This window comes from Musa acuminata, chromosome BXJ1-5 (assembly GCF_036884655.1).
Source record: "Musa acuminata AAA Group cultivar baxijiao chromosome BXJ1-5, Cavendish_Baxijiao_AAA, whole genome shotgun sequence".
NCBI lineage: Eukaryota > Viridiplantae > Streptophyta > Magnoliopsida > Zingiberales > Musaceae > Musa > Musa acuminata.
Window position 1 is genome coordinate 39,200,673 of NC_088331.1, and position 62,903 is coordinate 39,263,575.

The following is a 62,903-nucleotide window of genomic DNA, read 5'->3' on the forward strand; positions in this document are numbered from 1 at the left end:
GATTGAAGTTTTGTTTTAGTGTGCAGGATTAACTACGATGAGAGTAAGACAAGCAGCAGGAGTTGCGCCGGAGTCAAGATCATGATCACGCTGGGAGTTCGAGAGTTCGACGGAAGTTCGGACGGTCGTCGGAAGTTCAGAGAGAACAGATCCGAGAAGTCCAGAAGCTTGCCAAGCGAAGCTCGTCGGAACTCGCCAAGTGGATCGTCGCAAAGTCCAGGAGTATGCCGGATGTCCGCAGAAGGATCACCGAGGGTTATCGGTTGATCGACGGAAGTTGGCAGGAAACTCGCCGGAAGAAGCGATTGACGCATCGGAGCAAAGCTGCAGAAGTTGTCTTAGAGTTAATCGTAGTTAGCATGATGATTAAGCATGAAAATGGGAGGTGATCCCATTAGCTTAATCTTGGGGCAATTGGGCCCCTGAAAAGATTCAAAGTGGGCCGAATGGAGTGAACCATTCGGACCCTGATTGCACCAGGAGGTGCAACCGCCCCAGCCAGGAGGTGCAACCGCCTGGGCTGTGGGGTTGAGAGGTGCAACCGCCCCAGCCAGGAGGTGCAACCGCCTGGGCTGCGAGGCTGGGAGGTGCAACCGCCCCAGCCAAGAGGTTGCACCGCCAGAGCTCAAGTTCCGAGCTCTGCCAGGCGATGCAACCACCGAGCTCAGTCTTCGAGCTCTGGCAGAGAGGTGCATCAGCCTGAGCTCAGTCTCGAGCTCTGCCAGGTGATGCATTCACCAAGCTCAGTCTTCGAGCTCTGGCAGAGAGGTGGATCAGCCTGAGCTCAGCTTGGAGCTCTGCCAGGTGATGCAACCACCGAGCTCAGATTTCGAGCTTTGCCAGGTGATGCAACCACCAAGCTCAGTCTTCGAGCTCTGCCAGGTGATGCAACCATCGAGCTCAGTCTTCGAGCTCTGGCAGAGAGAAGCAATCGGCAGAGCTCAGTCGTCGAGCTCTGCCAGGCGGTGCCACCTCTCCAGTCGAGAGGTGCAACCGCCTGATCCCAGAATTCTGGGATTTGATCGATTTGATCGTTTTGAGCTCGAATTTTGAATTGGGTTGGGGCCTATAAATACCCCACCCATTCAGCACTGAATTGAGCAAGAACTAACCCGAACCACTCTAAATCTCTGGTTTGCGTTTACTTTCGAGCACTTTATCATTACTGCAAACCTCCCTCATCACTACTGCTCTCTGCGCTTTCACGAACAAGTTCTAAGTGCTGTTCTTCCAAATCTGCATTCAGACGTAAACTCGTATTTTCATACATTACAGTTTACGTTTACGTTTGATTCTGCAGAACTGTTTTCCGTGCTTTTACGAACGAGCTTCCTTGCAGTTTACGCTTACATTTTAATCCTATTGATAACTGCAATCTGTCCTCTACGATTTTACGAACGAGTTTCAACATTTAGACGTAAAACTGCATTCAGACGTAAATCGGCTTTCTTCGCTCAATTATCAGATTTCAGTTCACGTTTACGTCTTGGTTTCAACTGCATACTGCCTTCTGCGAGTATACAAACTAGTTTCAAGGTTTAGACGTAAATCTGCGTCTAATGCGTTTAGACGTAAATCTGCGTTTAGACGTAAAACTGCGTTTAGACGTAAAACTGCGTTTAGACGTAAAACTGCGTTTAGACGTAAAACTGCGTTTAGACGTAAATCTGCGTTTAGATGTAAAACTACGTTTAGACGTAAAACTGCGTTTAGACGTAAATCTGCGTTTAGACGTAAATCTGCATTTAGACGTAAATCTGAGTTTAGACGCAAAACTGCGCTTAGACGCAAAACTGCGCTTAGACGCAATCTGCGCTTAGACGCAAACTGCACTTAGATACAAACTGAGAATTTGCTTTTGCATCATAATAGTTCTTAAACAAACGCAGCTTTTGGTTTTAAATCGCTGTAAGATTTCCGCTGCACTAATTCACCCCCCCCCTCTTAGTGCTCTCGATCCTAACATGTTCCTTCTTAAGAAACACTGCTCTCTTAGCTACAAAGACCTTTTGGTCCTTGGGGTGATAGAAATAATACCCACAAGTTTCCTTGGGGTATCCCATAAATTTGCATCGCTCTGTCCTTGATTCTAACTTATCGGGGTTGTATCTTTTAACGTGGGCAGGACAGCCCCAAATCTTAGCAACCTTAAGATCATGCTTCTTCCATTTCCATATCTCATATGGTGTAGACACTACCGACTTAGTTGAAACTCTGTTTAGAAGGTAAGCTGCGGTCTCTAGGACATATCCCTAGAATAAGATGGGTATGTCAGCGAAACTCATCATGGACCGTACCATATCTAACAGCATACGATTCCTCCTTCTAGAGACACCATTGAGTTGAGGTATATAAGGAGGTGTCCATTGGGATAATATCCCATGGTCCTTGAGGAACTGAGTAAACTCTGTACTTAAGTACTCATCTCCTCGATCTGATCGAAGAGTTTTGATACTCTTTCCAGTCTGGTCCTCCACCTCATTCTTATTATACTCTCTGAATTTCTCAAAAGCCTCGGACTTGTACTTCATTAAGTACAATATCCATACCTTGAGAAATTATCAGTAAAGGTAATGAAGTAGGAGTAACCACTAATGGCATGAGTTGACATGGGTCCACATACATCACTATGTATGAGTTCCAACAGCTCAGTGGCTCTCTCTCCAGTTTCACTAAATGGAGAGTTGGTCAGTTTTCCACGAAGGCAAGGCTCACAAGTTACATATGACACATAGTCGAATGGATCTAAATATCCATTATTTAACAACTTTTGAATCCTTCTTTCATTGATGTGACCTAGCCTACAATGCCACATGTATACATTGTTCATCTCATCTCATTTTCTCTTGGACACATTTACATTCATGATATGTACCTGAAGCTTCACCAAGCTTTTGTTTCGCCCTTTCTGCAATGTACTCTTTGCAATTCTTCTTCCATTACCCATCTTTACCATAGTGGAAGCACTGACCTTTGTCCTTTGCTAGGTTTTTCTTAGCAACCTTTACTTTCCCTAGTCTGCCCTTGCCCTTCTTAAGGGACCTTTCTGCTTTCCTTTTCTTTATGGTCTTACCAGCGTAGAGAACTAGCTTCTCTTTCTTAATAGTACTCTCTACCTCCCTCAACATATTGAGGAGCTCTAAGAGAGTCACCTTAAGCTTGTTCATATTAAAATTCATTATGAACTGTGAAAAGGAATCTGGTAGGGACTGAAGCACAATGTCCATACACAAGTTATCCTCTAGGACCATTCCTAGACCTGTGAGTTTCTCTATCCACTCAATCATCTTTAGGACATGGTTCTGAACTAGTGTCCCCTCAGTCATCCTAGCACGGAAGAGACTCTTGGATATCTCATATCGCTGAGTCCTTCCCTGTTCCTCAAACAATTTGCGGACATGTAGGAGAATGGATCTGGCATCCATATTTTCATGTTGTCTCTGTAACTCAGGAGTCATAGAGCCCAACATATAGCACTGAGCAAGAGTGGAGTCATCAATGTACTTCACGTAGTGAGTGATCTCATCCTCGCCTGCCCCTTCTTCGGGCGTAGGCATCACTGTATCAAGGATGTACACGATTTTCTCCGCCGTGAGAATAATTCTCAAGTTATGGAGCCAATCCGTATAATTTGGACTAGTGAGGCGGTTGACATCAAGTATGCCACGTAAGGGATTTGAAAGCGACATTTTCTGAAAATAAAGATGTAGCAGAAATGAATAACATGCATATTTTGCAAGAAATAAACTATCAAGATATGGACTTCTATCTTAATATACTCCCACTATTTTACTAACAAGTCACGTGACACCCTCAGCACGTGAAACGAAAGTCTCCGGCAGACTTCTAGTGGGGATCAAGATCCAATCAACGTCTTAGTTTAACCTCGAGGGACTCGACCAATCACACTAAGCCTAAAAGGTAGGCAACTCTTGCCGATCACAACTCCTTATGATTCCCGTCCTGTTCAGCCTCCAAATCACCATGGTCTCGAGGGACTTGACCAACCATGATGCTAAGTTAAGTCAACACCTTCGTTACAAGATAAGTTTGATTTGATGATATACCCTCGAGGGACTCGACTAAGCATACCATGTCCTCAGGTCACCGGTGACATCTCTATGTCATAAGCAAGATAGCGAATCACGATATAGGTGAGTCTCAAGAGACTCAACCAACTCAACCTACACCGGGAATTAGTTCATACTTATAACGATGGAAGGCCACATGGGTTAATCTAATTACCTCACGTTTACCGACTTAATATTATCGAGAGAGATGTTTCTATGATTTGGTCTCCTAATATGACATATCACACATATACATATTTAACAATATCTACATCACATGCAAATATATATACATATCTAATATGTATATAAGCAATCACACCAGATGATCATGGACCACAACCTAATGTGATTAGGCCCGAGTCAGTAGGCCTAATCACTCACATCAAGATCTATGTGTGTAACGGTGCATCTCCATGCCCTGTGATCGTCCATCTCATCCTCGTCGGTTCTGTCGATATCTCGATGCATCTTCATACATCGCGATCATCCGTCTCGTGGGTCCCGCTATCGTATCCACGCTCCCGTTGTGCCTCCTCATGTGATTACAACTTAATCATAGACATGCAGGCCTGACAATAAACGAGAAATATAATAGAGGCTCGTAGACCCCAATAATAATAATCACAAGTACACACATCACACGGCCCATGATCATCCGTCCACACATCATACATCACATGTATAAATAATCATCATCATGTAGGACTACTAGATAATAATAAAAATAATAATCAACTAAACTTTTAAATTAATTATTATTTTATGAAATCAGGGATATATAAAGAATTTCTTAATTCCTAGGGGTATTTTCATAATTTAGACAAAAGACAGAAATTAGAATTTCTCAAATTTCGAGGGGCAAAATTATCTTTTGCTCAGAAAACCCTAATGCCCTCATCCTCCCCTACTGCTGCTGTCGTCGCCGCCTCCGCCACCCTGCCGGCGGCGGGTAGTGCGGCGAAGGGCGGGGTCGCTGCCCTCGCCTGCAAGCGGCACGCCCGCTGGTGGCGCTGCCCCTGTAGTTGGGCGCCCCTATGGGCGTCGTCCCCTCCGCGGGTGGTTCTGCCAGCGAGGTAGCACCCGCATGCAGTGTTGCCTCGTCGGGCGGTTGCCCCTGCTGGGTTTTTGCCTGCGAGAGCAGCGACCACAAGCGCCGCTGCCCTGCGACACGTCACCACGCGAGAGCAATGACCGTAGGCGCCGTTGCCCTTGCGGCTACTACTGCAGGCTGCCTGTCTACACGCAGATGGCAGTGCTGCCATCTGTGATGGCAGCGAGGGCAGCAATAGTTGCTGCCCTTTTCCACTTTTGCATCAACGATTTTGACGTCAAAAGCTTCTCCAAAACACAACACACGCAGTTAAAACCAATCTATCGCACGAACAACCTGCCACTGATACCACCGTTGGGAAAATCTTTGGGGGCGACATCACATGCGCAGTGGAAGAACAAGAAAACAAAATCCCCGATTCCCAAAGAGATGTTCGTCGTCGTGCGAAGATTGGTGTGCAAAATCCGCGAAACTGAAAAAACTACGTATAGAATAGATTGTGTTACCTAGGGAGATTGTATATCCCTGTTTCCTTGCAGATCCTTGGGAGAGGGTGAAGGAGGTCAAGCGTCATCCTCTCTAGCGGTGATCCACACAATAGGGCTGCGACGATGCTCCTCAAAACTCTAGGCCTGCTCTGAGGTGGAGAAGGGAAGGAGAATAGGAGAGGCAAACAAAGGCTCTAGCCTATAAGGCTTTGAATCCCTCCTATTTATAGAGGTCCCCTGTCAAGCCCTAATGGATCCTCACCTACTAGGTATTGGATCTGTATCCAATAACCCAAGCATTTTAGATTAGTGGATCTCTATCTAATAATCTCTCATGGGCTCTTATTGGATCTCGTCTATAGGATCCAATAATTTAGGGGCTTATTGGATATCTAATAAGACAAGGGCTCCGTCAGATATCTCATATCCGAACCTCTACTCATCGTAATGCCTATCATATGTTTATGACCCTCTAGGCCCAACATCGAGATAGTCGTGAGTCATACCTGTCAGAACTCCTTCTTGTTAGGATCAAGAGCACTAAGAGGGGGGGGGGGGTGAATTAGTGCAGCGGAAATCTTATAATAATTTAAAAACCAAAAGCTGCGTTCGTTCAAAAACTATTATGATGCAAAAGCAAATTCTCAGTTTGTATCTAAGTGCAGTTTGCGTCTAAGCGCAGATTGCGTCTAAGCGCAGTTTTGCGTCTAAGCGCAGTTTTGCGTCTAAACTCAGATTTACGCCTAAATGCAGATTTACGTCTAAACGCAGATTTACGTCTAAACGCAGTTTTACGTCTAAACGCAGTTTTACGTCTAAACGCAGTTTTACGTCTAAACGCAGATTTACGTCTAAACGCAGTTTTACGTCTAAACGCAGTTTTACGTCTAAACGCAGATTTACGTCTAAACGCAGATTTACGTCTAAACTTTGAAACTCGTTTGTATACTCGTAGAGGACAGATTGCAGTTATTAATAGGATTAAAATGTAAGCGTAAACTGCAAAGAAGCTCGTTCGTAAAAGCACAGAAAACAGTTCTGCAGAATCAAATGAAAACGTAAACTATAATGTATGAAAATATGAGTTTACGTCTGAATGCAGATTTGGAAGAACAGCACTTGAAACTTGTTCGTGAAAGCGCAGAGAGCAGTAGTGATGAGGGAGGTTTGCAGTAATGATAAAGTGCTCGAAAATAAACGCAAACCAGAGATTTAGAGTGGTTCGGTCAGCCTTGACCTACTCCACTTTTGGCTTCCTCCACCAATGAGGTTGCCGACGTCAACTAGGTGCCTTCCTTCAATGGGCGAAGGCCAAACTTCCCTCTTACAATTTCTCTCCTTTTGACAGGCTTAGGAGACAACCTTTACAGACCTTTCTCTCCTCACTTTACAATTGAAAACTTGAAGAACAGAAGGAGGAGACTTAAAGGCTTTACAACACTTTTGAGCTCTTTAGAATCACAGAAAAGATCACGATTTCGGTATAGGTCTGTATCTTTTCAGTGCTGAATGGGTGGGGTATTTATAGGCCTCAACCCAATTCAAAATTCGAGCTCAAAACGATCAAATCGATCAAATCCCAGAATTCTGGGATCAGGCGGTTGCACCTCTCGACTGGAGAGGTGGCACCGCCTGGCAGAGCTCGACGACTGAGCTCTGCCGATTGCTTCTCTCTGCCAGAGCTCGAAGACTGAGCTCGATGGTTGCATCACCTGGCAGAGCTCGAAGACTGAGCTTGGTGGTTGCATCACCTGGCAAAGCTCGAAATCTGAGCTCGGTGGTTGCATCACCTGGCAGAGCTCGAAACTGAGCTCAGGCTGATGCACCTCTCTGCCAGAGCTCGAAGACTGAGCTTGGTGAATGCATCACCTGGCAGAGCTCGAGACTGAGCTCAGGCTGATGCACCTATCTGCCAGAGCTCGAAGACTGAGCTTGGTGGTTGCATCGCCTGGCAGAGCTCGGAACTTGAGCTCTGGCGGTGCAACCTCTTGGCTGGGGCGGTTGCACCTCCCAGCCTCGCAGCCCAGGCGGTTGCACCTCCTGGCTGGGGCGGTTGCACCTCTCAACCCCACAGCCCAGGCGGTTGCACCTCCTGGCTGGGGCGGTTGCACCTCCTGGTGCAATCAGGGTCCGAATGGTTCACTCCATTCGGCCCAGTTTGAATCTTTTCAGGGGCCCAATTGCCCCAAGATTAAGCTAATGGGATCACCTCCCATTTTCATGCTTAATCATCATGCTAACTACGATTAACTCTAAGACAACTTCTGCAGCTTTGCTCCGATGCGTCAATCGCTTCTTCCGGCGAGTTTCCTGCCAACTTCCGTCGATCAACCGATAACCCTCGGTGATCCTTCTGCGGACATCCGGCATACTCCTGGACTTTGCGACGATCCACTTGGCGAGTTCCGACGAGCTTCGCTTGGCAAGCTTCTGGACTTCTCGGATCTGTTCTCTCTGAACCTCCGACGACCGTCCGAACTTCCGTCGAACTCTCGAACTCCCAACGTGATCATGATCTTGACTCCGGCGCAACTCCTGCTGCTTGTCTTACTCTCATCGTAGTTAATCCTGCACACTTATCTCAACACATAGATTAGATAACAAATGACAATTGACTTCATCATCAAAATCCGAGATTCAACAATCTCCCCCTTTTTGATGATGGCAATCAATTGATAAAGGAGTTGTCCTTAACTCCCCCTATCTATATGCCATAGTTGAGATAAGTCAACCTTGAATTCAAGACCTAAGAATTCAAGTGACGTATTGATAAGTTAGATTAGTTAAACTTATCAATATTCCCATCATGATGCCTATCATGATGTATCTCTTCAAGAATTATGTCAAGGCATGACATACATCATCAAGTTTGTATGATAGTGTTTGTAACCAATCATCATGTAATCATATAAAGCTACGAAGGACTTTTTACATGATGCTCACATTTGAGATTTTCTAGTAAGTTTGCATTTTCTTCACAATATCAAATCAAGATATGATGCAAACTATAGTACATGTTCACATATCTCTTGGTGATGCAAGGATGTCATAACATTGTTTATAGCATCACTCAAGTATTTGCAACTATGACATAGATATGATTATGACAGTTCAGCTATGACATAGTGTTTATCAATTCATATTTTTCTCCCCCTTTGTCATCAACAAAAAGCATGATAGCATTATCAAGCATATAAAGGAAGTCATGACACATATATCTCTTTATTGTTTTTGCTTGACGGAGGAAAGTCATTTTCCAAAGAGTTTTCATAAGAGTGTACGGGAACATCCCATTTTTAGCATACAACCCGAAAAATGAACTTCTTACATGCATTTGGTTAAAAATATTTGTCACATAATTTTCAACATGTTATTTGATCAAGCGTTGTCAAGGCATGTAATAGTAATAACATTCGAAAAATAATTTTGATGTAGTAACACAATTATTTCAAGTGCAGCATTATATCATATTGCATAGCAGGATTTTTATTTCAGCAAGTGTAGCATTGCATCACATGGTAAGATATCAGCTCGTATGATGCAAATTTTTGTTTGATACATGGCATGATAGCATTATATTAGCAATAGCAACCATATCAATGTCATACTGCTGACTTATCAACTTACATTGGTATGTTGCTTCATATTTTCAAGGCATAGGCTTTTGAACCTTTTTAGTTTCAGTGCAAAAACCGAGATAAACAACAAGAGATGTTTGCAAATATGCTTACACAGACAAAGATAACCATATCAGGGTAACATATGTACAGCATATCAGGTAACCATAAAGACAAAGTCCTTCATAAGGAGTTTACAACATGTCATATCAAAAACATCAGATGTTTATACAAGCTTATTCATGAGGTGGAAGATTAAAGTGCCTAAGTAAAGAGTCAAATTGTCGATGGATTTGTTGTAGCTCGGTTAGGATTTGATCTTGTCGAAGTTCAAGCCGTTCTTGTCGTTGCTCAAATCGGTCCATCCGAATCCCGATATCTTCGATGGATGATGTGTGAGTTTGCTCAACCGGATGTGTTTCCTCAAAGGGACAGATCGGAGGAGAGTGGGTACTCCTAAAGACTGGGGTTTCCGGCTCTGGTTCAGGTTCAGGTTGAGGGGGATCAGTTCTTCTAGGCATTCTAACCCAGTTACCGTTCCTATAGTGACATCTTAGTCGGTGAAGTAGATTTTTGTTTATTATGCTGAATCTATCTGATTTCATTACTTCTTCTTCTAGTGGTATTTGAATGTCGTAAGCTTTCATTATTCTAGTAATAATTCCACCATATGGGAGCATCATATCTTTCGTAGATAATTCCAACATGTTTTGTTGGATCAGATAGCCAAGACAAATGTCACGTTCTTTCATAATTAGGTACATAATTCCTAATTCCAATTGACTCACTTCATCATGATGGTATTGCTTAGGAAGAATTATACTAGTCATGATATGATGAAGTATCTTAGTGTTAAAGGGCATTAGATGTTCACAACTTTTAGGAATAGATTCTACGTTAGGATTGGCAAGGATTGTTCCTAAGGCTTCAACGTAGGATGTTTCAATAGTTTTTTCATCCCATGATCCTTTGAAGTAAAGTCCTATGCTTTTCATGGGAATACCTATCATATCACAAATGAATCTATCAGTGATTGAGATGTGTTGTCCTAAGAGATAGGTTGATATCCTTTCTTCATCATCTTTTTGCATGTTGTTATAAAACAATCTAACTAGTCTAGGATAAATGGGTTCGTTGATCTGCAAAATGGGAAGTAGATTTAGGTTTGCAAACCAATGGATAGTCTCTACATCTCTTAGTTCATTCAGATCTACGTATTTTCCCTTATTGATGCTTCTTAGTTCGAAGGAGAGAAATTTTTCAGCATGGTTTTTGGAATCAAAAAGAGTGAGATCAAACTCTTCTACTACTCTCCTCTTTCCCTTGTCCCTTGAGGATCTTCTAGATCCCATTACTACTGCTGTTTAGAGGGATGATGATGAGCTAAAGTAAATGAAGAACAAAACAGAATTTAAGAGCTTCTTAAAGAGTACCTTGGTGAAATCTTCAAGAGAAGGAAGGATTCTTGATGTTTTGCTCCGAAATAAGAGGTATTTGGAAGGCTTAGAGGAGTGAAATGGGAATGGAGGAGACTTGGAAGAGTAGAGGAGGAAATGGGGGTGAGTTGGGGTCGGTTCCTCAGCCGGCCCTAGCGTGATTTTAAAGAGCAGAGCTGCTGGCGGTTGCACCTCTGGCTGGAGCGGTGCAACCTCTGGCAACCCGTGATAGCTGGAGGTGCAACCGCCAGCTGGAGAGGTGCCACCGCCTGCAGCAGGTGAGCTCTTAAGATGATTTGATTAGGGAGCCTTTGCCTTGAGGAGAGTTTCAGAGCAATTGATGTTTGTTACATGATTTCGTATGAGTTTTTATTCAACGAAGAAGCTCTTTGTAAGATAGATCTTTTAACGTGCGTATGTTTGTTTGGTGTCCCTTTTAAGATCATGACACATTTAGTTTCTATAAGAATTAATTCGTAGATGAACAGGTTTTGAAGATCAGGGGGGTATGTGAATTTGGATATGATATATTTCTAATTGTATCGTATTTGTGATTTCATAGCTTCCACTTGTTACTTAAGCGTTGCGAGTCCCTTTTTGATTCTTGGTTTATGACCATTGAGAGTCAAGGAGCAGAACATTATTTCTTGCTCCGGCCTAATGTTTTTATAGGAACGAATGATCTTTAGGAACCCATTTGCTTTTGGGTGCCTCATAAATAGATCTACATTTTCTATCATGTTGCATAGAGTTTATCATGGTTCCTTTAGGAACCCAAATCAATTTGTTTGGACTTATTTTCTTGAATGGACAACAATGTGTCTTGTGTCCAGATTTGCAACAAAAGTTGCACTTGGTTTGGTGTTGAACGTGTAAGATGGGGCCTTTTACAAAGGTAGTTGGATTTCGGTGAGGACTCTTCACAAATCCAATCCCACTTCTTTTGGGAGCATGACCCTTGTTTATAAGGATCATGTTTAATGACTTGCTACCAACCTCGAATTTCTTCAAGGTGTCCTTAAGTAGCAAGTTTTCTTTTTGTATAGTTTCTAAATCATGACATTTGATACATGACTTTAAACTATCATGATGTTCGATTTTTAATTTATCAAACTCACAAGTAAGATTATCATGTACCTTTTTTAGCAACTTGTATTTTCTATTTATAACTTTGCATTCATCAAATAAATCATGGAAGGCATTTAGTAATTCATCGAAAGATAAATCAGCATCTAATAAATCCGTTACCTCCTCTTCGATGGCCATAAAGGCGTAATGAGCAACTTGCTCGGTGTTGGACTCCTCTTCCTCAGATGCGCTCGAATCATCCCATGTTGCTTGGAGCGCCTTCTTCTTTGTTGTTCTTTTCTTGACTTGGGGACAATCACTTTTGTAGTGTCCCGGCTTTTTACACTCGTAGCAGATCACTTGGTCCTTCTTTGATTCAAGTTTATTTTTCACATCGTTTTTAAACTTGTTTCTTTTGAAGAATTTCTTAAACTTTCTTGTCAAAAGTGCCAAGTCATCGTCACAATCCTCATCACTTGAGTTTTCTCTCAAGTGGCATTCAGAAGTTTTAAGTGCCATATCCTTCCTGTTCTTTGGAAGGATGTCTTCTTGCTCTTCATGAGCTTTGCAGGTCATTTCGTAGGTCATTAATGACCCGATTAGTTCTTCAAGAGGGAAATTTTGCAGATCTTTTGCCTCTTGAATGGCGGTGACTTTAGGATCCCAACTCTTAGGAAGGGATCTTAGTATCTTATTAACAAGCTCAAAATCCGAAAAGCTCTTTCCGAGTCCTTTTAGACCGTTGACGACATCCGTGAAACGGGTAAACATGTCGCCAATGGTTTCACTCGGTTTCATTCGGAAAAGTTCAAAAGAATGCAGCAACAGATTGATTTTTGACTCTTTCACTCTACTTGTGCCCTCGTGGGTCACTTCAAGTGTGTGCCAAATATCAAAAGCAGTTTCGCAAGTTGAAACACGATTAAACTCGTTTTTATCAAGAGCGCAAAATAAGGCATTCATAGCCTTTGCATTAAGAGCGAAAGCCTTCTTCTCCAAATCGTTCCAATCGATCATTGGAAGAGAAGATTTTGAAAATCCATTTTCAACAAGGTTCCACAGTTCAAAATCCATAGAAATAAGAAAGATCCTCATTCGGGTCTTCCAGTAAGTGTAGTCCGTTCCACTGAACATGGGTGGACGTGTAATCGAATGCCCCTCTAGGTTTCCGGCGTATGCCATCTCTCTTGGGTTTTAATCCTTTAGAGAGTTAACCTTGCTCTGATACCAATTGTTAGGATCAAGAGCACTAAGAGGGGGGGGGGGTGAATTAGTGCAGCGGAAATCTTATAATAATTTAAAAACCAAAAGCTGCGTTCGTTCAAAAACTATTATGATGCAAAAGCAAATTCTCAGTTTGTATCTAAGTGCAGTTTGCGTCTAAGCGCAGATTGCGTCTAAGCGTAGTTTTGCGTCTAAGCGCAGTTTTGCGTCTAAGCGTAGTTTTGCGTCTAAACTCAGATTTACGTCTAAATGCAGATTTACGTCTAAACGCAGATTTACGTCTAAACGCAGTTTTACGTCTAAACGCAGTTTTACGTCTAAACGCAGTTTTACGTCTAAACGCAGATTTACGTCTAAACGCAGTTTTACGTCTAAACGCAGATTTACGTCTAAACGCAGATTTACGTCTAAACTTTGAAACTCGTTTGTATACTCGTAGAGGACAGATTGCAGTTATTAATAGGATTAAAATGTAAGCGTAAACTGCAAAGAAGCTCGTTCGTAAAAGCACGGAAAACAGTTCTGCAGAATCAAATGAAAACGTAAACTGTAATGTATGAAAATACGAGTTTACGTCTGAATGCAGATTTGGAAGAACAGCACTTGAAACTTGTTCGTGAAAGCGCAGAGAGCAGTAGTGATGAGGGAGGTTTGCAGTAATGATAAAGTGCTCGAAAATAAATGCAAACCAGAGATTTAGAGTGGTTCGGTCAGCCTTGACCTACTCCACTTTTGGCTTCCTCCACCGATGAGGTTGCCGACGTCAACTAGGTGCCTTCCTTCAATGGGCGAAGGCCAAACTTCCCTCTTACAATTTCTCTCCTTTTGACAGGTTTAGGAGACAACCTTTACAGACCTTTCTCTCCTCACTTTACAATTGAAAACTTGAAGAACAGAAGGAGGAGACTTAAAGGCTTTACAACACTTTTGAGCTCTTTAGAATCACAGAAAAGATCACGATTTCGGTATAGGTCTGTATCTTTTCAGTGCTGAATGGGTGGGGTATTTATAGGCCTCAACCCAATTCAAAATTCGAGCTCAAAACGATCAAATCGATCAAATCCCAGAATTCTGGGATCAGGCGGTTGCACCTCTCGACTGGAGAGGTGGCACCGCCTGGCAGAGCTCGACGACTGAGCTCTGCCGATTGCTTCTCTCTGCCAGAGCTCGAAGACTGAGCTCGATGGTTGCATCACCTGGCAGAGCTCGAAGACTGAGCTTGGTGGTTGCATCACCTGGCAAAGCTCGAAATCTGAGCTCGGTGGTTGCATCACCTGGCAGAGCTCGAAACTGAGCTCAGGCTGATGCACCTCTCTGCCAGAGCTCGAAGACTGAGCTTGGTGAATGCATCACCTGGCAGAGCTCGAGACTGAGCTCAGGCTGATGCACCTATCTGCCAGAGCTCGAAGACTGAGCTTGGTGGTTGCATCGCCTGGCAGAGCTCGGAACTTGAGCTCTGGCGGTGCAACCTCTTGGCTGGGGCGGTTGCACCTCCCAGCCTCGCAGCCCAGGCGGTTGCACCTCCTGGCTGGGGCGGTTGCACCTCTCAACCCCACAGCCCAGGCGGTTGCACCTCCTGGCTGGGGCGGTTGCACCTCTCAACCCCACAGCCCAGGCGGTTGCACCTCCTGGCTGGAGCGGTTGCACCTCTCAACCCCACAGCCCAGGCGGTTGCACCTCCTGGCTGGGGCGGTTGCACCTCCTGGTGCAATCAGGGTCCGAATGGTTCACTCCATTCGGCCCAGTTTGAATCTTTTCAGGGGCCCAATTGCCCCAAGATTAAGCTAATGGGATCACCTCCCATTTTCATGCTTAATCATCATGCTAACTACGATTAACTCTAAGACAACTTCTGCAGCTTTGCTCCGATGCGTCAATCGCTTCTTCCGGCGAGTTTCCTGCCAACTTCCGTCGATCAACCGATAACCCTCGGTGATCCTTCTGCGGACATCCGGCATACTCCTGGACTTTGCGACGATCCACTTAGCGAGTTCCGACGAGCTTCGCTTGGCAAGCTTCTGGACTTCTCGGATCTGTTCTCTCTGAACCTCCGACGACCGTCCGAACTTCCGTCGAACTCTCGAACTCCCAACGTGATCATGATCTTGACTCCGGCGCAACTCCTGCTGCTTGTCTTACTCTCATCATAGTTAATCCTGCACACTTATCTCAACACATAGATTAGATAACAAATGACAATTGACTTCATCATCAAAATCCGAGATTCAACACTTCTAACTCAATAAATTATTATCTCTGTGATAATTCACTTGACTCATCGACTACGGACGTACTAAGCCACTATGTCGTAGTCCCTAGACGATACAAGGGAATCCAATCCATTGGACCTGTCTATCCTCAATTACCGTGTACCTATAGTCCCTCATTCATCTAATATCCCAGAGACCGTATATCGAGCATAGTGCTGTCAGACCCATATGGTTTCTACTCGAGTCTCGCTCTAATCGGATTCTCCCGGAGAACTCTTTCTCTCTCAACCCGAATGACCCTGGCCAGGGATTTGTCTGAGCAAGAATATATGAGATATTCCTCTCATGACGCTGAAAATGGATGATCCTCTATTGACACTCAATAGCCCTCATAAGGTCGATTACCACTCCCAATGACCAGTTGTACTAGATCTGGGACAGCCAAGCTTATAAGTCTGGTATCAAAGAGTGGAGCACTCATACATGACATTCTTGGTGTCTCAAGTCTAAGGACCAGATTGATAAGACCCTAAAGTCTTATCGTAGGCTCTGATACCAAATGATAAGACTCTAAAGTCTTATCGTCGCTCTGATACCAATTGATAAGACCCTAAAGTCTTATCGTAAAAAAGAAGAAGAGAAAGGGAAGAAATGAGGATGATAATGATCGCTTCGAGGGGATCGGCCTCCTTGATCGCTTCGAGGGGATCAGCCCTCCTTGATCGCTTCGAGGGAATTAGCCTCATAGGGTTTGTCAAAAGACAGAATAATATTTTTTATAGGTTACCGAAAAGAAGCAGTTACATCCCTATTTATAGAGTTCTACCCAGAGTCCATCAGGACTTGAACTCTAATAATAAATAAATATTAAATAAACCTCTACTTGACTCTAATTGAACCAAACCGACTCAATAAACAGCTGGACTAAACAGACTCAATAAACATTATTCAAAAGCTCAGAAAAAGGTTCCTAACAGTTCCTCCCTCTTCAAATCAGCCTTGTCCTCAAGGCTGAGCATCATCAATCTCTGGGAGCTTCTCTTTCAGTACTTTAGCCATAGACTATCTGCAACGCATCACAACCCGTTGATCAAGTAAGTATGATCTCCACTTTTTGATAGTGTAAGCAACAAGTCGGTCTTTCAATGTAGCAATCGTTGCATGAAACTTCTGGCCCTGTATAATCAATTTTATCTTTGAACCTTTGCTATCACAAGTGAAAATCCGTCCATCAACGATCTTTACTTCGAATCTGTCATAGTCTTCAATGTGGTGGGCCAATCGGTCAACAGTCTCACCGTCCATAAAATTGTTAGTGCTACCAGTATCAATCAAAACTATAACAGGCTGATGTTCCAGAGTTTCTCCAACTTTCATAGTTTGCGGGTTAGAGTAGTTAGCTAATGCATGCATTGTATATATGGTAGGTCCAACATCTTCATTAGAATTTATACTTTCATGATTGGAGTCCACATTCTTAGCTTTCGGTTCCTCTCCAATTGGTTCAATCATCAGAAGTTGCTCTTGTTTACATCGGTGCTCCATACTCCATTTTTCATCATAATACAAACCCCTTGTTGATCTTTCCTTGCTAATTTTTTTCTCATGTAGATTTGCAAATGAGATCGCAGCTATCATAGTACAGGGTTGACGAGCCTTAACTTCACATCGGATCTATGGAATAAACCCTTTAATAAATGTATCCAGAAGTTGTCGGTTCGACCAATCTCTAGCTTGATTTGATAATCTTTCAAACCTACTCTGATATTCTAACACTGTAGAAGTTTGATGAATTTTGGCAAGCTGACAATCAACATTCTCATATTCGGATGGGCCAAAGCGAACAAGAAGCCCTCTTTTGAACTGCTCCCATGAAGGAACTCCGTGGAAAATTTCATACCTACCACTAGAGTGCATCTCCCTCGAGCTGAATTAAGGCCACTTCTATCTTGGATTCTTCTGAGGTTCTGTGAAAACGGAAAAAAATTTCTGCCCTAGAGATCCAATTGGTCGGATCTCCATCTTTCCATCTTGGAAATTCCATCTTCATGTGTGAGTAATTTGTGTCACAATCTTGGGGCCATTTTCCTATATTTTCAGATCTGTGCAATGTAAAACTTGAGCCTCCATTCTGTTGAAATTTGCTAAGGCTCTCCAGTAGGCTCTTTTTGAAATCATTAAATGTTTCTTGCAGTCGGTTCTCAATTCTGATTTCCAATGCTTCCATTTGTGCTTTCACCGAGTTATTAGTGGTCATTGCATAAGACTGCAAATCTGTAATCTCAACTTCTGTTTTTGGTATCAGTCAAGGGCATCAACACTGTTGATGCAAAGTTGCCGAGGAGGTGGACGCCAAGGGCAGTGCTGCGATCGTTGTGTTGGAGGAAGAGTAGTTGCCCTGTTTCTATCACTGCGTGGGGGTGAGAGCGCTGGGGTTGGAAGGCAACTTCGTTGATGTGGCTGCAACTGGGGTTGACGCAAGGCAGCGTACTTGTTTTTGTCGCACCACCGAAGGAGTTGGCCGGAAGGATCACATGCGGTTGAGGAGAAGTGAGGAGAAGGCTGCGGTGGCTGGCAGCAGCGGTGGTCGCTGGCCGGAGCGCAGCGTTGGCGGAGGAGAAAAAGGCAGCGAGCGTCGTCGTTGGCCGGGAAGTTGCGATGCTGGAGATGGGAAACAGGGTGCTTTGTTTCTATCGCACCACAGCCGGAGCCGCTGGCGATGCTGGCAACGGCGGTGTGGCGGTGATCGTGCGGCCGAGAAGCAGCGGCAGCGGTGGAGAAGGAGGAGTCGGCGGTGTCACGGTTGGGAACAAGGGCAAGCGGTGAGTTGCCCTGTTTCTGGCACTACAGACGCAGAGCACGGAGGATCGGCTGCTGGGAGGCGTGCGGCGGTCGTCGCAAGGTGGCCCGCAGCGGTGATGAGTCAGCTGGGCGGCGACGGCGCTGGAGGGGAAGAGGAGTGCTGGAGGCGGCGCGGCTGGTGGAGGTACGGCTGCGATCGACGAGGGGCTGCAGCAACAGAGGAACTCTGTTTCTGCAACCGTTGCAACGAGGGGCTGCGACCCAAGGGGGGTCACAGCTAGGGTTGCGGCTGGGAGGTGGGCGACGGTGATCGATCAGCCGGGAAGCAGCGGCGGCGGTGGAGAAGGAGTTGCCCTGCGGCGGCGGTAGAGAAGAGGAGGAGGGCTGCGGCGGAGTGGGACGCTGGCAGCGTCGTCTCCTGGCAGCGGTGGTGGCTCTGGTGGGAGGCGGCGATGGACTCTGGCCGGAAGTGGGGCAGAGTCGGTTGCTGGCCGGAGAGCAGCGACGGGCGGCGGCTGGGCTGGCCGGAAGGGAAACGGGGGTGCGTGGCTGCGGTTGCTGCTTCTTCTTTCTTTTTCTTTTTCTTTTTTCCTTTCTTTCTTTCTTTGCTTTTTTTTTTTTTTTTTTTTGAGATGATAAACTGCAACGAGAACACCGAGGATCCCGCTCTGATACCAAATGATAAGACCCCAAAGTCTTATCGTCGCTCTGATACCAATTGATAAGACCCTAAAGTCTTATCGTAAAAAATAAGAAGATAATGATCGTTTCGAGGGGATCGTTTCGAGGGGATCGGCCCTCCTTGATCGGAATAATATTTTTCATAGGTTACCGAAAAGAAGCAGTTACATCCCTATTTATAGAGTTCTACCCATAGTCCATCAGGACTTGAACTCTAATAATAAATAAATATTAAATAAACATCTACTTGACTCTAACTGAATCAAACTGACTCAATAAACAACTAGACTAAACAGACTAATACAAACCTCCTTAATCTTCTCTTGCATTTTTACGAAAGCTTTCAAGTTCAACTTCTCTCCGAAACAGATTGAATCAAAATCATTTTCGTTAGAATCGGTTTTAATCGAAATGAACATTTTTATGAAATCGCGCAAGTTTTTCGTTACACTAATTCACCCCCCCTCTTAGTGCCGTTCTTGATCCTAACACTTCTGACTTTGAAATGCTTTCTTTCTTGCTTACTCATGATACATACTTCATATAATTTTGATGGACGATTAATTTTTGACATTCTTGTCATCATATTATACTTCTCTAGAAGTTTCAAAGCCTTAAAATTTAAGTGAGCATATCTAAGATGCCATAGTGTAGAAATATCCTCAATATCAGCTTTAAAACAATTTGATTGATTAAAAATACTGAAATACAAAGGAAAAATTATATTCTTTGTCATTTTCTCATGTGATATCAATGTTTTGTTCTTGTCACGAATTGAGAGAGTCATATCTTTCATCTCAATATCATAATCTTTTTCAAGTAATTATCCCAAGCTTAGAATATTATTTTTAATATTAGGAATATAATAAACATCTGAAATGCATAATTTTTTGCAATTACTAAGTTCAAGGAGAATTTTACCTTTACCTCTTACTGATCTTTGAGACAAATTACCAAATGTAATGTTCCTAGAATAACTTGTATCTATTTATGAAAATAGCTCTTTGATGCCACACATGTGATTTGAGGCTCCGAATCTAGATACCATGTCTGATCATCTTTTAAATTATCATAACTTATTAGCAAAACTTGATTTTCGTTCTTTTCTTCCTTAATAAAATTTATCTTATCACCTTGATTATTAGGATTATAATAACATTCATAAGAGTAATGTCTATAACTTTTGCAAATATAGCATTGTATTTAAGACCTTTTAGAGTTTCTGTTACGTCCACGGTCTCGACCATGTCCTCAAACTCTTTGGCTAGAATTTTCTCCACCATCTTCATTGTTTGAGATTCTTGATTGGTCTAATTTCTGACTCCTCTTACTCTTTGTCCTCGTCATCTTCCTCTTTGAGAATTTGATTCACCTTTATTTTCAAGAGTAAGCTTAGTTTGTAATGCTTGCTCCATAGTTTTATCTTCTCCTCTTTTTGTAATCCTTTGTTCATGAACTTGAAGGGAACCCATAAGTTCTTCCAAAGATATTTCTTTCAAATCTTTAGATTCTTCAATTGCAATAGCAATAAAATCATCTTTTGGATCTAAAGAACTCAGTATTTTTTCTATTACTCTTTGATCACTTATTTGTTCACAATTTCGTCTCATTTGATGAACAATGGAAATGATTTTTGAGAAGTAATCAGAAATAGTTTCAGAAATACCTTGTTGTAATTTTTTAAACTCGGCTCGTAAAACTTGTAGACGAAGTTTCTTTACCTTATCAACACCACCAAATGCTTTTTGAAACATTTCCTAAGCCTTCTTTGAAGTATTTGCTAGAGCAATGATCTCGAACATTGTATCATTAAGCCCTTGGTAGATCATAAACAAAGTCTTTTTCTCCTTCTTCCTTCTTTCTTTGAGTTATTTTCTTCCTTCTGTATTCATTACTCATTCTTCTACTAGACTTGGTTCAACAAATTCATCTTCTATAAACTCACATACATCTAGGGAGCCTAGAAGAACTTTCATTTGGATGCACCATATGTCATAATTTTTTTTTGTAAATTTGGGAATCTAGAATTGGATGATACTTGAGGAAGAGGACATAGCTTAACCTAAGCTTTAATACCAATGTTCATCTTGATATGAAGAATAGATAGAGTTATCAAACAGAAGAAGAGTAGTATAAATTTCAATCTTCTATATTTCTCTCAAGAAAACTCTTTATAATTTCAAAAACTCTATTTCATAACCCAACATACGGGGTTTATATAATCCTCAAAAATACATTATATTAATTATCTTCAAAATGAATCAAGTAACCTTTCAAGAACTAATAATCAATTTGACTTGTCATTCCATAAATATTTAATCTATTTTTTCTTCTTGATATAATAAATCTCTCTTTTGGTGTAATAAATGTTTCTTTTGATAAAATCAATATCGAACAAGTTACGTTCCAATAGAATCAAGGTCATAAATGACCTTAGAATCACCTAAGTTCTATGACCGCATCAGCATTTCAAGACAGTAAAATCCATATGTAAAGCCACAATCATAAGATATCCTTCAGAATGACTTGAAACATATGATTAGAATGGATGACCAGGTTCAGATGATGCTAATTTGAAAGTATAAACAATATATTATATAATCCTTGTACAGAGTCCTTGGAAGGTTCAAATGCCCACTCAGATGTTTTTGGTGAATAATATGCCAATGATTGTTTATAATGTAACACACTCAAAGATCTAACATGGAACATCATTAGGTAAACAATGGAACAAACTCACTATATTTGCTTTTCCCAATAGCTTGCAATGACTCTATAGCACAAATATAGACTACCAAAATTTGATTATAGCATCGTCCATCCTACCACCATATAACCAACGATGTATAACTTGGATCTTCCCAATATCAACAATCTTTAAGTCGTTAGCTCAAACAACCAATCTGCAGGGTACTAGAAAAGCCATGCAGCAGGTTTCTTAGTTTTCTGCAATAGTATTTGAGATGGAATGCTTGTCAAGAAGGAAACAGCTGTGTAAGCAAGCGTCATGGCATCCATGATGTCCATAAGAAGCAATCATCATGTTAGACATCATAATAAATGGCTTAAGATGGCCATTTAATATGTGCAAGAGAGACGAACCTTATCATCCTCTTACAAATTGCATCCAGAATCGCAGATCTTTGAATAATAATTTCATAAATACAATAACATTCTTTCTTCTTCGGTTACATCAAATCAGCAGTCAAGTTGCTTCATCATTGTAAAGCTGATAAAAAACTACATGTACATTAGACATGTCTTAATCACCAGTTTACACTATAAAATATAGTTGGTATTAGCAATATGGCATATAATTGTTTCGCTGACACAGTCAATCTTTCAAACATAATAGATTCCATAAACCTAAATGCATGGATAGTCTCATCTCATGACCATATTCGTGATTATTTACATCTACATACCCTCAAAAGAATGATCAAATTCCTGCACCTCTACTCTTCATTGGAAATGCAAGCCGACCAAGCAACCGATCTCTGCCATTATAATATGATTTCAATGCAATTAGATGCTTCAAAGAGTCACCTTTACTTGCTATTTTCAACCGCATCTTCATAATGCTTTCTCACATTGATGATAGAACAACTTATATAGTCACATCCAGTTATTTCAATAGACGCTCGGATGCTCGCCTAGGTACTTGAGCGAGGCGAGGTGAGGCCTGAACGCCTCGCTTCACTTCCAGGCGACGTGCTTCAAAGAGGCATCGTTTGGGCGCTCGCCCGAGCCCAGTTACCGGTCGCTTCGGGTGAGCGCCTAGGTTAAACCAGGCGACCGAACCAGCGTTTTAGGTCTGGTTCGATCTTCGGTACTTTAGTTGGTTCAATCGAACCAACTAAAGCACTGATATCAGTTGTTGCTGCCCAACCCTAACCCTACTCGTGTTCATGCTACCACTATCATTGTCGCCACTCACCTCTTCCGCTCCCGTTGTCATTGCTCGCTCCCACTCCCACTGTCGTTGTCACCGCTCACTGCTCCTGCTGCCGCTGTCACCGCTCGCTGCTCCCGCTGCTGCTATCGTTGCCGTCGCTCCCACTACCGCTGCTGCTATCGTTGCCGTCGCTCCCACTACCGCTGTCGTTGTCGTCGCTCGTCGCTGCCGCTGTCACCGCTCCCGCTACTCGCCACTCCCGCTGCCGCTGCTCGCACTGTCGTTGCCACCGTCGTCGATCGTCGCTCTTGCTGCTCACTTTTACCATTGTCATTGCACCCTCAGTCTTCCCTTACACTCCTCTTCCTTCTCCTCTTTCGAAAGTATACTATTAATAGTATACTAGTAATAATAATGTATTTATATTTATTAGATTAATAATATATTTTTTTAATTTTAAATATTATTAAATAATTATATTTATTAATTATATTATATATTTTAATATTTTAGTACCTCGTTTTGCTCGAGCGAGTGCCTGACCGAGCGTCTAGCGCCTCGAGTATTTTTAGACCTCGACGTCTTTTGACGCCTAACGCATTTTAAATCACTGGTCACATACATCCCTTCTATCCATGACTATTCCACTAAAGTAAATTCATGTTCTTTAGCTGTGATTTAACAACTTCTACATGTATATTCACTGCCATCAATTATACACATGTAAGGCCTAATAGGAGTCAAGCCGACGATCGAAACAATCATGGAAATGCAATGTTAATGGTAGTAGAGGTTGATCCTACTTCCATCGTCATGTAATGTGCTCCATTGCTTACCGCTCTCCTCTCACTTGGAGAAGCTAGAGTTCTAGGAACAACCGATCGGCGAGGGCGAGGGCGCAGGCAGAGGCATCGAGGTCTCCTGGACCTGATTCGAGTGTTAGGGTTCCTCTTTTCATGGCCTCGATCTCCTTCACCTCGTCTCTTTTCCTTGGCCTCGATCCCTTTATTTAATGGGGATATATTTGTGGGAGACGTGGGATGATCTGAGCCGTTATTTGCGTGCGTAATCTATCTGTGATTGTTTCTCACGGCGACACGTGTGCTTACAAAATCTTTTGGGACCGAGGCCCCCTGCCCCCTATATCACCCATTTAAACTTTCAGGGGTGATGTGGTCCACGAAAACAGAATCCTGTGTTTAGCCAAGCTACCAAACAGGATAGTTAGCCCTTCATATGTCTACTGTCTCCGGGGTCCACAACATCTGCGATCTTTACATCGTTGCTCGGCGTCGCTGCTGTGTCTGGTCTCTCAGACAAATATCTGCTTTGGGTTATAGGTGGATCCTTTTAAACCTGCAGCAGCTTCAAGTCTCGGTCTTTGGGGTAAAGAAGGGCAAAAAAATGTCACCTTGCTGTTGCTGCGCCGTTCCTTCTTCTTCCACCTCCAACTCCTCTCTCCCCATCCTTCCCTCTCTCCTCCAAGCCAAATCCCTCTCACCTCTTCACCGCCTCCCCTCCAGAATCCCGGCGACCCATTCGAGTCCACAATGCACTGCGCAAGCCACGTCTCCCGTCAATTCTCGATATCTCCCCAAAGTCGCCGACCCGTTCGACGAAACGCCCCACAGCAAAGCCCGCTCCTACGCCAAGCTCATCAGCTCCCATTGCCGGTCGCAGCGGTGGAGCGACGTGATTTCCGTGCTCGCCTCCATGATCGCGGACGGTGCCACGCCTGATAGGTTCCTCCTGCCGAAGATCCTCAAGGCCTGCTCCGAGCTGCGGGACTGGGGAACTGCCGCAACCGTCCATGGGTATGTGATTACTGCTCCTCTGGAGGTCGACATAGTCGTCGGCAATTCTATTGTTGACATGTATTCCAAGTGCGGAGATATCACCTCAGCGCGCGCGTTCTTTGATCGGATGCCCGTAAGGGATGTCATCTCGTGGACCGCTCTCGTCAATGCCTATGCTGACGCTGGATTGCTGGATGTGGCGCAAGCTATGTTTCAGTCGATGAGGGAGAATGGGGTTCGACCGGATTTGATATCGTGGAACGCGTTGATTTCTGGGTTTGCTCGGAACGGGGAGACCGGCATGGCCCTTCTCCTCTTGGACGAGTTGCGAGAAAATGGGCTTCAGCCAGGCACCAATTCTTGGAATGGAGTAGTGTCTGGTCTTGTTCAGAATGGGTGCTTTGATGATGCACTTGAAATTTTCAGACAAATGTGCTTGCATGAGAAACCAAATGCTGTCACGATAGCAAGCATTCTTCCTGCTTGCTCGGGCCTGACGGCTTTGAATCTTGGGCAGGAATTGCATTCATATGTGATAAGGAATGGAATGAAGATGAACGTTTTCGTGGGTGGGTCTTTGATTGATATGTATCTCAAGTGCGGAAAGAGTGGTTTTGCAGAGAGGGTGTTTGCTGATCTGGAGAATAGGAATGTGCCTGTGTGGAATGCACTGATTGCAGCATATGCTGATGAGGATAAGATGAGTGAGGCCCTGGATCTTCTTGATTTGATGCAGAAAGATGGATTTGTGCCTAATGTGATCACCTACAATACATTTATTGCTGCTTATGCAAGAAGGGGCCAAAAAGATGAGGCCTTTAAGTTTTTGTTTGAAATTATTCGGAAGGGTTTGAAGCCCAATGTTGTTTCTATGAATGCACTAACATCTGGCTTCCATCATTCTGGCCTTAATGATGAGGCATTGGATTTGTTTCGAGAGATGCAATTGCCAAAATCGTTCAACACAAGATGTTCTAGCATTCTGATTGGCATGTTGGATGTGATAATCCAACCTAATGCTGTAACCATTAATTCTATTCTCTCAGTCTGCGCAGGCCTTAAGTTACATCATTCTGGAAAGGAAGTTCATGGCTTCATTTTGAGAAATAGTTTTGAGTCTAATGTCTTTGTTTCAAGTGCATTGGTTGACATGTATGCGAAATGTTGTGACATGTCTTCTGCTACCAAGGTTTTTCATGGAATGAAAGACAAAAATGTAGTGTCTTGGAATGTATTCATGGCAGGTCACAATCATAATGAGCATCCAGAAGCTGCTTTGAAGCTATATTTGGAAATGTTAGAGCAGAACTTCGTTCCTAGTTCTATTACGTTGATGATCCTACTGTTGTCTTGCAGCAATATAATGGCTCTGAGGTTGGGCAGAGAATTGCATAGCCGCATTGAAAAGGGCAGACCTGATGGCTGTCCTCTTACTTTAGCAAGCACCCTGATAAATATGTATGCAAAATGTGGTAGTATTAAAGATGCTAAATTAGTGTTCGACTGTGTAATTGAAAAGGACTTGGTAATATGGAACGCGATGATGGCTGGTTATTCACTCCACAGAATGACTACGGATGCCCTAAGCTTGTTTAAACAAATGCAGCAATCTGGTATCAAGCCGGACCATATTACTTTTACTGCAATCCTTTCGGCATGCAACCAAGAAGGTTTTGTAGATGAAGGCTGGAAGCTTTTTAAAATGATGGAGGATATTTTTGGAGTTTCTCCCACCTTGGAGCACTTTACCTGCATGGTTGATATGTTGGGTACTGCAGGTTTACTGGAGGAGTCTCTGGATCTCATCAGAAGAATTCCATTCAGACCTGATGCTTGCCTGTGGGCTACTCTTCTTAAAGCATGTAGACTACATTCAAATTATGAGATAGGAGAAAGGGCAGCAAGGGCACTTTTTGAGTTAGAACCTCAAAATGCTTTGAATCACATAGTGCTCTATAACATCTTTGCCATGTCCGGGTTGTGGGATTCTGCTAGTACCATGAGGAATGCACTGAGGGATCAGGGGTTAAAGATGGTTGACATATGTAGCTGGATAGAAATAGGCAGTGCCATCCACTCCTTTAAATCTGGAGATAGCTCCCATCCTGAAATGGAGATGATTCTGGCCATGTGGAACAAGTTAGCTGATGGAATGTTGAAGGGTGGGTATGTTCCTCAGAATATTGTGTTCTGTGATCAAGGAGAAGTTGATCCCTTCACTTGTTACCACACTGAAAAGCTTGCAGTATGTCTAGGCATTATCTCTCTGCGTGCTAACATCCCTATACGTGTCTCCAAGAATGTCCGGATGTGCATTGACTGCCACTCATCAGTTAAATTTATAAGCAAAATCGAGGACCGAGATATCTTTATAACAGATGGGTGCTTCTATCACCATTTTAAAGATGGAACTTGCAGCTGTGGGGACAAATGGTGATTGAACAATACTAGAAACGAACTACAATTGGTGTATTGTTCATCTAGGTGATGGTTCACCTAAGATCTAACATCCATAATAAATAATGAGTTAAGGGCTCACTGATCATGCAGGATATGTGGTTAGATGTGGTAAACTTCAAACTGGATGTATCTGCATCAGAAAATTACCATTTATAGACATTCTTTCAATTGATGCAACAGTCATGGTGAGATGTCGACTTGACATAGATGTAAGTTGCAAAGTTTGAAGTTTCTGCATCAGAAAATAGCCGACTGACATTGCTGGCAATGCATGAAACAGTCAGACTGAGCAGGACCAGCTACATGATATCCCAGACCAACATGCCTAGTTGTTCTATACACTATTGCTGCAAGGTGTTCCATTGAGGTAAGGTGGATCTACTTATGCATTTAAAAGGATTTAACAATTGTCTTAGCTGGAGTGGGGAGGTGATAATACAGTGTTTAATTGTAAGAAAACAAAATTTGCACCGTGGACAAATTAGATTGCTTTAATATTCTTTCATATGGTTATTTTGGATAAATGATTAAGATCTGTATGTTATATCTCATTAATTACCTTGAATTAATAAGATATTTGGATTAAGATCTCTATGGTTATTTGGATTAATTACCTTGAATGTAATATCTCATTTTCAATTGATTACCTTGCACAAGGTAAATGGTGGTTTTTTTAATGCATCTCCAGCAGCAACCAGAGGGAAAGAAAATAGAAATTGAAGATCAAAATCTCGCTCAATTGTTTGCTGAATTTGTCGACATTTTTGCTGAGCCGCACGGTTTTCCTCCTACTCGACAACATGACCATTGGATTCCAATCCTTCCGGGCAAGCCACCAGCGAACACTTGACCATACCGATATCCTCACCTCTAGAAGGATGAAATTGAAAAGATCGTAAAGGAGATGCTTGAAACAGGGGTGATTCGGCCAAGTTGCAGCCCCTATTCCTCACCAGTGTTACTTGTACGCAAGAAGGAAGGAACTTGGCAGATGTGCATCGACTACCGAGCTTTAAATGACATCACCGTCAAGGACAAGTACCCAATACTAGTGGTGGATGAACTTCTTGATGAGTTAAAAGGAACTCGAGTCTTCACGAAGTTGGACCTCCGATCCGGTTACCACCAAATTCGGGTATGTGAAGATGACATTCCAAAAACTGTATTCCGCACACATAACGGCCATTATGAATTCTTGGTAATGTCTTTTGGACTCACTAATGCTCCTTCAACCTTCCATAGTCTCATGAACGATATTTTTCGGAGCTTTCTTCGCAAATTTGTGCTGGTAATTTTCGACGATATTCTCATTTATGGTCCTTCGCTTGAGACTCACTTTCAGCATTTACGGGTTATTTTGACGATCCTTCGGGAAAATACTCTTTTTGTTAAGTAGCCAAAGTGTAGTTTTCTCCAGCAAAAAGTAGAGTACCTTGGGCACATACAATGATTTAAAAAGGCACTCGGGCGAGGCGAGGCGAGACCCGAGCGCCTCGCTTCATTTCCAGGCGGTGCGCTTCAAAGAGCCTGAGCCCAGGCGCCGGGCGCTTCGGGCGAGCGCTTGGGTTAAACCAAGCGACCGAACCAGCGTTTGAGGTCTGGTTCGGTCTCCGGTGCTTTAGTTGGTTCAATCGAACCAACTAAAGCACCGAAGACCGCTTTAGTTGGTTCAATCGAACCAGCGTTTGAGGTCTTCGGTCTCCGGTGCTTTAGTTGGTTCAATCGAACTAGCGTTTGAGGTCTGGGTTAACGCTGGTTCAGTCTCCGGTGCTTTAGTTGGTTCAATCGAACCAACTAAAGCACCGATATCAGCGTGACTTCCCCAACCCTAACCCTGCTCACCATTCACGCTATTGTCGCCACTGTTGCTATCGCCGCTCTCGCTGCTGCTGTCGCTGCCGTTGCTTGCTGCTACCGTTACCGCTCCGACTGTCGCCGCTTGTCGCTCCTGCTCGTCGCTACCGTTGCCATTGTCTCCGCTCGCCGCTTCCGCTCCTGCTCTCGCTGCTGCTGCTGCTGCCGCTGCTCGCTGCTACCGTTGCCACTGTCTCCGCTCGCTTCTTCTGCTCCCGCTTCCACTGCTCGCTGCTGCCGGTGCCACTGTTACCACTCCCGCTGCCGCTGCTATCGCTGTCGCTGCCACTGTCGTCGCTCACAACTGCCGCTCTCGCTCTTCTCAGTCAACACCCTCGGTCTTTCGACTCTTCCCTTACACTCTTCTCCTCTTTCGATAGTGTACTGTTAACAGTATACATTATATAGTATATTGTTAATAATATTCTTACTGTATACTGTTAACTATATACTAGTAATAGTAATTGTATTTATTAGATTAATTTAATAGCATATTTTTATTTAAAAAAGTAATTAATTATATTTATTAATTATATTATTAATTATATTATTAATTATATTATTTATTTTTATATTTTAGTGTCTCACTTTATTCGGGCGAGCTCCTAGCGCCTCGGGCAATTTTGGACCTTGGCGCCTAGCGTTTTTTAAATCACTGGGCACATAATATCATAAGAAGGAGTGGCGGTAGACCCAACAAAAAATAAAGGAATGCAAGGCTGGCCGAAACTACAAACGTGAAATTACTACGCGGTTTCTTTAGACTAACGGGCTACTACTGAAAATTTGTTAAGGACTTTGGGAAGATCAGCGCACCCCTCACTTCTCTACTGAAAAAAGATGCTTTTCAATGGTCGGATAAAGCCTCTGTTGCCTTTGACAAACTTAAGGCAGCCATGACGATGCCAGTGCTAGCGCTACCAGATTTCAACCGACCCTTCATCATTGAGGCCGACGTATCTGGAGTCGGAATTAGAGTCGTTCTCATACAAGATGGTCAACCACTCGCATACATCAGTAAGACATTATCTCCCTCCCATCAAAATATATCAATATATGATAAGGAGATGCTCGCCATTGTCTACGCAGTAATGAGGTGGAGACCCTACTTGATCGGTCGGCGATTTCAAATTAAAACCGACCGTAGAAGCCTCAACTGCTTTTTGGAGCAAAAGATATCATCCCCTGAGCAGCAAAATTAGGTAATCAAACTTCTTGGATTTGATTATGAAATTATTTACAAAAAGGGGAAAGAAAACATTATTGCAGATGCACTCTCATGGCTACCTAAGCAAGCTAAGTTTTCAGCCATCTCCCTTCCTACCACCAGCTTCCTCAAGGACATTAGGGAAGAAGGAAGAAGGATCCAGAGATCAACAACATCATAAAAAAATTGGAGGAGGATCCAAGTGCAGTTGCCCACTACACTTGGGATTCGAGGGATCTACGCTACAAAGGTCGCATTGTGCTTATATCTGACTCCCCTTCTATCAAAATCATCCTGCATGAAATACACTCCACACCTTCAGCAGGGCACTCCGGATTCCTGAGAACCTACAAAAGAGTGAAGCAAAATTTTTAATGGAGATGGATGAAAAAAATTATTGCTGAATATGTGGCACAATGTGATGTATGTCAACAGCACAAGGGTGAAACAGTGACAAGTCCAGGGAAGCTACAACCATTACTCATACCAGACTCGGTGTGGATTGACATCACCATGGACTTCATCGAAGGGCTGCCACCTTCCAAAGGTAAAAGCGCAATTCTCGTGGTGGTTGATCGACTTACGAAATATGCTCATTTTTGTGCTGTGCGAAATCCCTATACTGCTTCTAGTAATGCCCAGATTTTCAAAAAAAATATTGTTAAACTGCATGGGATGCCAAGGTCCATTGTAAATGATCGTGATAGGATTTTCACTAGTAAATTTTGGACCGAGTTATTTCAGTTACAAGGCACCAAACTCAAGATGAGCACAGCGTATCATCCACAAATTGACGGCCAAACAGAGGTGGTAAACAGGTGTTTAGAGATGTACCTTCGGTGTTTCGCCAGCGATCGGCCAAAGGAGTGGGCAAAATGGCTTCCTTGGGCCGAATTGTCACGAACGGTCGTCGCGCACCCGCAACAACTTCGTTCAACGAACCGTTCGTCGCTCTCATCTACATGTACAGCTACTTGGCAGCCTGTTTTGCCTTGGTTTTGAGTCATTTTGCTTGTAAAAATGTAAGTTCGAACAAGTTGCAGCGCTACAAAGCAGCCGCTCACCGAACCGAGCAAAACAGCCCCAAAACAGCCCAAAACATCTCTGTTTTGGTGTGTCGCGGGCTGTTTTCTGCAGCCCGCCTCCGCTCACCAAAACGTCAGCCATCTCAGCCCCTTTGAACCTGGCACAGGGCTGGATGGGGCTTCAGTATAGTGTCGGGCGTTGAACAACCTTTCGCAAGTTCGCACGTTACCTTGACGGGAACTTGTTGTCGCGCTTGGCACCCGGTAAGCAGCTGCTTGTGGACTTGCAGCTGTTCGTTCAACCCTCTAAAGTCCTTATTTTCCCCCTCTCCCTCTTTTCTCTTGTGCACGCAACGGTGATTGCAAAAGGCGCTCGGGTGCTCACCTAGGCGCTCGGGCGAGGCGAGGCGAGGCCCGAGCGCCTCGCTAATGTCCCAGGCGGCGCGCTTCAAACAGGCGCCGCCTGGGCGCTCGCCCGAGCCCAGGCGCTGGGCGCTTCGGGCGAGCGCCTGGGTAAACCAAGGCGACCGAACCAGAATTTTAGGTCTGGTTCGGTCCTGGTTCGGTTATTAGTTGGTTCAATCGAACCAACTAAACCGATATAACCCCAACCCTAACCCTAACCCTAACCCAACACTAACCTGCTGCCGCTGCCGCTCTCGATCCCGATCCCGATCCCGATCGCGATCTCGTCGCTCGCTGCCGCTGCTCCCGCTGCCGCTGCTCGCGCCTCCCGCGAGCCTTCCCACTGCTCGCGCCTCCCGCAAGCCCTCTCGCTGCTCGCGCCTCCTGCGAGCCCTTCCGCTGCTCGCGCCTCCCGCGAGCCCTCTCGCCTCCTGTGAGCCCTCCCGCGAGCCTTCCCGCTGCTCGCGCCTCCCTCGAGGCCTCCCGCTGCTCGCGCCTTCCTCTCCCTTTCCCTTTCCCGCTGCCACTGCCGCCGCTCGCCGCTGCTGCTGCCGCCGCCGCTCGCCGCTGCTGCCGCCGCCGCTCGCCGCTGCTGCCGCCGTCGCTCGCCGCTGCTGCCGCCGCCGCTGCTGCCGCCGCCGCTCGCCGCTGCTGCCGCCGCCGCCGCTCGCCGCTGCTGCCGCCGCCGCTCGCCGCTGCTGCCGCCGCCGCTCGCCGCTGCTGCCGCCGCCGCTCGCCGCTCGCCGCTGCTGCTGCCGCCGCTCGCCGCTGCTGCCGCCGCCGCTCGCCGCTGCTGCCGCCGCCGCTGCCGCCGCTCGCCGCCGCTGCCGCCGCTCGCCGCCGCTGCCGCCGCCGCTCGCCGCTGCTGCCGCCGCCGCTCGCCGCTGCTGCCGCCGCCGCTCGCCGCTGCTGTTGCCGCCGCTGCTTCCTCCTTTCTTCATCAGGCTCAGTATACTCTTAATATTAAGTTTATTTGAATTTTAAAATGATTAATTTTCTGTTAATAGATTAATAATATATTATTTTGATTTTAATGTTATTAATTTTTATTTATTTGAAATTATTGTTAGGTTTCAACATAAATGGCAAGTGCAGAAAGCAACTCAATAGAGTCTCCAATGGTATCAAAAAAAGATCCTGCGTGGAAGTATAATTATTTGAAGGATCCGAAAGATCCTAATGCAGTGACTTGCATATTCTGCGATAAGACTACCAGAGGTGGTATTTTTCGTGCAAAACAACATCTAATAGGAAATTTCAAGAATGCAGCAGCTTGCAAAAAATGTCCACCTGAGGTAAAAGAAGAGTTGCTGAATTATATGAATGAAAAGAAGACACAAAAGAATGAATCTTATGGGAATTTACCAGAAGACAATGTTGAACATATCAGAGATGAAGAAGAAGATTATTCTACGAGTATTAACCCAAGTGAAAAAAGAGTATACGACAAAAAGGGAAAAGAAGTTATGAGTACTAAAAAAGGTAGAAAAGGTCCGATGGATCTATATATGCTTTAAGGATCCCAGAAACAACAAGGGCAAGTAGGAGGCTCAAAATTGAGACAAACAAATATAAGTGATGTTTGTGATAAAGAAATAAGAGGAAGAACAATTCAGCACATTGCTCGCTTCTTCTATCAGGCTGGTCTTCCCCTTAGTACAACTCGTTTAGACAGTTTTAAGGATATGATTGAAGCTATTGGAAGATATGGTGCAGGATTAAAACCTCCAAGTTATTATGAGATGCGAGTTTCATTGCTGCAAAAAGAGTTGAATTATACAAATGACTTACTAAAGGGTCATAAAGAATCATGGGCAACACATGGTTGCTCTATTATGTCAGATGTTTGGACTGACAGGAGGCGCAGGAGTATAATTAATTTTATGGTTAATTGTTCTTTAGGGACTATGTTTGTGAAGTCAATAGATGCTTCATCTTTTGTAAAATCTGGAGACAAGATATATGATTTACTTGACAACTTCGTGGAAGAAATTGGAGAACAAAATATCGTTCAAATCATAACCGACAATGGAAGCAACTATGTTTTAGCTGGTAATATTCATCTTTTGATTTTGTTAATTATTTTATCTTCAATTAAGTGTGTTAAACTCTTAAGTCTTATCATTTTTGTTATCCTTTGTCTCAGGTAAATTGCTTGAATCAAAAAGACAACACTTGTATTGGACTCCATGTGCAGCACATTGTATTGATTTAATGTTGGAAGATATTGGAAAGATCTTAGAAATCAAGAAAACCTTAGAAAGGGTAATTTTTGTTGTTGGATTTCTTTATAATCACATTGGGGCTTTGAATATGATGAGAGAATTTACAGGGAATAAAGAATTAGTGAGACATGGTGTTACCCGATTTGCTACTTCATTCTTGACATTACAGAGCGTGCATCGTCAAAAACATACTCTGAGAAATATGTTTACCACTGAGAAATGGGTGACAAGCAAATGGGCAAAAGAAGCAAAAGGCAAGAGGGCTGCTGATATCATCTTAATGCCATCCTTTTGGAATCATATAGTTTATATATTAAAGGTAATGGGCCCTCTTGTTCGAGTCCTTCGATTGGTGGATAATGAAAATAAGCCTGCAATGGGATATATTTATGAGGCTATGGATAGAGTAAAGGAGACGATTAAAAGATCTTTTAATGAAAATGAAGAAAAATATGAGAAAATTTTTACAATCATTGACGAAAGATGGAATTGTCAACTTCATCGTCCCTTACATGCAGCAGGATATTATTTGAACCCTGAATTCTTTTATAAGATTAAATCTGTTGGATTTGATGCAGAAGTTTTGGGTGGGTTATATCAGTGTGTTGCAAGATTAGTTCCCAGCATTGAGGTTCAAGATAAGATTATTCATGAATTATCTTTATATAAAAATGCTGAAGGTCTTTTTGGAATTCCAATTGCCGTTCGATCCAGGACAACTACCTCTCCAGGTATTAATAATTTGATATAATTAATTTCATATATATTATGTTACTATGTTATTGCTAATAATAACATAAATTTTGCAGCTGAATGGTGGAGTCTATTTGGAAATTCCACCCCGAACTTACAGAAATTTGCTGTCAAAGTACTTAGTTTGACATGTAGTGCTTCGGGTTGTGAGCGAAACTGGAGTGTCTTTGAGCATGTAAGTATTACTAAATATTTTTATTTTAATTAATTTATTTATTTAGATATATGTATTAATATATTTTTAAATTATATGACATGACAGATTCACTCGAAGAGAAGAAATCGGTTAGAACATCAACGATTGCACGATCTTGTTTACATAAAATATAATCAAGCTTTGAAGACTCGTCATGATTTGAAAAATAGATTTGATTCAATCTCATTGCAAGATATTGATGATTCAAATGAGTGGTTAGTAGGAGAAATGGGTGCTAACTTGCAAGATGCTGAAGACGAGCTTGTATTCGAAGATGATAGATTGACGTGGGGAGATGTGGCAAGAGCTTCAGGTGCTGGAGAATTACAAACATATACAAGACAGATGTCAAAGAGAAAAATGAGTGCAAAAGCATCAAGCTCGGCTCCTGCTATTGTTGAAGACATAGAGAATGAAACATATCTTGATGAAGAGGAAGGAATCGAAGAACAAGAGGAAAAAGACGAATTCAATGAAGATGATTTGTGTGAAAATGACGATAATATTGATTATGATGAATGACTTTGATGTAAAATGTTAATGTTTTGAATTTTGAAACTTTTTGTTAATGTGACATTGTGATTTTGTATCTTAGATTTTCTTAATTTAATAGCATATTTTTATTTAAAATTTTAAATAATTATATTTATTAATTATATTATATATTTTTATATTTTAGCGCCTCGCTTCGCTTGGGCGAGCGCCTAGCGCCTCGGGCGTTTTTGGACCTTGGCGCCTTTTGGCGCCTAGCGCTTTTTAAATCACTGGCACGCAAGGTGCTTGCTGAATTTCTTGTAAAGCTTCCCCTTTTCGCGAGACGTCGAGACTTGTCCGTCGCTCGTTCTTTCGAACTAATCAACTTTCTCTTTTACAGGTCCTTCGAGACCGGCGAGAGGTTGCAAGTGGGCTGATCTTTGCGGAGCAATATCGCAAGGGTGAAGCACGGCTTAGGCAACGCAAGCTAAGTCTGCGTCTTTGCCGCAAGGGTGCCTCGCGATTTAGGTGACGCAAGCTAAGTTCGTGTCTTGGCCGCAAGGGTGCATCACGCCTTAGGCAATTCCATCTAAGGCCGTGACATTGTGGTTTCAGAGCGGGCAAGCACTTCGAGCGAGCAGCGAAGGAACTTCGCCATGGCAAAGCATCATGGCGAATCAAGCAAGATGGGGCAAGCCGGACCCTTGCCCCAAGCAGCCGCAGGTGGGCTGTATGTGCACACTCGCTTTCAGGTTGTTGGAGTTGCTCAAGAGGAGCGGGACAGCGAACATGATGAGCGAGAAGTTGGCTACTCTTCGCGAGCGGAGGAGGTGCAATCTGGAGCGCCAACTGGGAAAAAGAGTCACAAAGAGAGACTCACAACGACGGAAACCCACTTGGAAGTTCTTGAAGCGAGCATGGAGGAACTCTACCATGGCCAACAAAGGCTTGTTGGGGTAGAGAGCTCACAAGAGGAAGCGGAGTCCAGGATCGACAAGGTCGAGGCCCTAGTCGACCGATTGTCTGATGACACCAAAGACTCCGTGCAACACTTAAAGGATGTTGTGGCGGAACTCACTTCAAAGGTGGCCATGCTCACAAGAGCACTAAATGCAGGAGGAAGCAACACCCGCGTTGCACCACCACAAAATTTGAGGGCACCCGAGCCTCATGGATATGGAGGGGCCAGAGATGCCAAAGAGCCCGAGAACTTTCTGTTCGACATGGAGCAATACTTTCGAGCCACGAGGCTTGATTCTGAAGATACCAAAGTTTCTATAGCAACAATGTATCTGAACGGAGATGCGAAACTTTGGTGGCGAACCTGTTGAGAGGAGATCCAACAAGGTCGGTGTCGGGTTGACACACGGGAGGACTTGAAGCGGGAGTTGAGAACTCAGTTCCTACCGGAGAACACGGAGTTCGTCGCAAGAAGGAAGTTGAGACAATTCCGCTAGAGTACCACCATTCGAGACTATGTGAAACAATTTTCTGCACTAATGCTGGACATACAGGATATGTCCGAGAAGGACAAGTTGTTCAGCTTCCTCGATGGTTGAAGCCATGGGCTCAACAGGAACTAAATCGAAGGAATGTCACCGATGTGGTCAGGGCAATTGCTACTGCAGAAAGGCTCACCAACTTTGTTTCCTTTGAAGACCCGGGAAGAAGGAAACAATCTTCAGGCAATCGCCCTCCAAAATATTCTCGAGGGAAGGAGCTCGGGGGTGAACAAAAGAAGAAGAGTTCCCACAAAGGGCGAAGCCCGAAAGGCAAGGCCTCGAAACCTGGCGGATGCTTCTTGTGCGAAGGGCCACACATGGTGAGGGTGTGCCCACAAAAACAGGCACTCAATGCTTTAACAGCTTCCATCCACCCTCCCAAATCGGACAAGGGCAAGGTTGTCGCTCTTAGTTCGAGTAGTTCTGAAGCCAGCAGCGACGATGAGAAGTCGCAAGGACCCCGGATGGGAGCTGTGTGTTTATTGAACGCCATGCGGGGTCAAGTGGGGGAGAACCCAAAGACAAGGCAACAAAAAGCAAGAAGCGGCAAGCTGATGTATGTAGACATTAAGCTTAATGGCCAAACAACTCGTGCAATGGTGGACACGGGCACTACCCACAATTTCATTGCCGATCGAGAAGCAAAGCGACTTGGGTTAATCTTGGAGAAGAGCCCAAGTCGAATGAAGGCGGTGAACTCGGAGGCCAGGCGAATCTCCGGGTTGGCGAAGGGAGTTCCCATTAAGATCGGAACATGGAGCGGGAACACCAACATGATGGTGGTGCCTTGGACGACTTCCAAGTGACTCTTGGAATGGAGTTCATGCACGTGGCGAAGTTGGTGCCCATGTCGTTCCTAAACTCCCTGTGTATGATGGGAGGTGACGACCCCTGCGTGGTTCCTGTCTCTCGGAGAGGAACCAAGGAGCCCCAACACATATCGACATTACAATTGAATAAAGGGGTGCGAAAAGGTGAATTAATATTCGTGGCTGCTATGAAGCTAGAGCCACTCAACGAGAAGGCCATTCAAGAACCTGCTGTGGTGGCGAACGTCTTGAAAGAGTTCAATGACGTTATGCCACCCGAGTTGCCGAAGACTCTTCCACCACGTAGAGGCGTGGATCACAACATCGAGCTGGAGCCAGGAGTGAAACCTCCAGCGAGACCACCCTATCGCATGTCCCCGCCAGAGTTGGCAGAACTCAGAAAGTAGTTAGGTGAACTGCTAAGCGATGGTCTCATATGCAGCTCTAAAGCACCTTTCGGAGCTCCAGTTCTCTTCCAGAAGAAACAAGATGGGAGCCTCCGACTATGCGTCAATTACCGAGCCCTTAACAAAGTGACAGTGAAGAACAAGTATCCCATCCCGCTCATCGCGGACTTGTTCGACTAGTTGGGCAAAGCTAAGTATTTCTCGAAACTCGACCTTCGGTCGGGGTATTGGCAGGTGCGCATTGCTGAAAGCGACGAAGCGAAGACTACATGCGTGACTAGGTATGGAGCGTTTGAGTTCTTGGTGATGCCTTTCGGCTTAACCAATGCTCCGACTACGTTCTGCACTCTCATGAACCAACTATTCAAGGAGTATTTGGATAAGTTCGTGATCGTCTACTTAGACGATATCGTCGTATACAGCCAAACGCTCGAGGAGAATGTTCAACACCTTCGGACAATTTTCAAGGTTCTCAGGGAGAACACTTTGTTCGTAAATAGGGAGAAATGCTACTTCGCCCAAATGGAGATCTTATTCTTGGGGCATCGAATCGGTGATGGTTCCATTCGCATGAACAAATCAAAAGTGCAAGCAGTTGCGGAATGGCGAACTCCAAAGAAGGTGCTAGAGTTGAGATCCTTCCTTGGTTTCGTCAAATACTATCGACGCTTCATAGCGGGGTACTCGAAGCGTGCAACTCCACTGACGGAGTTACTAAAGAAGGAGCAGCCTTGGAAGTGGTCGGACAAATGTGAAAGAGCATTCCAAGATCTGAAGGCTGCTGTTATGGAAGAACCAGTGCTTAAATTATCAGACTATGGGGAGCCTTTTGAAGTCCATACAGATGCTTCGGACTTCGCTATTAGGGGAGTACTCATGCAGGAAGGTCATATGGTGGCCTACGAGAGCCGTAAGCTCAACGAGATCGAGCGGCGGTATCCAGTGCATGAGAAGGAGATGATAGTGGGATCCACTGTCTACAAGTTTGGCGACACTACCTTCTCGGATCGCGATTTGTGCTGAGGACAGATAACATCGTTCTGAGTTATTTCCAAACACAGAAGAAACTTTCCCCAAAACAAGCACGATGGCAGGACTTCTTGGCTGAATTTGATATGGCAATAGAGTATAAGCTTGGGAAGGCAAATGTCGTGGTCGATGCATTGAGTCGGAAAATGGAGCGCGTGAATGTCGCACAATTGGAGGGCGGAGGCCAAGCAAGTCAAGTGCACTCCAACTTCCTTTCCAGGATCAGGGATGGACTGTATAGTGACCCCCAAGCAGTTATCCTGATGCAGCTCATCAAAGAAGGCAAGGCACGACGATTTTGGGTCCAGGGGGGACTCGTTTACACAAAAGGGAATAAGGTTTATGTTCCTCGAGTGGACAATTTGAGGCGTGAACTCTTAAGAGAGTGTCACAATTCCCTTTGGGCTGGACACCCAAGCATTTGTGGACTTGCAGCTGTTCGTTCAACCCTCTAAAGTCCTTGTTTTCCCCCTCTCCCTCTTTTCTCTTGTGCATGCAAGGTGCTCGCTGAATTGCTTGTAAAGCTTCCCCTTTTCGCGAGACGTCGGGACTTGTCCGTCGCTCGTTCTTTCGAACTAATCAACTCTCTTTTACAGGTCCTTCACGACCTGCGAGAGGTTGCAAGTGGGTTGATCTTTGCGGAATATCGCAAGGGCAAAGCACGGCTTAGACAACGCAAGCTAAGTCTGCGTCTTTGTCGCAAGGGTGCCTCGCGACTTAGGCGACACAAGCTAAGTTTGCGTCTTGGCCGCAAGGATGCATCACGCCTTAGGCAATTCCAGCTAAGGTCGTGACAGAATGGTGGTATAATACTACATATCATTCATCTACCAAATGTGCCCCTTATGAAGCACTGTATGGTCGGCCAGCCTCTATGATTCTAAAGTATGTAATTGGCTCGGCCAAGGTAGATCAGGCCGACCAAGAATTAATTGACATGGACAAACTCCTACAACTGTTAAAGGTTAATCTCTCTATCGTTCAAGCCAGAATGAAGTAGCAAGCCGATACACGACGAAGCGAAAGAGAATTTTCAGTAGAAGATTGGGTTTATCTTTGTCTACAGCCATACAAGCAACTCTCTATCAACACTCGAGCCTCCATGAAGCTATCCCCACGTTTTTACGGGCCCTATCAGATCACAGAGTGTATTGGAGTCATGGCGTACAGACTGAAATTGCCTGAGGATGCCAAAATTCACCCTGCCTTCCACGTGTCGTGCTTGAAGCCCAAGTTGGGAGAACACGAGTCACCCCAGATCCAACTGCCCAAAACCACTGAGGATGGAGTTATTCAAGCCCAACCACAAGCCATCATCGACCGCAGGATCGTGATGCGTCGCCGACGTCCCTCTTCTGAAGTACTAGTGCATTGAAATAATTTACTATTTGAAGACGCCACATGAGAATCATATGAGGAGTTGAAGACCTGGTTCCCTGAGTTCATGGAATCCCAGCCTCGAGGACAAGGCTGATTTGAAGAGGACGGGTTCGTTAGGACTCTAGCTAGGAGAGTCCTAATTGAGAAGGGCATTTATGTTAACCTATCTAGCCGACCTCTATTAAAGAGGTGAAGAGGTCGGCTAGGGTTAGGAGTCCTATTATGAATTGTTTTTAGAGAAGCATTAGGAGTTGTAAAGGAATAATAGGAGTCTTGAGTATGAGTCATATTAGGAGTTAGGGTTTAGAAGCCCTATAAATAGTCATGTATTCATCATCTTTTAACAAGCAATAGATGAATCTTTTCTGCAGCCTTTGAGCAGCAATTTGGAGGAAGGAACCCTTATAGAGTTCCAAGGAGGCCGATCCCCTAAAGAGATCAACCCCAAGCTTAGAATCTACAAGGGTTCTATCACCCCCCCCCCCCCTCTTGTCCTTGGCGAATAAGGTTGGCCCTATCCTTTAGGGCCTCCCGGAGTCGAGGATGGAGGAGGGTGGTGGTCCTTTAGAGAAACCCAAAGACTCACCAGATGACACTCTTCTGCAAGAAGTTGCTGTGCTGAAACATCCCAAGACTGTAGTGACTCTTATGTCTAAGGCCGTGGTTGCCCATTTCAAATCTATAAACACCTGTGTCCGTTGTCGACGTAATGTGCCGACTGAGTTGGGGGAGTTTGTGCACCCTGTTAAGGGGAGTAGTTCTGGCTCTCACCCATCTTCTTCTTAATGAAAGTTTTTACTTGGAACTGTACGGGGGCCAAGCGCTGCCCAGTTTGTGATTTTTTGGAATTTTTGCTGGTTTTAGACTCACCTGATTTAATATTACTGCAGGAAATTCATGCTGATGAGGTGCGGTCAAAGGCTGTCATTCGCTCTCTAGGGCAGTGCCAGGACAGTTTTGCTCAGTCAGTGGCTGGGGCATCTAGGGGTATCATTTCGGCTTGGCACACCACTATGGTACAAGTCTAGGTGATATCGTCTCATGCTTAATGTATGTATGCTGCGATTTAGCTTAAAAATAGTTCACCTTGGTTAATTTTGGTCATCTATGCTAATGTTATTTCGATTTTACGTAATGTGTTTTGGAATTCTCTAGCATCTGTGGATTTATCCGATGTCCCATGGTGTCTTATTAGTGATTTCAACTGCTTACTTGATGCTCACGACAAGCAAGGGGGTTTGGTTTTCTCAGTTAATTATGCTATTCGGTGTTTTCGTGACTTTATTTATAATTCGGGTTTGATGGATCTTGGCTTTTCTAGACGGAGGTTTACTTGGTCCAATAATCGGCAGGGTTGGCCAAAGTTTTGGTTAGACTGGATAGGGATTTTTCCAATTCTCGATAGCTTTAGAAGTTTGGTGATTCCTCGATTTCTCATATGACTCGGGTCTATTCGGACCACTATTTAATTCTTTTGCATGTTAAGGATTCCCGCATGAATCCTAAACACTTGTTTCATTTTCAAAACTTTTGGATTGAAAATAAGGTTTTCCATGAGGTTGTTAGGAATAGCTGGTCCTTCTATATTTGCCCTACTATGCTTTTTGCCTCCTTTTCTTATAACCTTAGGAAGCTTAGGTGTGACCTATCTAGGTGGAACTGGACAAGATTTGGAAACCCTAATGCCCAAGTTGATCGGTTGCAACAGGTCATCTCTTCCCTAGAACTAAAAGAAACCTCGTCTTGTCTGTTTGGTGAGAAGACCAGATATTTGATCTCCTTACATAACCACTTTCAAGGTATAATTCTTCTGTTGAACCTTAAATGGTGGGTTCTTTCCAAAACCAAATGGGTATCGATGGCGATCGTAATACTAGGTATTATTACTCTTTGGTCACTGCTCGTGCCCGTAGTAACCACATCTAGTCCATTAAGGTTAATGACTCTGTGTTTGACTAGCCCAAGATTATTATGGCTAGCTTTATGAACTTCTACCAAGATCTTTGGAATGCTCCCTCAGGTATCCCTAGAATTGATATTTCTTGGCCTGTTATCTAGGGCATTGATAGTTCACATCACCATTTTCTGACTAAAGCCTTTGATAGAAATGAGATTTGATAGGTCGTTAGATCGATAGGCTATGGGAAGAGTCATGGTCTTGATGGTCTTACGGTTAAATTTTATAGGGGTTGTTGGGATATTATTTCTGGTGCATTGTGGATTTTCTTTAATCATTTTCATGATACTTCTGTCTTGCATTCTTCTTGGGTTCAAAAACACATTATGTTTATTCCTAAATATGCGAATCCTATTTGTGAAAGATTTTCGGTCAATTTCTCTTTGTAATGTTATTTATTGTATTTTGGCCATGGTACTTACAAATGGGTTTAAAGGTTTTATGCCAAATCTTATTGCTATGGAGCATTCTGCTTTTCTTACCGAAGCATTCAAGATAATATCCTAGTAGCCTAGGAAGTGGCACATTCCTTCCTTTAAATCTAAAGGAAAGAATCCTTTAATCATTATTAAGGTTGATCTTGAAAAGGCATACGATAGATTGTTTTGGGATGCCATTGTTCCGGCTTTAAAGGTTTTAAATTTTCTTAAAACTTTTATTTCTTGGATTTATAGTTGTATGTCCTTGCCTGAGTATGCTATTCTTATCAATGGGTTCCCTTTACAATCTTTCAAGGGGGCCCGAGGTATTAGGTAAGGTGATTCTCTTTCACCTTACTTGTTTATACTTATGGTTCAATTGTTGTCCCATTTGTGTCACGGACAAAATTATAAACGAAGTGTTTGATGTACTGCTCATATATGTCATTGTCTTTCGGTTTTGATTGGCTTTGGTGGCCGTTTTAGGCTAGTAAACAAAGGTTGCTTGACCCTTGTGAGTATTTTGGTTTGTAGTGAACTATTTTTGACCCTTTGTTGTGTGACCGTTTAGAGCTTGTGAAATCTATGTTTATAATTTACATTGGCTATGAAGTATTTGCTGAAATGGTTGCTTGTGGATCTTGAGTGAAACGTTTTTTCTAACCTGTTTTATCTTTTGTAGGTCCTAAGAGACCATAGGAGGTTTCTGGGAGGCTGACCTTTGCGGATGGATACGTAAGGGTGCCGCATGACTTAGGCAAAACTAGCTTAGTTCGTGACATTATGGTATCAGAGCGGGACAAGCACACTTAGAAACACTTGGCATGCAAACGTGGGGGACCTAGCAGGGTTGTGTTGAGGGCAACTAGCACGCGTGATCGTTTGGGGGAAACGGGCATGGAGATATAGGGAAAGGAGTCACTCAAAGGAGCGGGCATGTGAGATTGACATTTAGAGGAATGGCCAACCCTTCGCGCGAGAGGCACAACGAGGATAAGCAAGCTGGGAAGAATGTGTAGCGCACAAAGGTTGGGATGGCTGAGTTCGAGCTACGACTCGACGTTGACAACTATACTTGACGGTGCTCAAGGCAAGCGGAGCATTTGGTAGAGGATAAGATCATGCAAAGTGAAATAGGTTGCTCAGCGACCGAAAGAGTTGTGCAAAGCTCACTGAGGTGAGGGGAATTGCTAACTTGAAGAATTCGATACTCATGTAAGGGCTTGTATGCAGACGAGAGAATGTTCGTGGCCATCCTAAGGTGACTGAAACTCGCTATTGTGGAGCATTAAAACTTTCTCTTCGGCATGAGAAGGATACTTCTGTAAGAGGTTGATGTAGCGAGTTCAACATGTTGCTAGGCCTTGAGGGGGGTAGTGAGGGCTGTATTGGTGAGGAGTCGCAATCTAGCAAGTGCGTTTGCAGGGGCAGAATAATGCATAGTTTGTTTAGCAAGGCGGAGTAGTCCAAGGGATGATGGTCTCCAAAACTTCTAGAGGGAAGGATCCGAAGAAAGAAGTTACTCCAACGAGACAGATATCTAGGAGGGATAAGTCCCGGTTCTCTAAAGGGAGAATCATATGCAACGGACTACACATGTTGAAGAGTACCTCAAGACAACAACTCTATAAAGCTTAACGAACCGAGCGAGCGATGAGGAGTCGTCGTATGAGGTAATGCATTGGTGGATGCATTGCGAGATCAAGTGAGGGAGCGACCTAAAGTGACATAAATGAAGGCACACTTGGAGGCGATATAGAGATCAAACTCAACGAAGGGCTGACCCGTAGAATGGTTGGCGCGAGGACCACCATCAAGTCAATGCAAATCGAGGAGTAAAGCAACTTGGATGTAACTTGGTGAAGTACCTAAGCCGCATGAAGGGAGTCAACATAAAAGATGGAACATGGAGCAGAGGCACGAAGCTTTCTTTAGACAAACGTCAAGGACATGAACTCTTGCAGAGGTAAGAGCGGGATCTTGTCGTTCCATGGGTCCCTCATTTTAATGGAGTAGACTTATCTTGCATGGTGTCAAAGACAAAGGGAGCTTCAAGGCACATGCACATTATCTCAAAGAAGCATTTGACGGAGGAACTAAGGCGACTCAACTTGCGGAGGCGAAGTTGGGGTCAGAAGGCCTTTGGCATGGAGCAAGAGGACACGGAGGTGGGTACTTTTGAAGAATACGCTACAGTGTTGTCATTCGAGTTGCAATGAAGGAAGCGGTGCATAGTGGAGATTGTGTTGATCGGAGTAGAGGCTCAAGATCCAGATAATGATGCACTAATTTCAACAAAGTTGGTGGACTTTAGAGTTGCTAGGTGACGAACTGTCCTAGAGCTGTGCTTCATTCGAGTGTGACCCGAGAGCGAGTGGACGAAAGTCGATTGCCAAAGGAGCGAACATAATCGAAAGTGGAAGAGCCTTTACGATGTGCTGGCAGAGGCCATACATAGAGGGATCGCAATCCAAGTTCATCCCACAATGATTAGAATGCAATGAAGATGTCACCAAGAGGCGACATGATGTAGCGGATCGTGGTGGAACAGTTCGTGGCAATGTGATACACACAAAACTAGTCCCGTGAGGGACTAGATCATACAGAGGTATGATCGGGAGATATTGGGAGCTCCACTTCGGTGAACAACATGACAACAAGAAAGGCTATGGATTCAAGGAGTGAATGTCATGGTACTGCAGAGGTGGGTCTTCCATGTGTGCACTGGATTTTGTATCGGATGAAAGATTTGGTCATTAGCATATTGTCACGACCTTAGCTGGAATTGCCTAAGGCGTGAGGCACCCTTGTGGCCAAAGACTCGAACTTAGCTTGCGTTGCCTAAGTCACGAGTCGCCCGTGTGGCAAAGATGCGAACTTAGCTTGCGTTGCCTAAGTCGCGCTTCGCCCTTGCAATCTTGCTCCGCAAGGATCAGCCACTTTGTAACCTCTCGCAGGTCCCGAAGGACCTGTAAAAGAGAAAGAAATTTAGATCGAAAGAACGAGCAACGGACAAGTCCCGAAGTCTCGCGAAAAGGGAAGCTTTACAAGCAAATCGTCAAACACCTTGTGTGCACAAGAGAAAAGAGGGAGAGGGAGAAAAACAAGGCTTTCAAGGATGAACGAACAGCTGCAAGCCCACAAACAGCCGCTCACCTGGTCCCGGGCGCAAAACCAAGTTCCCGTAAAGGTCACGTGCGAACTTGCGAAAGAGTGTTCAACGCCCGGTATATAACCGAAGCCCCATCCAGCCATGTGCCACCCGGGGGGTTCCTGGGTGCTGAGATGGCTGACATTTTGGTGAGCGGAGGCAGCACTCCGCTCACCTCTCGCGGCACGGGAAAACGGAGCCGTTTTGGGCTGTTTTGGGGCTGGTTTGCTCGGTTCGGTGAGCGATCGCTTTGCAACGCTGCAGTTTGTTCGAACTTACATATTTACAAGCAAAATGACCCAAAACCATGAGAAAACATGCTGTCAAGCAGCTGTACATTCGGGTGTGAGCGACGAACGGTTCGTTGAACAGAGTTGTTGCGGGTGCGCGACGACCGTTCGTGACATTCTCCCCCACTTAAACTGTCGACGCCCTCGTCGACGTTTGTTGGTAGTTGTTGATGACTTCTTCTTCATGTCGCAGGGCGTCTTCAGGCTCCCAACTAGCTTCAGTTCGGGGAAGCTTTCGCCACTTCACCAAGTACTCTATCTGCTCCGCTCCGTTGGGTAGCTTTATCTTATGATCCGCCAGAATGGTTTCCACTCGCTTCTCGTAGGAGGCTGTGATGGGAGGTAACCGAGTTGGAACATTTCGAGAAGCATCTTGCGGATCCGGATGGTAGGCCTTTAGGTTGCTGGCGTGAAGAACGTTGTGAATTTTGAACCACGCCGGCAGCTGCAACTTGTAAGAAACATTGCCTACCCTGCTAATAATTGGGAAGGGCCCTTCATACTTACGCATCAATCCTTTGTGAACTCTGTTCCTGAAGAATTAGAGTGATGCCGGTTGGAGCTTTACCAACACCAAATCGCCAACTTTGAACTCTTGCGGTCGCCTTCCCAAGTCAGCCCACTTCTTCATCCTCTTTGTCGCCTTCTCCAAGTAAGCCCGCGTAATATCTGCATTTCGATGCCACTCCTTGGCGAAATGATAGGCTGAAGGACTACTTCCAGTATACCCAACTGCCATCGTGTGCGGAGTCGACGATTGTTGTCCTGTGATAATTTCGAAGGGGCTCTTGTTGGACGTAGAGCTCCGCTGCAGGTTGTAGGAGAATTGGGCAATGTCCAACAGCTTCACCCAATCTCGTTGATTGGCACTCACGTAGTGCCGGAGATATTGCTCCAAGAGCGAATTTATTCTTTCAGTCTGGCCATCCGTCTGAGGGTGGAGGCTTGTAGAGAAGTATAACTTTGACCCCAACAATTTGAACAGCTCAGTCCAGAATCGTCCCAGGAACTGAGCGTCTCGATCACTAATGATGTTGTGCGGGACTCCCCAATACTTCACAACATCCTTCATCATCAGTCTGGCCGCCTCTTCTGCTGAACAGTGTAGGGGAGCAGCAATGAAAGTTGTATACTTTGAAAACTGATCGACCACCACGAGTATCGATCCAAGTCCCCCTACAGGTGGCAAGCTTGATATGAAGTCTAAGGAAATGCTCTCCCATGGCCTTTCTAGTACGGGCAACGGCTCCAAAAGTCCCACCGGCTTCCGCTGCTCCGCCTTATCTTGTTGGCAAGTAAGGCATGTTCGAACATACTCCTCCACATCAATCCCCATCTTTGGCCAGTAGAAGGCCCTCTCCACGAGAGCCAACGTTCTGTGAATGCCGGGGTATCCAGCCCAAAGGGAATCGTGACACTCTTTTAAGAGTTCACGTCTTAAATTGTCCACTCGGGGAACATAAACCCTATTCCCTTTTGTGTAAACAAGTCCCTCCTGGACCCAAAATCGTCGTGTCTTGCCTTCTTTGATGAGCTGCATCAGGATAACTGCCTGGGGATCACTATACAGTCCATCTCTGATTCGGGAAAGGAAGTTGGAGTGTAACTGACTTGCTTGGCCTCTGCCCTCCAGTTGTGCAGCATTCACGCATTCCACTTTCCGACTCAGCGCATCGGCCACGACATTTGCCTTCCTGGGCTTGTATTCCATTGTCATATCAAATTTAGCCAGAAAGTCCTGCCACCGTGCTTGCTTTGGGGAGAGCTTCTTCTGAGTTTGGAAATAACTCAGGCCGATGTTGTCTGTCCTCAGCACAAATCGCGACCCGAGAAGGTAGTGTCGCCAAACTCGTAGACAGTGGATCACTGCTGTCATCTCCTTCTCATGCACTGGATACCGCCTCTCGGTCTCGCTGAGTTTGCGGCTCTCGTAGGCCACCGGATGACCTTCCTGCATGAGTACTCCTCCGATAGCGAAGTCCGAAGCATCTGTGTGGACTTCAAAGGGCTCTCCATAGTTTGGCAATTTGAGCACTGGTTCTTCTAAGACAGCAACTTTCAGGTCTTGGAATGCTATCTCACATTTGTCTGACCACTTCCAAGGCTGCTTCTTCTTCAGCAACTCCGTCAGTGGGGTTGCCCGCTTCGAATACCCGGCAATGAAGTGTCGATAGTAGTTGACGAAACCAAGGAAGGATCTCAACTCTGGCACCTTCTTTGGAGTTCGCCATTCCGCAACTGCTTGCACCTTCGACTTGTCCATCCGAATGGAGCCATCACCGATTCGATGCCCCAAGAATAGGATCTCAGTTTGAGCAAAGTAGCATTTCTCCCTTTTTACGAACAACGTGTTCTCCCTGAGAACCTTGAAAATCGTCCGAAGGTGCTTGACATGCTCCTCGAGCGTTTGGCTGTAGACGACGATATCGTCCAAGTAGACGACCACGAACTTATTCAAATACTCCTTGAATAGCTGGTTCATGAGAGTACAGAACGTGGCCGGAGCGTTGGTTAAGCCAAAAGGCATCACCAAGAACTCAAACGCTCCATATCTGGTCACACAAGTAGTCTTTGCTTCGTCGCCTTCAGCAATGCGCACTTGCCAATATCCCGACCGAGGGTCGAGTTTTGAGAAATACTTCGCCTTGCCCAATTGATCGAACAAGTCAGCAATGAGCGGGATGGGATACTTGTTCTTCACTGTTACTTTGTTGAGGGCTCGGTAGTCGACGCATAATCGGAGGCTCCCATCTTGTTTCTTCTGGAAGAGAACTGGAGCTCCGAAAGGTGCTTTTGAGCTGCAGATGAGACCACCGCTTAGCAGTTCACCTAACTGCTTTCTGAGTTCTGCCAACTCTGGCGGGGGCATGCGGTAGGGTGGTCTCGCTAGAGGCTTCACTCCTGGCTCCAGCTCGATACTGTGATCCACGCCTCTGCGTGGTGGAAGAGTCTTCGGCAACTCGGGTGGCATAAGGTCTTTAAACTCCTTCAGGACGTTCGCCACCACAGCAGGTTCTTGAATGGCCTCTTCGTTGAGTGGCTCTAGCTTCATAGCAGCCACGAACGTCAATTCGCCCTTTCGCACCCCTTTCTTCAATTGTAATGCCGAAATATGTTGGGGCTCCTTGGTTCCTCTCCGAGAGACGGGAACCACGCAAGGGTCATCGCCTCCCATCATACATAGGGAGTTCAAGAACGGCATCGGCACCAACTTCGCCGCGTGCATAAACTTCATTCCAAGAATCACTTGGAAGTCGTCCAGTGGCACGGCCATCATGTTGGTGTTTCCGCTCCAAGTCCCGATTTTGATAGGAACACCCTTCGCCAACCCGAAGATTCGCCTGGCCTCCGAGTTCACCGCTTTCATTCGGCTTGGGCTCTTCTCCAAGGTCAACCCAAGTCGCTGTGCTTCGCGATCGGCTTGGCCATTTAGCTTGATGTCCACATACATCAGTTCGCTACTTCCTGCTTTTTGTGCCTTCGTCTTCATGTTCTCCCCCACTTGACCACGCATAGCGTTTAGCAAACGCATTGCTCCCATTCGGGGTCCTTGCGACTCCTCATCGTCACTGCTGGATTCAGAACTGCTTGAGCTAAGGGCGACAGCTTTGCCCTTGTCCGATCGGGGAGGGTGGATGGAAGCCGTCAATGCATTGAGTGCCTGTTTTTGTGGGCACTCCCTTACCATGTGCGGTCCTCCGCACAAGAAGCATCCTCCAGGTTCGGCCCTTTGTGGGAGCTCTTCTTCTTCTGTTCGCCCCCGAGCTCCTTCCCTCGAGAATGTTTTGGAGGGCGATTGCCTGAAGATTGTTTCCTTCTCGCTGGGTCTTCAGAGGAAACAAAGTCGGTAAGCCTTTCTGCAGCTGCAATTGCCCCGACTACATCGGTAACATTCCTTCGATTCAACTCCTGTTGAGCCCATGGTTTCAAACCATCAAGGAAGCTGAACAACTTGTCTTTCTCGGACATGTCCTGTATGTCCAGCATTAGTGCAGAAAATTGCTTCACATAGTCTCGGATGGTGGTACTTTGGCGGAGTTGTCTCAACTTCCTTCTTGCGACGAACTCTGTGTTCTCCGGTAGGAACTGAGTTCTCAACTCCCGCTTCAAGTCTTCCCATGTGTCGACTCGACACCGACCTTGTTGGATTTCCTCCCAACGAGTTCGCCACCAAAGTTTCGCATCTCCATTCAGATACATTGTTGCTATAGAAACTTTGGTATCTTCATAATCGGGCCTCGTAGCTCGGAAGTATTGCTCCATGTCGAACAGAAAGTTCTCGAGCTCCTTGGCATCTCTGGCCCCTCCATATCCATGGGGTTCAGGTGCCCTCAAATTTTGTGGCGGTGCCGCGCGAGTGTTGCCTCCTCCCGCATTTAGCGTTCTTGTAAGCATGGCCACCTTTGCGGTGAGTTCCGCCACATCTTGTAAGTGCTGCACGGAGTCCTTGGTGTCATCAGACAGTCGGTCGACTAGGGCCTCGACCTTGTCGATCCTGGACTCCGCTTCCTCTTGCGAGCTCTCTACCCCAACAAGTCTTTGTTGGCCATGGTAGAGTTCCTCCATGCTCGCTTCCAGAACATCCAGGCGGGTTTCCGCCGTCGTGAGTCTCTCCTTATGACTCTTTTTCCCAGTTAGCGCACCAGATTGCGCTTCCTCCGCTCGCGGAGAGTTGCCAACTTCTCGCTCATCCTGTTCGCTGCCGCGATCCTCGTGAGCAGCTCCAACAGCATGAGAGCGAGTGTGCACATGCAGCCCACCTGCGGCTGCTTGGGGCAAGGGTCCGGCTTGCCCCGTCTTGCTTGATTCGCCACGATGCTTTGCCATGGCGAAGTTGCGAAGTTCGTTCGCTGTTCGATCGAAGAGCTTGCCCACTCTGATACCACAATGTCACGACCTTAGCTGGAATTGCCCAAGGCGTGAGGCACCCTTGCGGCCAAAGACTCGAACTTAGCTTGCGTTGCCTAAGTCGCGAGTCGCCCGTGTGGCAAAGACGCGAACTTAGCTTGCGTTGCCTAAGTCGCGCTTCGCCCTTGCGATCTTGCTCCGCAAGGATCAGCCACTTTGTAACCTCTCGCAGGTCCCGAAGGACCTGTAAAAGAGAAAGAAAGTTAGATCGAAAGAACGAGCAACGGACAAGTCCCGAAGTCTCGCGAAAAGGGAAGCTTTACAAGCAAATCATCGAACACCTTGTGTGCACAAGAGAAAAGAGGGAGAGGGAGAAAAACAAGGCTTTCAAGGATGAACGAACAGCTGCAAGCCCACAAACAGCCGCTCACCTGGTCCCGAGCGCAAAACCAAGTTCCCGTAAAGGTCACGTGCGAACTTGCGAAAGAGTGTTCAACGCCCGGTATATAACCGAAACCCCATCCAGCCATGTGCCACTCGGGGGGTTCCTGGGTGCTAAGATGGCTGACATTTTGGTGAGCGGAGGCAGCACTCCGCTCACCTCCCGCGGCACGCGAAAACGGAGCCGTTTTGGGCTGTTTTGGGGCTGGTTTGCTCGGTTCGGTGAGCGATCGCTTTGCAACGCTGCAGCTTGTTCGAACTTACATATTTATAAGCAAAATGACCCAAAACCATGAGAAAACATGCTGTCAAGCAGCTGTACATTCGGATGTGAGCGACGAACGGTTCGTTGAATGGAGTTTTTGCGGGTGCGCGACGACCGTTCGTGACAATATGGGGGTTGTGTATCATCGAGGGAGAATTTCGAATGCAAGTACCAGTGAGTCCCATGGGGAGACTTGATCATGTAGAAGTATGATCGAAGCAGTTGAAGAGTTGGATTACTCCAGAGCTCATATTCGCTTAAGGGAGCCTGACAAGTCAGGGGACAAGGTCGAGTAAGTGAACGTTGCTACCAAGGAAGCTAAGGAGAACAGAATCAGCGCGAGTCCTGTAACATGATGGTGAAGGCTATGCATGAGAGTTGCAGTTTGTCTTTCTATCGACCAAGGGGAACTGCTCGGAGAACAAAGAGGTGTTAAAGTAGGCGGTCAAAAGGAGCGATGAAGTGACGATAAGTCCAGAGGGACTTAGCTACCTAAAACTAAGCATCGGTTAGAATAGAGATAGACTCGGAGGAGTGCCACAATGCCGCAAAGGCGGATCTACTGATCGCGAAGAAAGAGACGCAGATGCGAGGTGACAGATAGTAGGGCCATAGGCATGACAGCGCCATGGCACTATAGAGGTGGGACTTCCGTGGAATCATCGATCCCTTGCTCTCATGGAGGGAGAGCGCTTAGTCATGAAAGGGGCTGAGGAGGTAGAGAATGCAAAAGCAAACTCTAAGTATTGAGACAAGGCTGAAGGGCAGAGGCCAAGGAACTTCGTAAGACCGGTGTCAACGAGCTTCTCATCAAGATAGCCAAAAGTTGAGGACTTCGAATCGATGCAAGAGTGCTCGACCAAGGAACGAAGTAGACAGTATGTGGTGCTGTACCTTTGCTACTAAAACGAATAGGCGGCAGAGATGATAGAGAAGATGGTACAATCCCAAAGGAGGCCAAAACTATTAGATACTTGCTCTAAGTTGGGGTGAAAACTTCTTACATTCTAGAAGTTCGATGGCATTGAGAAGGTGAATCACAATAGCTAACTTAACGCAAGGAGTGCAAATACTTCAAGTGCTTTGGAAGTGCGAGCAAAGCGGGTGAAGGCTAATAACCAGCTCGATGCATGGAGTACAACCCTCGAGGAGGCAAGCGAAGTCAAGTAACCTTTGTCTTCTTAACTCTTAAGAGAATAGGCAAAACCGAGTACCCCAATTCTCTTATCTATCCGGCAAAGGAGCTATGCATAGCTTCAAAGACCCTTTGAAGAAACCTAAGAGAAGACAATAGTTGTCAAATCCTCATCAATGATGATCGGTGCTGCTGAGAGTTAATTGTCCGCTTCATTTCCAAACAGAATGTCAATTGAAAGCAGAAGTGACGTGACCCTACTTGGAAATGACAACTAAGTGGAAGAAGAATCAATAGACAAATTTTGCAGAGGAAGGACTCAAAAACTTTAAAGTCTGCGAGGCGATGCTCGTTAAAGCTCTAACACGCATCCATCCAGTTCAAGCGGCATGAGGCATTTAAAAGACTAGTGCATACTAAGGATGATCTTTTCCTTCATCTGAGGGATCCGTAGGAACTAACAGGGATCAACACAACTCAGCCGACCCTAAACCAGAGTCAAAGTCATTGGCGAGTTGAAGTAGTATAGTAGATCAAAGTTTGACTACTCAACAACAGCGGTGGAGTGCAATTGGGAGCCAAGAGGCACATTGCAGTTGGAGCAGAAGATTCAAGGCTCAGCAAAGGCGAGGAGATGTAGCGTCTGCAAAGGCTTTAACGAGGACGTCGAAGGAATAAGTGGGGGAAAATGTCACAGATAAAATTGTAAACGAGGTGTTTGATGTAATGCTCATGTATATCCATGTCTTTCGGTTTTGTTCATGATTTGCACAGCATGTAAAAGGCTAACAGTAGGCTTAACAACCCTATTTTGGTTGGCTTTAGTGGCCGTTTTAGGCTAGTAAACAAAGGTTGTGTCATGTGGGCACTTGTGGGCATTTCGGTTTGTAGTGGACCATTTTGGACCTTTTGTTATGCGATTGTTCAGAGCTTGTGAAGTCTATGTTTGTAATTTACATTGGCTATGAAGTGTTTACTGAAATAGTTGCTTGTAGATCCTGAGTGAAATATTTTCTTAAACCCGTTTTCTCTTTTGTAGGTCCTAAGGGACCATAGGAGATTTCGGGGTGCTGCACGACTTAGGCAAAATTAGCTAAGTTCGTGACATCTGTTAAATAGTGTTACTCGGGAAGGGAGGTTCACACCCTTTAATTTTAAACACAAATATAAGCTCACTCATATGATGTATGCGGATGATATTTTGTTTATGTTTTAGAGCTAACAAGAAGTCTTGCAAAACTATTGTCGATATCTTTCGTATGTATGAGATCCTCACTAACCAACGAATGAATCTGGTTAAATCTGAAATTTTCTTCCCTTGTGATAACAACCAATCTATTAAAGCCTCTATATGATTTCTTTGTGTCGTTTACCGGTTTATGCTTTTGATAACCATTTGCATGAAATTCAATAGAAGTTAAGCTCTTGGCAAGCAAATTTTTTATCGCAAGCTGGTCGCATTACTTATATTAAATCGGTTTTGATGGCCTCCCCTGTCCATATGTTGTTTGTTTCTTAGATGCCGGTTCATTTTCTGAAAAATATCAATAGTATGGTTCGGAACTTCGTATGGCAGAAGAACTCCTCTACCAGGGGTCTTCACCTCCTCTCTTGGGATACCATCACTGCCGTTAAGGATAAGGGTGGTCTTGGAATTCAAAATTTGGTGATTACTTTTACTGCATTGCAAATTAAGAGAATATATAATTATCTAAACAAAACTGACAGTATTTGGTGCAAAGTTGTTTATGCTAAATATGGAGAGGTTTATCCTTGGCAGAAAGGCTCTTTTGTTAATGCTAGTTGGTCTTGGCGTTTGTTTATGCATTCTATGTGGGATTTGCATTCGGCATTTTCATGTTTAATTGGTAATGGTTGTTTGGTTCACACTTTTGACCACAGTTGGCTTTTTGATATGCTGATTTCTTATATACGTACTTATGTAAATATGGACTATGTGCATATGTTCATAAGGCTTCTACCATTTCTACTTTGGTTTCTGATCAGAATTGGGATGTTGTAAACTGGATTTGTTTTTCGTATCCCTGTTTGTCGATATGGTTTTAAAAGTGGATTTATCATGTGTCCCCGATGACGATTCTTGGATTTGGACCCTTGACTCAAAGGGCAACCATCAACCAAGGCTACATATGGCTTTCTATCATCTCACTGTGCTGCGGATCATGTACAATCTAATGTGTGGTCTAGTCTTTGGAGAATTCCTGCTGTTCCTCATACTATATTAGTTTGTTGAAAATTACTGCATGGTCGATTAACAACTTCTCATTACATAGCGAATTATGGTATAATGGGAGCTAATTCCTGCTTTATGTGTGGTTTTCATGAAGACAGTTTATCCCACTTGTTTTTTGGATGCTCCTTTTCACACGCTGTCTTTTATATCATTAAACAGAAGCTAGATATCTCCTTCAGATTTTATGATCTGTGGCATACTGGTGCATGGTAAAGGGAAGGTGATGAGTTGGGTAAACAATCTTGTTTAACCCTAAAAGCCATTATTGCATATGCCTTCTGGATGATCTGGAAGGCTCGGAATGGTGTCATTTTCAATGGTAAAACAACAACCTCTTATAGTATTTTCTGTAAGGTGGTGGCTAGCAGTATGCTGTGGCATAGATTCATCTGGAAAAATTTGGATTAGGATTTGCTATGTGGATTTTGTAAATCTGAGATTTTTCAGGCTAGCAGTATGCTGTGGCATAGATTCATCTGGAAAAATTTGATGTCCAGAATCTTAATTCTGAATATATGTGTGGCCCATACTGATTCCACAGACTTAATTAGCCAAGAGAAATCCTGTTTGGCCAAGGGAAACAGATTATGTAATGTGTCGGACGAGAGTATTTTTTATTAGATTGCTCATGTTATTTCCTTGGTAATGATTCATTCTCATAATATTGTAAATTTGAATGATATTAATTTTCTTCATCCAAGAGAAATCCTGTTTGGCCATGGGAAACCAAGCATATCTAAAAATTTTGCTTGACCTCAGTAAGTTCTTTAATGTCTTTATTTTAGTGTAATTTTTTTTATCACTCAGTGACATAGATCTCATCTATCTATGGAAATAACGTTTTCTTGGAAATATATTTTTAGTCGTATGAGACAAGGATTAAATTCTTAATCTAATACAGATACGGATCGACGATCAAGCTATACCAGAGAGGAGTGATGGCAGCAGAGTAAAAACAGTGCTGTAGTGGTAGGAGGAGAAGCAGGACAACGGAAGGAAGAAGAGAAAGAAATAGCAAAGTCTCAATTTAAATTTACGCATAAATTAAATCTGTTTCAGTAGATCGATGTCAACAGTATTGAGCTTAATTGATTATGATGTATTATTGGATACTCCAAGGGGATGATGAGAGTACTTCCTATCAACTTAAGCGTTGCTGATGGATCTTTTACTCCAAGGGTATGACCTTTTGGAACAGAGTAGAGGCTCTTACTCTTTTACACTTGTATGTGATAGATCTTTTAACACTGATGATTGTGCAGGTACCGGCTACTGCTTCTTTGATCAGCAGAAATGTTAATCTAGCTTCTGGTCCTCTGCAGGCAGAATGCCGAGCAATAAGGGATGATTTACCAAAAGCCTCTCGGTTGAAGTTACATGATATCATTGTTAACTCAGACTCACCGAAAGCCATACTTATTTGTAATAGAATTAGATTCATATCTTGGCATTTGTGAAATATCTGTAATGATGTTCCCAAACTTGCTGAGGAAGTTATTGTTTTGAGTGTTTTGAGTTTTGAGCATGCAAACAGATTGTCAATCCGTCTAGGATTTTTTGTTCTCCTCCAGCATCGGAGGCGATTCCTGTACTTTTGGGGACATTTGAAGTCCTATCAACTGAGTTGAAGGTTTTTGTTTCAAAAAGAAAGAAAGGAAAAAAAAAAAGAAACTTGAGCAAGTGCTATTTGGAAAGAGTTAAGATCATTTCAATTCTTCCAGGTATTGCAAAAAGATACATATGGAAATGATCCAACAGTGACTGTTGGTTTCAATTGATCATTGTAGCTGCATAATCCATTTCCATCGAGTCCTCACATTTGTTTACCTACTAACTTGCATTTCCTTCGATCTTCTTTTGTTTCTTCTTTGTTGTGGTTTGGCAGGCTTGCTTAGACTTCAGAACAATCACCCTGATCTAACATCTGCAGCAGCCATGCAGCAAATGGAGACTTCTTGCTTTGGACAGGCCGCAAGATTTGACCATGATGTTGCAAAGACTGGTTTGTTTCATGCTGCAAAGCAGGTACGATCACTAGGCTTTGTTCTTTATTTGCCGGCATTTTGATGGCAACATAAATGCTTTGCTTTCTATCTCATTTTAGCTGTTTTTGTGTGTGTGTGTGTGTATGTATATTAGATTGAATGATGTTATTTCTACTGTTCGACCAATGGCTGCTTTTGCATGATAAGCAAAGCGACAAAAGTCGAGAGACACCATACCTTTTAGAAGACGGAGAAAGCGTGTGGCTTTCATGGATGGACTACAAATGGGAACTCTTCTCGAGATCAAGAAACACGACGACGACGACGACGGTGGAGGAATTGTATGCCAGCGGAGATGGGGAATGGGTCCGAGGAGCCAAAAGTGTGTTTCACATGCTTGAGTAGTGCATGCATGGTTGCAATCTTGATGTTGTCTTCTGCTTGCGGCTCGGGGACGACGACAATACGTGGCTGTGTCCTATGTTGATTAGGTTAAGATTAGGATAATTCTGAATCTGAACTGATTCGAATTTATTCTAACTAAATCGATTCAAAATTGATTAATTCGGTTCGATTAATCGATTTATAATTATAAATAATTTAAAATTATATATATTTTTAAATGAATTGATTTAATTCGATGAACCCATCGAATCGAATCGAATCAAAATTTTCATCTAATTGGATCGATACAATAAGATTTATAAAATTAGACCATTATAAAACCCAAGTACATAAGGAATTTTGTAAAATTAGTTCGATTTGATTAATCGAATGAATCGATCATAATCGAATCAATTTTAGAAAAAATTCGGTTCAAAAATATATAAGATAAAATTTCAGACCATCAAATTTGATATGTGAATACGATACATTACAATTAAATTAATATTTCATGTCAGTCAAAATATTAGTCAAATAGAAAATCGATTAATTGAAAAAAATAAAACAATAGATCGATAAAATGTCGCCAGCTGCTCCGCACATGCACATGCCACGTGCAGGACACGAGCAACCGCATCATCACGACGACATCCTCCGCGACAAGATTCGTACGTGAAGACGTCAAATCCAAGTAAATATATTTGACCATTTCAAAGCTTGCATCGTCCAAAGTCAGCCACAAACTATTGTGTCGTTGTCGACACAATGAATTCTTAGTGCTTCACACCACACCATCTTTGACAAGGAAAGAGAGACGACGAAAAAATAGCAGTTCGATTGTGCCTTGAATTCGATCGAGAGAGAGAGAGAAATGAGTAGACGATTAATTAACCTCACGAAGATCACGGAAGAGCCAAAAGATTGACCTCATGGAACAAGTCAAAAAAGGGCAATCTTAAATTACGTGAAGTCAAATTCCTGATAGGATTCTTCCTCTTTATGTAGCTCGATTATATTGAGAAATTATAATCTCTGCATATTTTTCTATCCTACTTATTCCATATCTATTTTTATTTTGATAAAGAGTCGAACCATATAAAACAAGAAGAAAATAGAGAGATTCGCTGTGGATCAAAAACAGATTAATTGAGGGAGGAAATAAAGCATATATCCTATCAGAGGAGAAGAAATTTTGAATGATAAATGATTTATTCATGCCCAATCTCCATGATCTTTCGATATGTTGTTCTTGATATCAATCTTTACAAGATGAACGACAATATCGGCAATCTCTGTCGTATTATTATTAGTACTTTTTGCCTTGCAATGGTTTCTACTTGTTCGAGTCATTCTTCGCATGTATCTTTGATTGAGGAAGATGATGGACTCCATAACATGTGATTATGTCGAGGGGACAGGCTGGTCCTTTCAAGAAGGGAGGCTGCTACGGATTGAAGGTAGCTCAAGAGAGACAAAGAGAGAGAGAGAGAGAGAGAGAGAGAGAGCAGTAGCGAAGTCCAACATCGATTGTAATGAAGGTAATGAAGCACATTGCATGTTTCCTGCGTGCATGGATTGAACGTGCAAACCCTCCCTGCACACACCGACACGCATGCAAGCCATCCTTATCTTCATCTTGAATTCACTTCCACAGGTGTCTCGGTCACCAAAACCCAAGAGAAGAGACCAGTTAATGTTAGGTTAAAGGAGCTGTAAAGCTCCTTCCGATCGAAGCTTTTCCAAGATCAATAAAATCCCCTATAGAAATGTCTATCTTCTTCTTGGTTTTGTGAAGATTATTAACAACTATAAACATGTACTCCAACTACTTAACATCTGTACAGATCTATTTCAATCGCTCTCTTCCAGTCGAAATCAACATTCATGTCTACTGTTGGAAGCATGCAACTCCCACGTCAATCCCCACTTGTCCACCACAGGTAGAGTGTAACTATCCTTGCCACCTCGGTAGCTCGTACCTCACCATTCCTGCCTCCCCAAAGCTGTGCTCGAACCCCAAGTCCAACAGGAATCCCAGCTCATCCTCACACCTCGAGCTCATCCCCACCATACCGGCGGGTGCGCTTCCCATCTCCTGTGGGAAGTCAAGAAGGTTGCGCTGCAGCAGTGCCATGTTCATCAGGAAGGGGTCTGAGCTGTTGTCCTCCTGCTGCAGGAGAGCAGGGAAGGATGAGCCAAGCTGGTCATGGCACACATCTGGCATGGGCTGGTCCACGACACAAGCAGATGACATCCGAGTGGGAGAAGAAGAAGCAGTCTTGTCATGATCCGACTCCCCTTTCCTCTTGTGAAACACTCTACAAAGAACCCAGTCCTCCTGCAGATAACATAGCGCACCAAAATGAGATTTTAACGCAGGAAAACATTCCATGCATCATAAGATAATCAATCACACACATATATGTCCATTATGAATTCTCGGAGTTAATAGTACGTTTTGGCATCAATTGTTTTCACCTGAATAGTCCAAACAGGCCATTCAGTTTGTGAATATAGGCATGTCTTTTTGCAGCATCTCTTATCTCTACGATGTGATCTTCTCATTATCTTACTACTATTTATCACTATAATAGATTCTTATCATTTTGACTTTCCAGTCGACAAGTGCATTCGCTTCACCATATAGTACTTACATCAGCTCTACGGCCAGCAATCTCATCAAGCAATTCTGGAAGATAAAACCCATTTCGGAAACAGAAAAAGATTGTGCTCGTGATGTAAGTTCTTGTCAGGTATTGTTGCAACAAGGATGTGGAAGAGAAGACGACCAAAGCAAAGATTGCATGATCCTACGATCAGATAGTAACTATGCACGATACCCTGGGAGGTGAGTGGGGGGTCTCCAGTCGGAACTCATGCATTACCCAGCCAGTCTTTGCTCCATTCGGAGCTCTGCCTCCGTAGAACACCAATGTCTTCCTCATCCCAACCCTTGCGTGTGTTCTTGGATCACAGATTATTCTATCCTTCCCGGTAGCTTTCCAGTATCCCGATTTGGTTGCTCGGTTGGTGCGCGATCCGGTGGCGTATTTGCGGTCGCGGAAGCTGAAGAAGTACCACTCGTTGGCACTCAGTTTAGCCACATCTAACATCCATCCAAGAAGACAGATTAGCGCAATACAACCGTAGACCTCATGCAAATTCCTATGGTTGCATAGCATGGCATATACTCGCAAAGGGTTTCATCTGATTACTACTTCAGCCGCAAATTTGTTGTGGCTTTTAGATTAATTAGAGTCTTTTATGACTCTAATCTGGGAAAAGAGGTCTCACAATCACATCAAAAAGACTTCAACAAGCTGTGTTTGGTCAAATTATCAGTAGCACGGTGAGAAAAGCGAGCACAAAGTGGAAGTATCTTTCACGGAAAGAGAAGAAAAGAGGCTGGTAGAGCAGCTCAGGATCGAATTATAAGCTTCCGGAGAAACAAAAGAGGAAAAAAAAAAAGGGATGAATTAATAGTTTTTTATGTTTGATGCAAAGGATAAGTGGCAAAAACGGGACTTTGCGATGATCTGTTTAGGTTTCTATCGGCTAAGCCAGTCGGCACCTTCATGAAGTAATTACTTGGGAGCTTAAATGGAACATAAACTGAGAACTCACCTGGAAGCTCCCACGGCTCACTAGTGTGCAGATCCACCTCTACCATCGTCCCCTCCGAGCACCGTTCGCTGGTCACCTTCTTGTAGAGATAGTGGCAGACCAGCTCCTCGTCGCTTGGGTAGAACCTGAACCCCGGCGGCAGTGTGGATTCTATTTCTCTCAACCCCATTCTATCCATACGCCTTGGATCTGCTTCCTTGATTGGATGAACAGTCTTCGAGTCCCTCTCTCTCTCTAGATCTGTTGCGAGAGCTTGAATTCTTGAGAGTAGCAAGGCTGGAGGGTTTATATACCGAAGATGGCGCATTAAAGTTGGATTGTGAGTCTATCAACTGCAGGAGAAGCGTGTACCGACGTCGCCATCGCCATCGCCATCGCTGACAAGATGTCAGGGCACTGATGCTTGTGCTGCTGAACTAAAGAAGACCGCAGTAACAAGTAATCTCCATCTGCTCCACGCTTCAATGCACAAACGATTTTAATGCATTAAGGTTGTAACGTACGAGAAATAATTCCGATGACGACGACATGTTGGCATGAGGTGTGGCAATTGGCCAAGAGGGCATCATCAACCATAATTATGCATGGCGACGCGTGCGTTGGGGTCGAATCATTTGCTCTCCTCCACCTTACATGATGATTAACAAATATAATATATCAGAAAGTTGACGCAGAGAGGTTCGGCAACTCTCATTTATATTTATGAAAAATAATTAAAATTAATCTATGAGAAATCTATACTCTTTTTTCTATCCTGTTTACAAATCCCCTCTCTATATATTCTATTCTAGAGAACAACACGCAAAGTATTCATTTGTTCTTTCCCATTTGAAACCTACAGATTTATGAGATATTTAGACCCTATCTTACTTGAGAAATTAAATATTGAAATGAGGAAACAAAGTTGCAGACACTTCACCAATTGTTTAAGTGTCTTGGATTTCAAAGCTCTTCGATGCCCTAAAATATAGTCCTCTTGGGTACTTCCTGAGCTAATGTGAGGCATTGATTTCTGTAGATAGTGATCTTGGCACCACCATGATCAGGCAAAGGAGACATCACACCATGGAGCTCCAAGGAAATGCCACAAGTACACTGCACTAATTTGTAGTGTGGGTTCATGGGATCTGATTACTCGTAGGCTCATCACCACATTCACTGTTTGATTGCAGAAACATGTCCCTTTTGGGACCAAACTGAAGAAGAAGAAAAGTAATAATAATGAGTCTGGACATATGATCCAAGCTGGACTAGCAGCCATATCTTAGGCTGGTCCAAGTTGTAGGTGGACATAATTCTCCGCCAGTAGCATCCAAATTAGGGTGTGCTTGTTAGAGTTTGTCCCTTGCAAACACAAAGAGTTGTCATGTGATCGATCATCTGTCATTGTGACATTGCATCAACCAATAATTTAAGTTCGATTCGACGCGTAATTACAGAAGCAAGAGACGAGATGAACCTTAGTTCTTTGGATAAGAAATGCCATGATTAATCTGAAATTATGATTTATGATTGGCTAATGGCAAGCATTAGATTCAGCAGCTTCGTTCCTGACCAGATGTCCGCTTTGTCCTCCTCGTCAAGCCTCCGTCGATGAGTTGCAGCGCAGCTCGCCACGAGTTTGGGTGTGGATGGGGGAGAGCACAGTGCTAAGGCAGCATATCTGGAAAAGGAAACCGGCTGCAATTATTAAGCTCCATGATTGGGTCCTTGAGGCTCTTCTCCATTCAGACAGGTAGCTGCTCATGAAGCTTACGCTTGTCCATGGAGTGACGGCTCCATACTCCCTTTCTTCCAGCAATTGCAGATGGTGGAACACACTTGCAATTGCATGGAATGCTTGCGCCCCCCCCCCCCCCCGCCGTGGGTCCCTTTCGGGCCAACCCACTCTCCCTCCGCCACGTGCTACTCGACCGCCACGTCGTCGCCGGCTCCCCCAGTCATAATCAGGTCAATCATTCTGTGACAGCATCAGCATCAGCATCATCATCATCATCTGCATGAACAGTGGTCGGAGGTGGTACGCTGCGGTGGATGGCGATCATGATAGGATTCCTGATGGACCACTCCGCTTGTGCCATTT

At 44.3% G+C, this 62,903-nt stretch overlaps 2 protein-coding genes across 11 annotated transcripts; one reads left to right on the plus strand and one right to left on the minus strand.

The window, feature by feature from the left end:
* The first annotated feature begins 23,940 nt into the window (after positions 1 to 23,940).
* On the plus strand, positions 23,941 to 56,447 carry LOC103985821 (pentatricopeptide repeat-containing protein At5g04780, mitochondrial-like). 9 transcript variants are annotated; one of them, XM_065183859.1, is made up of 6 exons: positions 23,941 to 27,010; positions 27,082 to 27,168; positions 27,490 to 27,936; positions 40,958 to 41,117; positions 55,729 to 56,006; positions 56,090 to 56,447. In XM_065183859.1, the coding sequence occupies exon 1, from the start codon at positions 23,950 to 23,952 to the stop codon at positions 26,776 to 26,778; it is 2,829 nt and encodes a 942-aa protein (XP_065039931.1). In that variant the 5' UTR covers positions 23,941 to 23,949; the 3' UTR covers positions 26,779 to 27,010; positions 27,082 to 27,168; positions 27,490 to 27,936; positions 40,958 to 41,117; positions 55,729 to 56,006; positions 56,090 to 56,447. The 9 variants fall into 9 exon arrangements, with proteins under 9 accessions (XP_065039931.1, XP_065039932.1, XP_065039926.1 ...); XM_065183860.1 differs by having other exon boundaries at positions 27,493 to 27,936; XM_065183854.1 differs by having other exon boundaries at positions 23,941 to 27,168; positions 27,459 to 27,936.
* Positions 56,448 to 58,955: 2,508 nt separating this feature from the next.
* Positions 58,956 to 61,180, minus strand: LOC135674224 (NAC domain-containing protein 21/22-like). Of its 2 annotated transcripts, none has more exons than XM_065183863.1 (3): positions 60,821 to 61,180; positions 60,082 to 60,302; positions 58,956 to 59,534 (listed from the first exon to the last, which is right to left on the minus strand). In XM_065183863.1, exons 1-3 carry the CDS (start codon positions 61,125 to 61,127, stop codon positions 59,148 to 59,150), a joined length of 915 nt encoding a protein of 304 aa, XP_065039935.1. In that variant the 5' UTR covers positions 61,128 to 61,180; the 3' UTR covers positions 58,956 to 59,147. The 2 variants fall into 2 exon arrangements, with proteins under 2 accessions (XP_065039935.1, XP_065039934.1); XM_065183862.1 differs by having other exon boundaries at positions 60,037 to 60,302; positions 60,821 to 61,175.
* Between the last annotated feature and the right edge of the window lie 1,723 nt (positions 61,181 to 62,903).

What these genes read in the sequence shown, in the direction of transcription:
- LOC103985821 (XM_065183854.1), top strand. Translation starts at nt 23,950, where the DNA reads ATGTCACCTTGCTGTTGCTGCGCCGTTCCTTCTTCTTCCACCTCCAAC.
- LOC135674224 (XM_065183862.1), bottom strand. Translation starts at nt 61,127, where the DNA reads ATGCGCCATCTTCGGTATATAAACCCTCCAGCCTTGCTACTCTCAAGA. An exon ending in TGAGCCGTGGGAGCTTCCAG is followed by an intron (nt 60,303 to 60,820) that starts GTGAGTTCTCAG and finishes GATGGATGTTAG; the next exon opens with ATGTGGCTAAACTGAGTGCC. An exon ending in CCCCCCACTCACCTCCCAGG is followed by an intron (nt 59,535 to 60,036) that starts GTATCGTGCATA and finishes TGTTATCTGCAG; the next exon opens with GAGGACTGGGTTCTTTGTAG.